The following is a 72,089-nucleotide window of genomic DNA, read 5'->3' on the forward strand; positions in this document are numbered from 1 at the left end:
TCAGACACGAGCAGCCCCGCACAAAACTAAAAAAAAAAACAATGCGATGACTGCAAACCGCAAATAAAAAGTTCGAGTAAAATATGTAAGTTCCTACTGTGGAAAGATAAGTTGTATGGAATCATTGTGGTATTATCCTGTCAGTCTGTATGTACGTGACAGTAGTTTCTGAAAATTTACAAAGCTATGCACTGGTGCTCATGGGAAATGTGGTCTTCCTTCAGGCAAAACACTACCTCTTTGGTCCCCTGGCGCTGCTAAAATCCACCAAAACTGAAAGTTATCAAGTGGGTCTTTAATGTCTAAATAAGTACGCCCACCTTATGGTAACGTCGCTGGGTAGCCAGACAGCAAAACAAGTATCTAACATTGGGACAAGTCAAGTCAAGAGACCAACCCTTTAATCGTTTGACTACCCCAGTTTTGAAATGTGTTGATGTCGAATTGTATGTTTATTTATGTCACAATTTAATTGGTCATTCAGTACAGGCATTTTTTTGACAGCACATTGCCATCATAATAGAATTAAGTAGAGAGTAGTCAGTGTACAGTGTGTATTACAGTATTGATTAACTATCCACAGATAATGAGTCAACATACAAGCCATTATTGTCTAAATAGCTGGAAAAGTAAAAATAGATTCCCTCTAGATCAACGGTTTTACACTCAACTTACCTAAAAGCTGCTGAAGATATTTTTAAGTATATTCACTTCAGAACCATGTCTTAACCACGTGACTGAATGTCCTATGCATAAGACCAGGGACCCCCAAACTATGGTCCATGGGCCGGATGCAGCCTGCCAGCATGCAAACTCCGGCCCACAGGAAGTCCCAAGTTTTTTTTTTAAGTAGGTTTTTTTTTTAAATCTGTCTTTTTCTATTCCATTTTCTACCGCTCGTAACTATGTATGTCTCCTAGCCACTCAGGCAAATCATAATGCCAAAAAAAGCATTTCCCCATCGATAACGTGACATCATCGCACTTGGAATATATATATATATATATATACATTTTTTTAATCCAATGCGGCCATTGAGTCAAAAAGTCTGATATGGAGGATATTTGAAAAGCAATTTTGCAGTAGAACTTAAAGGCCTACTGAAACGCAGTCTGATAGTTTATATATCAATGATGAAATATTAACATTGCAACACATGCCAATACGGCCTTTTTAGTTGACTAAATTGCAGTTTTAAATTTCCCGCGAAGTGTCCCATTGAAAACGTCGCGGAATGCTGACGTGTACGCGTGACGCCACGGACTGTGAGAAAATATTAGCGCTAAGCACACACACAGCTAAAAGTCGTCTGCTAATAACCGCATAATTACACAGTATTTTGGACATTTGTGTTGCTGAATCTTTTGCAATTTGTTCAATTAATAATGGAGAAGTCAAAGTAGAAAGATGGAGTTGGGAAGCTTTAGCCCTTAGCCACACAAACACATGGGGATTCCTTGTTTGAAATTCCCGGAGGTGAAACTTTACTATGGATCAGAGCGGTCAAGCGAACATGGATCACAAACAAATGTCAACCAGCAGTTTTCGGTGAGAAAATTGTGGTAAAAAGTCGCCACTTACCGGAGATGAGCTGAGCTTGTGCCGTCCGTACAGCTTCCGTCGACTTCCATCAGACACTGGCGTCAAGACACCCGTGGATACACCCTTCCGACTATCAGGTACTATTACACTCACTAAAACACTAGCAACACAATAAAAAAGATAAGGGATTTCCCAGAATTATCCGAGTAAATGTGTCTAAAAACATCTGAATCTGTCCCAATGCGATCGCATTTTTTTTTCTAGTCCGTCGCTATCAATATCCTCAAACACGAATCTTTCATCCTCGCTCAAATTAATGAGGAAATTGTCGTTTTCTCGGTCCGAATAGCTCTTTTTGTGGGAGGCTCCCATTAAAAACAATGTGAGGATGTGAGGAGCCCTCAACGGGTGACGTCATTGTCTGCGACTTCCGGTAAGGCAGGGCTTTTCTGTTAGCGACCAAAAGTTGGGAACTTTATCGTCGATTTTCTCTACTAAATCCTTTTAGCAAAAATATGGCAATATTGCGAAATGATCAAGTACGACACAGAATGGACCTGCTATCCCCGTTTGAATAAGAACATTTTCATTTCTGCAGACCTTAAAAAACAGCAGAGCGCACCCGTCATATAGGACAGTGGTTCTCAAGCTTTTTTCAGTGATGTAGCCCCTGTGAACATGTTTTTAATTCAAGTACCTCCTGATCAGAGTAAAGCATTTTTGGTCGAAAAGATAAGATATAGAAGTAAAATACAGCACTATGTCATCAGTTTCTGATTTATTAAATTGTATAACAGTGCGAAATTTTGCTCATTTGTAGTGGTCTTTCTTGAACTATTTGGGAAAAAAAGGTATAAAAATAACTAAAACCTTGTTGAAAAATAAACAAGTGATTCAATTATAAATACAGATTTCTACACATAGAAGTAACCATCAACTTAAAGTGCCCTCTTTGGGAATTGTAATAGAGATCCATCTGGATTCATGAACTTAATTCTAAACATTTCTTCACAAAAAAAGACATCTTTAACATCAATATTTATTTAACATGTCCACAAAAAATCTAGCTATCAACACTGAATATAGCATCGTTGTATTTTTTTCACAGTTTATGAACTAAAGTTCATATTTTGTTGAAGTATTATTCAATAAATATATTTATAAAAGATTGTTGAATTGTTGCTATTTTTTAGAATATTTTTAAAAAATCTCATGTACCCCTGGGCATACCTTCAAGTATGCCCAGGGGTACGCGTACCCCCATTTGAGAACCACTGATATAGAGGATATTTGCCTCGCATTTTTGCCATAGAACTTTAAAAACAGCAAAAAGCTCTTATCATATAGTGGAGCTTTGACTAGCAATTTTGCAGTAGAACGTAAAAAACAGCAGAGTGCACCTGTCATATAGAGCAGTGGTTCTCAAATGGGGGTACGCGTACCCCTGGGGGTACTTGAAGGTATGCCAAGGGGTATGTGAATTTTTTCCAAAATATTCCAAAAATAACAACAATTCAAAAATCCTTTATAAATATATTTATTGAATATTACTTCAACAAAATATGAATGTAAGTTCATAAACTGTGAAAAGAAATGCAACAATGCAATATTCAGTGTCGACAGCTAGATTTTCTTGTGGACATGTTCCATAAATATTAAAGTTAAAGATTTTTTTTTTTTTTTTTGAGGAAATGTTTAGAATTAATTTCATGAATCCAGATGGATCTCTATTACAATCCCCAAAGAGGGCACTTTAAGTTGATGATTGCTTCTACGTGTAGAAATCTTTATTTTTATAATTGAATCACTTGTTTATTTTTCAACAAGTTTTTTGTTATTTTTATATCTTTTTTTCGAAATAGTTCAAGAAAAACCACTACAAATGAGAAATATTTTGCACTGTTATACAATTTAATAAATCAGAAACTGATGACATAGTGCTGTATTTTACTTCTTTATCTTTTTTTTTCCAACCAAAAATGCTTTTCTCTGATTAGGGTACTTGAATTAAAGAAATGTTCACAGGGGGTACATCACTGAAAAAAGGTTTAAAACCACTGATATAGAGGATCTTTGATTAGTGTTTTTGCAGTAGATCTTAATAAACAGCATATATCTCCTGTCATATAAAGGATCTTTGCCTGGCATTTATGCCATCAAACTTTAAAAACAGCAGACAGCTCCTATCATATCTTTGAGTCATAATTTTTAAAAACAGCACGAATGCAGCTGAGATAGGCTCCAACACCCCCCACGATTCCAAAAGGGACAAGCGGTAGAAAAAATGGATGGATGGCACTCCATAATTCCACATACCAGTACTAAAATTCTGAAGTGTTGTACGTGCATACAAATGTTTTAAATTCTATTTTTAAGCTTACACTGTTGTTCATTCTTGGTTAGCACTTGTAGAGTGCTTTGTGCATAATTTTTGCTCTTTGCAAATGCACCAAATTGTTTTTAAAAAAAAATTACCATTAAACTCCTTTATTGATGACTGCCCTATATGCATGTTACATTCACGGACGGTGAAGTGTTGACATCTTTAGTTTATTTAACTTTAATTTATTGTACCATCATCATTGGTTGTTGTGCAATCAGAAAAGATTCAGAATGATTAAATTTGAATACATTTTTTTAAGATACTTCTGTCCTTCCATCCATCCATTTTCTACCGCTTATTCCCTTTGGGGTCCCGGAGGGCGCTGGTGCCTATTTCAGCTACAATTGGGTGGAAGGCGCCGTACAACCTGGACAAGTCACATTCTCATCGCAGGGCCAACACAGATAGACAACATTCACACACTAGGGACAATTTAGTGTTGCCAATCAACCTATACCCAGGTGCATGTCTTTGGAAGTGGGAGGAAGCCGGAGTACCCGGAGAGAAACCACGCTTTCACGGTGAAGACATGCAAACTCCACACAGAAAGATCCCGAGCCCGGGATTGAACCCTGACTACACATGACCTTTGTATTGTAAGGCAGACGCACTAACCTCTCTGCCACCGTGAAGCCTACTTCTGTCCTATTTATTTCTATAAAATGTGCAAGTATATGAGATACTGAATTATGTCGTCAAACTTATATACATCAGAAATACTGGTTTGAAAGATAAGGTGTGCAATAACATTTCTGTAAATATTATATTGGCACACGCCTCAGGGTCCCGTTCTGTACTTAATCAAGGAATGTGCAAATTCTTCAAATTTTTCTTAAGACATATTTATTTAATGGCACTAAAATCAGTATCTCCCTCAATCAGGCCACTGGACCTCTTCCCTCAGAACCTTCAGCATCCAGGTGAGCAGAAACGCCTCTTGGTGACCGCAAATTGTTGAGTTTGCAGCTGTTGATTGTTTGCAATTTGGGGAAATTTGGGTTATTCAATTTTCAAGATCTGTTAAGCTGTGTGCCGAGACTCGTGTCCATTTTCATTGTTAAAAAATGCTAAGAACATAAATCTGGTTTCTCTGGCTCAGACTCACATTTGACTTGTTAGACTGGTGCAAAAGATAATAAAACGTTCTTAATGTGTAGACAACTAAATACTTACTGTATTTAATTGCTTTGGATGACATACAGGTACTTGCATATGTTTTGTCACAATAATACCTTGACATGTGGATACAGGACTAATATCTCAAGTAATACAAGAATGGAGAAGCAACATGTGAAAATCATAACAGAAAAACAATTGTTTTGGCATTAATTACAAAAAAAAAAATGAAATGAAATACAATACAATGGGTTATATTCCTTTATTGAATATATACTTTCTAATAATAATTTTTGATATGGCAAAAACGTGTCACATAAACATTTATTAGTAAAAATTCAGAAACTATATTTCCTTATTTAAACAATACAAACTATCTTCCTATTGAATTTTATGTACATTCCTAACATGTTTTTTCAAGTGGCCTGACTGTGTGAAGTTTTTCGGGCAATGCGGGCAAGAATGCGGTTTCTCCCCTGTATGGATCATCTTATGTCTTTTCATGTTATTGCAGTCTAAAAATCCTTTCCCACAGAACGGACACCAGAATCTTTTCTCTCCATTATGCCACCTCAGATGCACATTTAGCTCCACTCTCCTGACAAACCTCTTCTCACATAAGTGGCAGGGGAATGGTTTCTCCCCTGTGTGGATCCGGATGTGGTCCGTCACCTCTCTCTTTGTGAAAAAAGCCTTTTCACAGAACATGCACACATATGGTTTAAATTTCCCATGTACCATCTGAAGATGTTTGGTGAGGCCAAAAGCATATACGAAACCCTTCCCGCATCGATGGCAGACATGGATCCGACCATTGCGGTGCACTCTGTCATGCCGTCGAAGGGTTTTGTCGTCAGGAAAGTTCTTCCCGCAGTGATCGCAAGAGAATGGTCTGTAACCTGTATGGAGACTGACGTGGCTTGCAAGAGCAGCAGGGTTGCTCAATACACGACCACATTGCCCACACTGGTTCTTGAGCAGACGGTCACCTATGACGGCTAAAGGTTGTAATGGTGATACAATAGGTGGCGCTTTGAAAAGTATTGGGTGGTAAGAAGGACTCGGCGAAGTGACTACAGTGAGATTCTGAGGTTTTGAGGAGCGTTCCTCAATCTGGGTTGGTGAGAACGAAGATCGTTTTCCTCTTACTGAAGTAGCTTCCGTCGCTGGCCCTGTAGGAGTCCACACGATTTGAGCTCTGGTTCCAGTCTCATCGCTCCCATATTGCTTAGTCACTTGCTTTGTTTTCTTTGAATTTGATTGTTTGGGTTTGTTTATTTCTGCAACTGTCTTTGTTTTTGCTAATTTCTGGGCAGTTCGTAATTTTACGTTTTCTGAAATACTGCAGTTTTGACTCAGTCTGGATTTCTTAGCTGCAGATTCTCTGCTTTTACTTGAACTGGAAACAATGATAGGCAATTTAATCCAATGAACACTTGGAGGTACAGTATTTTCCAATAATGAACTAGATTTTCTTTTTAATTGTTTAGATGTGTGTGCTTCTTTAGCAAGGTTGGGACCAGGAGATACAGTATTTCCCAATAATGAACCACATGTTCTTTTTGACTGCTTAGATGTATGTGCTTCTTTGGCAGCGTTGGGACTTGGGGGTACAGTATTTCCCAATAATGAACCAGATTTTCTTTTCAACTGCTTAGATGTGTGCGCTTTTTTAGCAAGTTTGGGACTTGGGGATAGAGTATTTCCCAATAATGAACCAGATGCTCTTTTTGACTGCTTTGATGTGCGTGCTTCTTTAGCAAGGCTGGGACTACTGAGAGATTCACTGCAAGACTTTTTAGATCTGGTACTAGTTTTCATTAGACTGACAGAAGACGAATTGGACTTTTTTGAACTAGCACAGTCACTCTTCGGTCTCGAAGATTCGGCCTTTTTATGAGCCAACCTAGCGTGTTGTGGGGATTTTTTCTGGGACTTTTTAGAACGAGCATTTTCCTGGGCGGTGATACACTTCTTACGACTCTGAGGTGAGAGTTTATTTTTTAAAAGGCTGGTGGTATCTTTAGATTTCCTTGACCTTAGACACACAACATTTCCTTTTGACTTCTTAGGGCTAATCTCAGCTTTGTTTGTGCTAGACTTTCCAATAATCTTGGCTGGCAATGTCTCTTTAACATAAGGCTTATCTTCTGCTATACCCGACACTGGAATCAGATTTGTATCTTCGGACTTTTCAGAGATAGCATCATCGGTGCATGGGGCAGACTTACACTCATTTAGAGGAGGCATATGTGTCTCAATCAGGTCATTTGTCTCTTTAATAGAACTAGAATGTACAGGGGATTCAAAATTTTGGTTTGCACATTCTTCAACAATAACTTGCGGTGTACAGTTTATTGGAATGTGTTCAATAGTAGATCCTATCTTTATGCTGTCATTGTCTAGTGAATGTTTTGTTGGGTTTCCATTGGTGATGTTGACCTCAATGTCTGGCTGTAGGGGAATAATAATTAAAGTGTTGGTGGTTGTGTTTTCAAGAGATAGAGCATCTTTACTTACAACCGGAACAGTCTTGAAAGCTGTGTTTTCAGTTGGACAGGTATCTGCACTGCTCGGTCTCTTGAGACGAGCTTGAGAGTACCCAATTTCTGTTTGTAACTCCGGTAGAATTTCCGTGCTAACAGGAGTTTGCTTAGTGGACTCAAGGGCTGTAGTAGCAACATTCTTTAATGTTGGTTTCTTGGGGCTTACAGGGGTGGGCAGTGGGGAAATAACTAAAGTGCTGGTTGTTGTGTTTTCTGGAGATGGAGAATCTTTAGTTACAATCGGGCTTTCTGGGCAAACAGGAGTAATTGTGAAAGTAGTGTTTTCAGTAGGACTGGTATTTATATTCCTTTGTCTCTTGAGACTAGCTTGAGAGTACTCAGTCTCTGTTTGGAGCTCAGGGGGACTTTTTGTGCTAAGAGAAATTGGCTTGGTGGCTAGGTCAGTGGTAACAACATTCTCTGATGTTGGTATCTTTTGACTTCCACGGGTGTTACGTTTTCCTGTAAGTGGCTGAGAATTTACTTTGTTTTTTTTAGCTTGCAAGTGAATTTTGAGGTGACTTCTGAGACGGGCAACAACAGAGTTTCTCTCTGACTTTCTCCTGGATTCGTCTGCAAACTCATTTGTTGATACCTAGAAAGTAAAAATACATGCCTTAAATTTTTTCACAGCACCTTTAGGATACAATGTAATATAGTAAGCTTGGAATTGCAATAATCAGTAAATATATTGACTACAAATGGCTACATTTACATTACCTTTTGAGAGTCCTGGTTTACAGGCGTCACTTCCAATTGGGCGAGGAATTGCGTTTTAGTCCATTGTGACCGGGGGTCAGATAAGTCCTTGGGTGTAACGGGATTTTTTTGTTCTGGGTTGTTGATTTCTTCAGTCATGTTGAAAGAAGGCTTGGTCGTTTGATCAGGTACAGTTGATGGTTTAGCCTTCTCAAAGTCTATTGCTGATTTCATTGAGACAGGTTCGCACACATTAGAAAGCGAACAGGATGGCACAATGTCTGGTTCCTCTTCCACAATAATGCATGATGATATATATTCTGACATTGGAGACTCATTCACAGCTTCAACAACAGATGCATCTTTTAAATTATGACAAATGCTGGTTGGTATTGCAGGGACTTCTGGGGTTGGGTTTAATGCCTGGGCATTGGCAGCATATGAAATGCTATCTGGTTCAGCAAGCCTTTCATAAGAATCCAGTTCCGAAACCAGAACAGTTTTAGTGAACAATGGCAGCTTTTTTAATTTTACCACCACTTGGGTCATTTCAAAACCGCTGATGGGTACACCCTCAGTTGAAGATGTTTCCGCTTGTTCTGGGTTCGTTATTTGTAAACTTTCACAATGCGGCGGTGTGGGTGACAGGGGCGATATAATTATTGGTATTTGTTCAGTTAACAATGACTCTTCCGTTCCATCTGAAGTCATTCCAGATATGCTACACATGTTACTTAGCTGTGATACCGACATATTGACATCACCATCTGGTCCAACAAAATTGTCTTCGGCCTCCGACGATTGGGTCTGACCAGTCCCAACAGCTGATGTAGGTCTAGGAATTATTATTTTTATTTTAGTGTGTGCCTTTAGTTCTATTGAATCGTTTGTTGTTTCAGGGTCGACAACAGAAGCAGCTGTTGTTGCAGTAACAGTTTCCATTTCAGAAATTCCCATAGACAAGGAACATTTACTCTGTGCAGCAGCAACAGTTGACACAACAGCAGAAATTTGATTTGGGGAGAGCGGGGCAATAGTACATGGTGAGGATTTGGAGAGATCGATGACTTCATCTGGGACTGAGTCTACCAGGTTTTGTTCAGATGCTACCAATCCAATTGGAGGAGAAAGTGAGCTTTGCTCAAATAACTCTGCTACTGTAGAAGTCAAAGATGATGGAGATGTAATAATGTTCAAAGGAGTAGTGCAATGTTGTTGCACCCCAATCTGAGACTGTGAATTGCTGTAAGTGTTTGTGGATTGCTCCAATATAGGTACCGCTTCTGCAACTTGATCATTTATATTTAGGGTTGGTTGTGATGCTTGAGTAGTTACTGGAGATTGTACCTTAGATGGTAAAGCGACAAGGGGCATACACGTTGATTGGTCTATCTTTTCTTGTGGGAGGATACAATCCTTTGTTGACTGATCCATTGCTTCGACGAGTAGCATTGCATCCTGAAGCGTTGCAGATGTGCTGCTTTCTGTGACATGACATGGTGGTGCTTGTTCCGATGCCGCAGTCCGGCCGTGTAACGTAGCAGATGGAATGTCAGCGCTTTGAGCATGACTAGATCCGTGTTTTATTTCCATGCAGGGTGGTTGAGACTCAGACGATAAACCTGTTTCTAATGGAGCTAATACTGAAACAGTCTGGGGCCCCGTGTTAGGGTTTTCCGAGTCTTCTAATGATCTGTTTCGCATTGCTGTAGAAACAATGGTTATAGCATCTACTGACATACCTGGAGATACTTCTGGAACCCCACTTAAAGATGTGTCCCCCTTGCAAATAGAAGACATCTCTTGATCATGTCCTGCATCATTATTTGATCTCAAAACACTTATTTTTTTTTTTGTGTTATGCAATTGTTTCACTTTTCTTGAGGGCTGTCTTCTTTGTCTACTGTTTTTCTTCCCAGGCACATTTAATTCAATGTCGGTCATCAGCAATGTTTGCTCCCCTTGTTGTTCTCCTGGGCGGGGAACCTTGCTGTACTGCAGCACAGCCACATATGTATGTTCATTTCTTGGTGTTTCACCTAAGGGTTGTTTCTGAATTCGAACCTCTGGTACTATCGACTGTTTTTTGAATGTTGTGGGACCAGGGGATCCTTTAGTCGCAAATTCTGATAACATTTGATCAGACCCAGATGCCACTTCCTTAGTGCGACTTGTTATAGCAAGTGACTTAACTGAATGAATTTGTATCTTGCAAACCCCTTCTGAACTTCGTTGAATTGAGGAATCATCACTTTTTCTGAGCGATCCATATGAACATCGCTGGTAAATCTGAGGGCATTCTGTTTCAGTTTCACGGGAATATTTTGATGCTGAATCTGAAAACAGATGGAGGTAAACAATTTGTATTATTGGTGTTTAAAACTATTTTTTTCAATGTTTCAATTTCTTACCTGTAACAGCCCACTCCATTTCCCTGCTGATGACAGGGGGTTCAGAGACCTTTGAAACATACAATGAAGAAGAAAAAATTACAAACTTGATAGCAGACAACTTCCAACAAAAATGCATAAGTGCATTGAATGAAATAACTTTGCAGGTGTTTGATCATAGCAACTACAAATCAAAACCTTTGTAGATCTGACTTTTAGTTTTACCAAGTTTAGAGTGCGGTTACTGCTTGTAGAAAAACTTTGCAGCGTGTCAAAATGATGAGCATGTTCAACTTCAGAGGGGCTGTATTTTGTATAACTACTACAAAAACATTTTGCTCCAAAATTTAACATACACCACACACCTCGGGTTTTGTCAACTGACAATATTCATCATTTGAAGCATCATAGTCATGGTCCTTCAGAAGGATGTAAACCATCTGCTCTCGATCACATTGCATGTTTTGATCATCTCTGCTTTGTCCCATCGATTGACAGACCATATCAGGCAAGTCGTGGCCAGAAAGAAGGTCTGTAAACATGAATACACAAAGTTAAAATGGAAATCAATGGTGAAAAATACACTTAAATTATTTACAATAGTGTTCCCTCGCCATTTCGTGGCTCACTTCAACAGGAACCTTTAATTCCAGAGGCTGGAGGTTCATGGAAGCAAAAGTTCAAGAGCTTTTGGTGGAAAGGTGCCTAAAGTGTGAGATAAATTATATTTTCTAATAAAGGATGAGCAGTGAAGCAGTTTCTCTAATTCACTTGATGAGTATGATTTCTCTACAAACTGTGTGGTTAAATACTAGATAGAGGTGGTAAAAATTAATAATTATTTGATGTATCACAATCAAAACATAAGCGATTCCGATTCATGAATCGATGAACAAATGTCTAAACGTCAACTAGCAACTGGAACCAAAGTGTCTGAACATTTTGCGGTTTTAGAAGGAACAAAAATGAAATCATGGATGCCTGTAGGGACTTTTATTTATTAGTTCGCAGGCTAATACAGTTTGCATATATCCAGCCTTCTATGTATATATACATATATATATTAGGGCTGCAACAACTAATTGATTAAATCGATTATAAAAATAGTTGGCGATTAATTTAGTCATCGATTCGTTGGATGTATGCAGTGCGCTGAGGCTCTTTTTTTCCCCCCCCTTTCGTTCTTTCCTAAATTTTTATTTAGGAACTGCAACATTTACAAAAAGCTGAGAAACAATAATCAAAACAAGTACAAAAAAGTACAAAACAGCGCCAGGCGCAGTAAGCCAGGCAATGATGTGTCATGTGCAGCTCACGTGACCAAGCCGTATTCTTTGTCTGGAAACATTCGAAAAATGGCGGAGGAAAGCAGGCGCGATAGTGTAAGTGCAATGGAGAAAAGTTTACAACCTACGTCGTCAAAAGTGTGGGAATTCTTCACCCTAAACACTGCAAAGAAGACCGTTTCCTGCAAAACGCGCAGAATCAACCTCACGTGGCACGGAAGTACGACATCGCTTCAGGAGCACCTGAACAGGAAACATGTTGGATTCATGGATGAAGAGGAAAAACTAATAGTACGTAACTTTTTAAGTCCAAAGTCCGAGCATATCAATCCGTTGTGTCCGTCTTTGTGTGTTTTTAATATGTTGTTAACGAGGAGATTTTTTAAGGCAATAAACGGACAGAAATATCTCAGGTTGGTTTCATAATGGATCAATGTCGCCAGACCCAATAAAGCTATATAAATATATTTAGACTTGAGTGACGCTTTAGTATAACTAAACGTTATGAAGGTGCTGGAGTATTTCATGCTATTATTCACAGGCAGCCTAAAATGAATCCTTTATTATTCACAACAGAAACGTATACTATATCTGATTCAGTTGTGATATGATGAGATACATTTCTGTGTTATTATTGTTGTATGCTGCATCCCCAATGTCCATTTATTTCATTTAGCTTTTTTTTATGTGGTGGTGTAATTAGATAGATAGATAGATAGATAGATAGATAGATAGATAGATAGATAGATAGATAGATAGATAGATAAATATATATATATATATAGATAGATGGATAGATGGATATATAAATGGATGCCGGTTCTCAGAAAAGTTAACCAAAATTTTAACCTTTTAATAATGTAAATAGCTCACTAACCGATTTTTGCCCTTGCTGGCTTGAACAATATTTTCAAGATGACAGTTCAAGAGGTGGCGGCTTGTCCGGGTGTAGGTTGCCCTACACCTGAGTGCAGCTGGAATAGGCTTCAGACCGTCCACGACTTTGAGAGAGACAACGGGTGGAAAAATGGATGAATTGAGGATTCATCAAGTAGTTTTCGGTTTCCTCATATTTCCCGCACTGAACATTTTTTTTAGTGACCGACTGGCTCTATATCGCCTTGGAAAAACTGGAGACGAAAGTGGTAAGCATTGCTTTGCAGAACGTATACTATCTTGCCCCCGCCAGGTTTTTTTTGTCTGTTTGTTACCAACATAACGCAAATAGGTACAGATAGATTTTCATGACATTTTTCAGGAAATGTCCAAAATACAATTCCTCTCATTGACTAAGAACACACTTCACTTAATGCTTACATGCGCCACACCCTGCGCATACGATTCTGGGGGGGTGTAGTTTGTACCCAGTCTACGCTGAAGCGCAAGAAAAAAACTACACACTAAGTTTTAGTATGATACAATCAGGCGACACGGTACTTTTATGAAGACTTGGAAACCAAAATACCGTGGTATCTACAATATCGTTACACCCCTAATGATTTTAGATGCAAAATTAATCGATTTAGAGTTTAATTCAACTATGGCCCCTGAACATTAATCTTAATTGGATTGTGAGGTCCCCAAAGATTACTACATCTATGTCCTACTCCCACAAATTATTAATCAGACAGAAAATGAAATAAAAGCTGCCGCTGACAGGTCAAAGAAGTGGACAAAAGCAAGAAAACACACTGGCCGAGACGGAGAATGAACAAATATTTGTTCAGTTCAAATCATGCATCGCAAAGCCGACGGGAGTATACAGTAAATCCAAAAACCAACAAAATAATGTACACTGTAAAATGGAAAGACGCAAATTTAAGACACACATCGTAACTAATTATGCAAATGACACATTTGTGTCATAATGAAAGCTTTGGCCACACCCCCACCACATTTTTGTGGTCACTCCTGACTACCACAAATAGATTGCACTACACCCTGTCGATGACTTTCTACAAAACGTGTGTAATTAATATTTTCTCTTCTATTAAGATATTTTAATATGTATAATATGTATATATATGTACAAAATGTTTTTATTGTGCTATATTATGTTCTATTTTAAATTGTATTCATTACGCTCAATAAAGCTAAAAAAAACCGCCATTAGAACCGGAAAAGGCGCGGCCTTTGGTGTTACACCAAATCTTGCAACGGGAAGTGGAATTGCAAATATTATGTAAGAATATAATGCAGAGACTATTTTTTTATGATTACCATGAAGAAGATTAAATAACCGACATCGACATGTGAGGGTGTATTTTAGCATAATAATCAAAGATTCTCGAAGTTTCCCTCCTATTGTCCGTCCCACGCGTACGGGAAGTGAGACCCTCCCGTTGTTCCAAAGCACCGCGTGTATCCAACACAAATCATCGTTACAAATACTAACTTTGACAAATTAAAAAACTAAATTAGTATTTTACAACTCAAACAAAATACTCACCGCACTGTATTGATGTATCACACATCTCAGGGATGTCGTCACTTTGGCACGATTCGCTAATCGCCAAGGTTTTGGCGTTTTCTTTTACTCGGCATGTGGTTTTCAGGGCCTCGTTTTCCATCTTCACTTTGGATAATTCCTCCTTTAATTCGTCAACCATACCTTCGAAAAGTTTGGTAGTTTCCGCGACTGTACTCTTCACTATACTCTCCATGAAGGAGGCATACTTCGTCTGAAAATCGCCCGCCGACATCGCAGCGTGGTAGTCTTTCTTCCGAGTTCGTAATTACAGCCGCGCTTTTTAAGTAGTGGTCACGGCTTAGTCGAGATGTTGCGCGTCGACTGTCTCCAATATGGCTTCCTAAAACCGTCCCCGCTTTGTGTGTGCGTGCTGACGTGACGCACTTCTGCTCCCGTCTGCTTTCAGCGGCTACGCGCATGCGCGATTGGCAACAAAGAAAAACAACGTTTGTATTTTCTTAGTCATCCCGAACAAAGTTTTTTGTGTCCAAACCCACTGAAGCACCAACATATATCATCCTATTTGTGTACACCAAAACTTAATTAAATGTTACATATATTACCGTCTATTTTTAAGGTTTGTCCCAAACTTCTTACCGTAGTAAAATGGCGGAATGGTGATTGTTTATGTAACGAAGAAGATACTTATTTTGCTTCAAAAGATCACCAAATCAATACTTTTATCCTTAAAATCTATGGTGACTAAAGATGGAGCAAATACTACCCCTTGTTTGAGAAAACTTCATATTGAAGATGTTCATTTCTGTGATGAAAATTGTTCCAACAAATACACGAGGGCAGTTTTACTGTAATAATATTTTCCGGGCACAGTTCATAAACAATATATTCTGAAGGAGTAAAAAAAATAAGGACAATATATATATATATATATATATATATATATATATATATATATATATATATATATATATATATATATATATATATATATACACACTTGTCCTATTCTTCCCCTAATTTGAATAAATACAATTGAATATTCTTAATGGAATATACCCTTCAAATGTTCTTTAAAGCTTAAATTTGGAGGTCGATCACTGTTATATCTGTTTGTGGAATATGTGAGACTGTGCATGTTTTTGGGGAGAAGAAAGATACTTTATTTTATTAGTAGATTACACAGTACATTTGTACATATTCCGTACAATTGACCACTAAATGCCAACACCCGAATAAGTTTTTCAACTTGTTTAAGTCTTTGATTGGGGTCCACGTCAATCAATTAATGGTAGTTTGGTCATGGTAGATTGGCTGAGAAAGTGTGAAGATCCCCATTCCCTATAGAATAGATTAAATTTGGTATTTTTGTAAATGACTGTAACATAGCAATATTTGTCAACATTATTATGCTCCACGCAAACATTTTTCTACATAAATGTCGATTTATGAAAGTAAGGCCTACATATTCTAATTGGCATAATGGGTTACATTTATCAATCAAATATTGGAGAATGCTTAAGAGTACAAAATCCCTTAAATGTATATCCTTGTCAAAACATTTTAAGTGATTGAGGTAGCCCTCTTTGTTTGTTCTCATATTTATTATTATGATTATTATTATTAATAATAATAATAATCATAATAATAATATTAATAATACAAATATTATTATTATTTAATACTCTATCTGTATTTCTTTTTTTTTATTTCATTGACATGTATTGCTGATGTTGAAAGTGCCTTGAGCTTTGTGTGCATTATACATGTATGTTTGTTGTTCAATAAAAAAAAATATATATCTAAAAAAATAATAATTTGAAAAATATATGTATTTTCCGCACACACTACGTGCAAGAGACATTGTGTTTTTATTTATTTCAAAGTATATCATGCCCTCTGCGTAAAAACAAAACCGTATTCAAAAACAAATACGCTATCTTTTTATTTTGTCCCAAAATACACGCCGTAGTCAAAATGTCGGCGGGGCGAATGGTGACGGACCTAAGAAGAAATTCGTTTGCTTCACAAATTTAAGAACAAGTAATTTTTTTGTAGATATATTGTAGTTGTGTTTCATGGCCTGGAGTAATGTCGTCGTAGGCATAGGAAGCAAAAGTCACTGTAAATGTTGGTCCTCGAATTCTCGTTGTCAGGCGAACGAGAGGCTTAGCAGTCGATGCTATATTATGCTGCATTGATATAATTAAGACACCGAGGACAAAAAAGAGCTGACAAGTGTAAAGGGTCAGTCGTTTCGTCACTTTTGAGAACTGCAAAGGGGAAAATGGCCGACCCACTCGTAACCTTTCAGTCGCAGCTTTCCGGTGTGATGGAGACGGTATTCAAAGCCGCCATGTATGAGATCACCAGACTTGTGCAGGACAGTTTCGTTGAGGAGGTCGCACGGTGCAGGGAGCAGGTCGAGCGTCTAAAGAGGAGACTAAAATGGTCGGAGAGCAAACGCAGAGAGCCACAGGGCGACAGAGGACTGAAATGTGCAGACTTCAGTGCACTGCAAGTGCCCAACAAAGAGAAGCCAAAAGTGATGCAGATAGGTAATGCATACCTTCATTGCCTTTTATTTTGTGTTTCTTGTTCATAATAATAATAATAATAATAATAATGCCATCCATCCATCCATTTTCAACCGCTTATTCCCTTTGGGGTCGCAGGGGGCACTGGCACCTATCTCAGCTACAATTGGGTGGAAGGCGGGGTACAGCCTGGACAAGTCGCCACCTCATCGCAGGGCCAACACAGATAGACAGACAACATCCACACTCACAGTCACACACTAGGGCCAATTTAGTGTGGCCAATCAACCTATCCCCAGGTGCATGTCTTTGGAAGTGGGAAGAAGCCGGAGTACCCGGAGGGAATCCACGCATTCAAGGACATGCAAACTCCACACAGAAAGATCCCGAGCCCGGGAGTGAACCCATGACTTTTCATGATCTTTGTATTGTGAGGCAGACGCACTAACCCCTCTCCCACTGTGAAGCCCATAATAATAATGATAGTTCACTTTTTATGGGCAGCACGGGGGGTTAGTGCATGTGCCTCACAATATAAAGGTCATAAGTTCAATCCCGGGTTCGGTATATTTCTGTGCGGAGTACTCTGGCTTTCTCCCACTTCCAAAAACATGCACCTGGGGATAAGTTGATTGGCAACACTAAATTGGCCCTAATGTGTGAATGTGTGTGAGAATATTGTCTGTCTATCTGTGTTGGCCTTGCGATGAGGTGACGACTTGTCCAGGGTGTTCCCCTGCCTTCTACCCGAATGCAGCTGAGGTAGGCTCCAGCACCACACGCGATTCCAAAAAGGGACAAGCGGTAGAAAATGGATGGATGGATGATAAGCTTTATTGTCTCCAGAAGGACAATAAACGTTTTACATCCATCCATACATACATACATACATACATACATACATACATACATACAGTTAATCAGACAATTCAGTGACAACAGTAAACAGTGTGCAAGTATATCAGTTTGTTATGAGATCACACATTACACTCCCCCAGTATTGCACTATCCCAATATTGCACTCATTATTGCATCAGGTTATTACAGTCTTGTCAAATATTTTTTGAAGGGAACAAGGGGGCTGCATGCCAATTATTTTACCAGCCCTCCTGATAAGGTTTTGAAGTTGAGTTTTGAGTTTGACAGACAGATTTTCATACCATGTGGAGATGCCATAACGGTTGACAGATTCAATGTTTGCCTTATAAAACAACACCATGATATTACTTGCCATACCGTGGACCCTGAGCCTCCTTAGAAAGAGCAGGCACTTGTTAATACGGGAGAAAACAGAGTCAACTTGGTTGGCCCAAGTTAACTGGGAATCAAAAGAAATACTGTAGTGCTTATAGGCGGACACCCGCTGCATTCTCTCCCCATGGATAATGATCGGGCTGTTATCCCCCACAAATCAGGGTTTAAAAACCATCTCCTTTTTTTTTTTTTGCATTTTAAAATCAGATTTTTTTGTCACACCCACCCAGACCCCCTTCTGTCTCTTGTTTGTATGAGTCGATGTTGGAGGATAGTTTAGGCTTTATTAATCGTTTGGACTTTGTATAATGTGAACATTAAATCAGAACTGTACAGATAAACACATGTCCTGTAGTATATCCATCCATCCATTTACTACCGCTTGTCCCGTTCGGGACCACGGGGGGTGCCGGAGCCTATCTCAGCTGCATTCGGGCGGAAGGCGGGGTCACCCTATCCTAATAGTCCAATGTGTGGCTAATAAAGTGTAATAAAACAATCAATTATAGATCCCAACTATTTACAATCTCTTCTTTTGTAGATAAAAACCTTAAACAAGAGAGTGAACTGCAAGAAGATATGCAAGGCCAAGAAGATGCTGCTGAACATCCTTCTCGTATAGAAGAGGAGGTCTGTGTCGATATGAAAGTGTCACAGGTATTTGCTGTATAAATCCTGGGACCTGTGTAATCTGTTGTCTTTTTAATTGGGATGTTTTTTTTAATTTTATGTATTTATTTGAATTAGGACAATTCATATATATCAATATTGAGCAACAATGTAAATATGCCGCAGTTAGTACAACCGCTCATATTAATCCGTTGTCCTAAAGCAGTTTAATACATTCTACAGGTCACGATACAAAAGAATACATAAATCACAAGGCATTAAACCTTGCAAACATACTATAAGCACAGACCATGGACAAAAAATAAAACAAAGAAAAAACAAATTAATAATATAATTGTGCGTGCATGTCTGATTAGTTTTCAGTGCAGTTTTAGATGTTAAATAGGTGTCACAGTTTCCGACATTGGCTGGCATCCTGTTCCATGACTGTATGCCTCTGATAGACTACACCATTTGGCAAAATTTACCGTATTTTTTGGGTTATAAATCGCTACGCAGTATCTGTCGCACCGGCCAAAAATGCATAATAAAGAAGGAAAAAAACATGTATACGTCGCACTGGAGTATAAGTCGCATTTTTGGGGTAAATTTATATGATAAAATCCAACATCAAGAATAGAAATTTGAAAGGCAATTCAAAATAAATAAAGAATACTGAACAACAGGCTGAATAAGTGTACGTTATATGACGCATAAGTAACCAACTGAGAACATACCTGGTATGTTAACGTAACATTATAGTAAGAGTCATTCAAATAACTATAACATATAGAACATGCTATACGTTTACCAAACAATCTGTTACTCCTAATCGATAAATCCGATGAAATCTTCTTCCTCGATGTCGCTTCTAAACAACTCTGCCAACCCCAAAGGTATGCGCCGCTTCCTCTTGTCGTTTTCTGCTGCATATTTCACTACGTCCAGCTTGTAATCTGCAGTACATGATTTCCTTTTCGGTGCCATTTTTGTTCAGCCCTTCTCAGTTTTTATAAGTTACCGCCAACGATGAAATGATCAATTTCAATAGCTACGGCAGTAGCAGATAGCATATAGCAATTAGCATTCCATCACCCAGAATGCACTTCTGCCATGACCCTCCCCCGCCAAATTCTTATTGGTGGACGTGTGTGTGACGATTGCTGACATGTGTGTGATGTTTGCTGACATTTTCTTCGTCTCTTCCGCGAATGAGATAAATAATATTATTTGATATTGTGTAACCTGCAGTACATGATTTCCTTTTTGGTGCCATTTTTGTTCAACCCTTCTCAGTTTTTATAAGTTACCGCCAACGATGAAATTATCCATTTTAATAGCTATGGCAGTAGCATATAGCAATTAGCATTCCATGACCCACAATGCACTTCTGCCATGACCCCCCCCCCGTCAAATTCTTATTGGTTGACGTGTGTGTGACGATTGCTGACGTGTGTGTGACGATTGCTGACATTTTCTTCGTCTCTTCCGCTAATGAGATAAATAAAATTATTTGATATTTTACGGTAACGTGTTAATAATTTCACACATAAGTCGCTCCGGAGTATAAGTGCCACCCCCGGCCAAACTATGAAAAAAACGGCGACTTATAGTCCGAAAAATACGGTAGTCCTGTGCCTTTGTATGTTGCAGTCCCCTCTGGTCTCTGCTCTGGTGTTTACTTGACTGCAATTTTTTTTATTAATACAATTTATCAAGGGAGGGGGAGGGTAAGCAAGTTTATTTAGAACTCTAAAGATGAGGCAAGTATTCATGAATATCTGATAAATATTTAAATCCAAAATATTATACTTAGTTAAAAGGGGCTTTTTGTCTTTTTTTTTAGTGTTCTCTTGTTGAGAGACTTTAGTTTTGATTGATTGATACTTTTATTAGTAGATTGCACAGTACAGTACATATTCCGTACAATTGACCACTAAATGGTAAGACCCGAATAAGTTTTTCAACTTGTTTAAGTCGGGGTCCACGTTAATCAATTCATGGTGGCTTTAGGATATTATCTGAGGTATGGGATATGCCTATCGATCGGCCACAGATCAGTGTCATAGACTTGTAGTGGTAAAGTAGCTGATCGCCATTCTTGATCAATGCATTTCATTGCCGATCACAAACATCAATCCACTCTGGCTGACGCTGTTTTTATTTTTAGTTGCCCGGCTGAAATGCAACTAGCAGCTAATTATGTATTTCCATAGAAAGTCTGGACCCACTCTTCTATGATAATAGTTATCACCTCCATTACAGCAAATAAACTGCATTTTGTCAGTATCTCAAAGGGGATTGAACTTTGTTCAGAGTTTTGCCTATCATTCACTATCTCTCTATAAGACATTTGTTTATATTTTTTTATGCAATATAACTTGTAATATACGGCAAATACGAGGGGGATAATACAATGGGAGTAATCTATTCTCCCATAAAGCCCTCTAAAAACCTCCAACAATACTCAATTTACATCTTGTGACCTGAATATTGACCAAATTTAACGCTGAAGAACTACTTTTAGCGGTGCCGTGATTTCAGAGGTAACACGCTTATGCAGCTGTTGACATACATTACTGAGCCGGCGAGCTCCTGCATGGCCTCTGAGTTGGTTAAAGGTAATTTTAGATTATAAATCAGAATTAGTACAAGATTGTGGCCATAAACCGAGAAGTTGGTCAACTTTGACACTCAACTTAGACCCGAAGATGGCGAGAAGAGACCAAAAATATATATTTTTTGTTTTACCTGCGTGAGGGCTGATTCATTCTTAATCTAAATGGAATTTTTGAATAACCCATCAGTCGGCATCCCAGTGAGAGAAGAAATTGTACAGTAAGTGATTGTTTTATTATGTTTGAAGTTTGTATTTCTTGTTAAACACTTAGCAATATTGCTCTTTGCTGGATCTGCTTATCACTTTGCTTCTAAAATTCGTAGATCATCCCCCTACTAGTCAGGTTGAAAAATATAAGGTTCTTGATCATCATTTGTGCCGAAGTAGTCATCGTTGTATATCATGAAGTCTGCCATGATTAGTAGTTGTTTAAGGAAATAAGTGAAGGTTGCAATTTGTCTTTGAAATTGTTGCGCTGCAATTGATGGCCTTATGGGCACAATATATGCAATGATGTAATAACTCCCGTTACCTTTATTGTTACCTGACTTTTGCTAGTGTTTATTTATGATATAGAATGCATAAAAAAAGGAAAAACAGTGTGTTATTGTATCACACAAGGATTGTGATTAATAGGCAAAATTATCCCCAAAAAGTGCATTTCCCCTTTAAAAGGGTCATGCATTTATGCTTTTTCTACATTTAAAATACATCCTCGTGGTCTACAAAACATGTAATTGCTGGTTCCTTGGTCAAAATGTTGCATAGAGTTTGTTTTACAGACCATCCTCAAACCATCTCTTCAGCATGCGCCGTTTTCTTTGTGGTCTTTGTGTCTCCACTTCAACTGCGTTTTCACCCCATCAGTCATGTTGTAGTTTTTAGTACTTCCATATGGACTCTACTGACAGATGTGAGATAGAACTATACACTACTTTTTATTTGAAATGACAACAACCGTGGATACATGTGCATTTACAAGCCAGTCTGCTCCACAACAAGGAGATAGAAAAAAAGGAGGAATTTATTGACTACAACAACGGACTATAATCACAGACTCTCGCAAAGATCTTCGGGTAAATCTCTACCACATATGGAGATATCCGCTGTTGCACAGTTAGGAGAACGTCACAAATTAGGCAAACTCCAAAATACTCATTTGGAAAAGTATGAAGGAAGGCAAGATGGTTTTATAAATATCTCTGCCAAGACTCCATGGTTTCATTTAAATTTTATGGGACTTTTACAGATCTCAAACATACAAACTCCGTTTCCATATGAGTTGGGAAATTGTGTTAAATGTAAATAAAAAATGAATACAATGATTTGCAAATCCTTTTTAACCCATATTCAATTGAATGCACTTCAATGACAATATATTTGATGTTCAAAGTCATACAATTTATTTTTGTTTTGCAAATAATAATTAACTTAGAATTTCAGGGCTGCAACACGTACCAAAGTAGTTGAGAAAGGGCATATTCACCACTGTGGTACATCACCTTTTCTTTTAACAACACTCAATAAACGTTTGGGAACTGAAGAAGCTAATTGTTGAAGCTTTGAAAGTGGATATATTTCCCATTCTTGTTTTATGTAGAGCTTCAGTCGTTCAACACTCCAGGGTGTCCGCTGTCGTATTTTACGCTTCATAATGCGCCACACATTTTCGATGGGAGACAGGTCTGGACGGCAGGCGGGCCAGGAAAGTACCCGCACTCTTTTCACAAAGACACGCTGTTGTAACACGTGCTGAATGTGGCTTGGGGTTGTCTTGCTAAAATAAGCAGGGGTGTCCATGAAAAAGACGGCGCTTAAATGGCAGCATATGTTATTCCAAAACCTGCATGAACCTTTCAGCATTAATGGTGCCTTCAAAGATGTGTAAGTTACCCATGCTTCGGGCACTAATGCACCCCCATGCCATCACAGATGCTGCCTTTTGAACTTTGCGTCGATAACAGTCCGGATGACACGATGTGGAATGTGGACTCGTCAGACCACAGAACACTTTTCCACTTTGCATCAGTCCATCTTATATGATCTCGGGCCCAGAGAAGCCGGCGGTGTTTCTGGATGTTGTTGATAAATGGCTTTCGCTTTGCATTGTAGAGCTTTAACTTGCTCTTACAGATGTAGCGACAAACTGTATTTAGTGACAGTGTTTTTCTGAAGTGTTCCTGATCCCATGTGGTGATGATATCCTTTAGAGATTGATGTCGGTTTTTGATACATTGCCGTCCGAGGGATCAAAGGTCATTGTCATTCCATGTTGGTTTCTGGCCATGCCGCTTACGTGGAGTGATTTCTCCAGATTCTCTGAACCTTTTGATGATATTACTGACCGTAAATTTTGAAATCCTTAAATGTCTTGCAATTGCACTTTGAGAAACTTTGTTCCTAAACCGTTTGACTATTTGCTCACGGAGTTGTGGACAAAGGGGTGTACCTCGCCCCATCCTTTCTTGTGAAAGACTGAGCATTTTTTGGGAAGCTGTTTTTATACCCAATCATGGCAGCCACCTGTTCCCAATTAGCCTGCACACCTGTGGGATGTTTCAAAAAAGTGTTTGATGAGCATTCCTCAACTTTATCAGTATTTATTGCCACCTTTCCCAACTTCTTTGAGACATGTTGCTGGCATCAAATTCTAAAGTTAATGATTATTTGCAAAAAAAAAAAAAGTATCAGTTTGAACATCAAATATGTTGTATTGTTGCATATTCGACTAAATATGGGCTGAAAATGATTTGCAAATCATTGTATTTCTTTTTTATTTACATCTAACACAATTTCCCAACTCATATGGAACCAGGGTTCATACAAAAACAGGTACCATTAGGTAAGAAAAGTTGGTTTTAGATAAAAGGCCCCCTTTAAGAATCATGATCACATATCATTATCACTGGAAGACGAGGCTGAACATGTTACACACAGAGGAAGAGAATAACAAACTAGTTTACATATTGTGTTGATATTGTTAAACTGTCAATTAGGCATTAGGAATATGGCCTCAAATCTATATTGCAATATATATTGCAGCCTCCAGCGATAACAATATACATCACAACATGTTTTTTATTTAGTGAATACATGATAATAGACACATTTCAAAACGGTTATAAAGGCTCCTAATTTGGCTGCTGACTTATGCGGTAACATATTGCGCAATTTCCTGTGGTATTATTTTCTCGAAACTATTATTAATCTACTTGCTAATTTACTGTTATCTGTTTATTTTATGCTGTAACATTGTTCTATCTACACTTTTGTTAAAATGTAGTAAGCACATATCCTTCTGTTGTGTGGATACTTTGTATTAGTTTTGGGAAATACTACAAATTTCGGTATTGATCCAATATCAAGTAGTTACAGGGGAAATATTGGTCATACCAATGCTGATAGTTAATATGTTCAACATAAATAAATAACACCATTTTGGATCACAGTTATATGTAGAAAAAATGATGTTAGGCAAGCAAATAGTTTATACTGACGCAAGCATACCAAGCAAGAGGTACACAGAAAAGCGGAGCTTTGACTCCCATCCCTCGACCCCATGTAAAACAAACAGGAGTAAAATGAACATTTGGTAGCCCCGCTTAGAATGATGCATGAGACACTGCACATGATATAGTCCAGTTAAAATTATTGTTTTCTGTGCAAATTTAAAGAAAATGAACAATGGAAATGACAAATGAGGCAGTACATAGAATAGTTTTTATTTATGCTTAATTCAGTTTTTTGTTCAAGCCTAGATGAGCTCTGATTTTAAGTTTAATTGCTTTGTAGATACACTGAGATTAAGTCAAAACTACATTGTGTTCTTAATGGTGTTTTTGAAACTGCACCAATTTAAACTAACATGAAGTGTTTTGTCAAGAGGATTATTTGTGATACGTATATTTTCAGAATGTGCTTGTTCTATTTTGGGCCAAAGAAAACAATCTGAAGTTGTTTCATTTTTAAGTTCTTATACCATGATTTTAGCCGTCTGGCCCACGCGGGAATACATTTTCCTCCATGCGGCCCTTGAGTTGAAATGAGTTTGACATCCCGGTCCTAGAAGATATAGTGATATGCATACAAGCGCATGCAAAAAGTTATATATTTTGTTTGTTTCAATAATGCAGGAACAACAGCTTTCAAGCAACTTTTTATATACAACTCTGCCGTATATATTTGTACCCGCTCGTATCTCTGCTTGAACTATTGTTTGTACTTCCAGTTTCGCTCTACCGCTAAGACTACAGGGTATTGTAGTTACTCTACAAGTACCAATAGGCAGAAAACGTTCATAGGCAACCTAACCTTTATCATCTTTTGTCCCCGAGTTTTTACTCAGTCCCTGTTACCTTAACACACCCTGTGAGCAATGTGGACTATTCTGAATCACTGCAATGTGCTTCAGTGTATTAGCATAGCTATTTTTAATGTATTTGGTCATTCTATGCTAAAAACTCCCTCCTGTTAGTTTCAGTCCTGTTGCTCAAACTAGTCATCTTCAACTTAGGAACCTTTTACAAAAATGATATGACGGTGCAGTTGGACTAGTTAAGTATAAGTATTATCAGAGTAAAAGTAAAAAAAACAAAACGTTTTAAGTCTAAATACATAGTTTATTTTTAAAGAGTTAAAACAAGCAATGCACCTATTTGATAGAATGACCCATTTGCTAAAGATTGCTGTATTACTAAGTTTATGCTGTCGCTTCTTGTGAAACATTATTTTGTTTTGCTTTTTGGTAGTCTTCAAACGTGCCAAATCTAGACCGGCTGCTGAAGGAGGAAGCCCTTCGCTTTACACCCGAAGATAAAGATTCCGAAGACGTGGATGGTATGTACCTATTTTAAACTCTCCAGGAATCTGCGATGTTGCGTTCACGCCAATCCAACCAATTCTATCCATTTTGGCAAATACATTTGTCCCTGAGTAGGCGCTCAAACTCTTATCAAAGTTTATATTTTATTTTTCTGAGAATGTCTCTAATGTGTATTTTTTGGTGGTGTTTGTTTTTATAATATGGTAATTTGACAATGGGTTTAGAGAATATGCTTTTATTTTCATCTAATGTATACTTGTAAGTCAGGTTTCGTTACACTGTGTGATAATAAGACATGTGTAACACATCACTATTGGTTTTTGAAACTATGCAAACATGTTGTGCGCTAATAATTGATATTTAGCAAGGGTGTCCAGATCCAATTTTAATATCGGAGCGATAGGTTTACATTTAAAATCTCCGATGCAAAAAATCCTGCAGCGTGTTTAAAGGCCTACTGAAACCCACTACTATCGACTACGCAGTCTGATAGTTTATACATCAATGATGGAATCTTAACATTGCAACACATGCCAATATGGCCGGTTAAGTTTACTAAATTGCAATTTTAAATTTCACGTGGAAGTATCATGCTAAAACGTCGCGGTATAATGACGCGTGCGCGTGACGTCACGCATTGTAGATGACATTTTGGTCCAGCACTGTTTACAGCTATAAGTCGTCTCTTTTTATCGCTTAATTCCACAGTATTATGGACATCTGTGTTGCTGAATCTTTTTCAATTTGTTCAATTAATAATGTAGATGTCAAAGAACAAAGATGTAGGTGGGATGCGGTGTATTGCGGCCGCCTTTAGCAACACAAACACAGCCGGTGTTTCCTTGTATTTTTGTTTACATTCCCGAAAGATGACGGTGAAGCTTTACTATGGAACAGATCGGTCAAGCGAACATGGTTCCCTACCACATGTCAACCGGCAGGTTTCGGTAAGACAGTGGTGGTAATAAGTCGGCTCTTACCGTAGACATGAGCGGAGAGCTTGCGTCGTTCCTCCTGCACCTGTCAAAGAGGCAGCTGGGTACTCTCTTGCCTCCTCCCACTGGCCGCCCCCGACCGTCGGATGCTTCCAATGTGGAGGAAGCATCGGCTGCCTTCGCCTCGTCGAGAAACGTGGCTTCCCTCGGAGACACTGCGGTCACCACACCCGTAGCAAAACCATTCCGACCTTCAGGTTGTACAGGTAGGACCATATAATCTCACTAAAACACTAGTAACACAATAAGCAGTTAAGGGATTTTCCAGAATTATCCTAATAAATTTGTCTAATAACATCTGAATCGCTCTGCCGTCTAGGTTTTTTTTGTTATTTTATTTTTATTTTTTTCTAGTCCTTCACTCTCCTTTTCCTCACCCACGAGTCTTTCATCTTCGCTCGAATTAATGGGGAAATCGTCGCTTTCTCGCTGCTGTTGGCCATGATTGTAAAAAATGTTCAGATGTGAGGAGCTCCACAACTCGTGACGTCACGCGCTGCTACAGACAAGGCTTTTTTATTAGCGACCAAAAGTTGCGAACTTTATCGTCAATGTTCTTTACTAAATCCTTTCAGCAAAAATACGGCAATATCGCGAAATGGACCTGCTATCCCCGTTTAAATAAGAAAATCTAATTTCAGTAGGCCTTTAAAAGCCTTACAAAACCAAGCAACCATATTTTATTGCTCCTTGTCTCCTGTTTATTATTATCAGAAGCAGAGACGTCAGTTCTGCCCGGGCCAAGTAAACAATCACACATAAACTGGGGAGCAAGCTTTGACCAGACGTTGGAATCTTCTCAAAGTGTCCACTTGGAAACACCTCTGGAGGGCAGGTATATGATGGATGACTTTAAAAAGACTAATTATGGAGACACGAGCATGGATGATGTTGCTAGTTTGGAACTTCAAGGATCCTCGCAACCAGGCGCAGACATGACTTATACCAGTCACTATGAAGGGGATAGGGACGCACCGGAGGAGGCTAAGGAACAAACTTTCCAAACAAGTGAACTGATATATGGGGGCAGCTCAAGAGGTGACACAGATTTAAGGGAATTATCTTGTTTTCTGATTAACGAGGACGGTTACATTCAGAACCAGAGCCTCATGCATGCTTCAAGCAGTTCAAGCCAAAGATTGAGCTACCAGGACCAAGGCGACACATCTTTGGTGAGCACAGGAGAGATGTATGGGTCCTCGAAAGCATTCCCTGCTTGTGATAACGAACATTTTAGAGCAGTGAGAGGAGCGAGGGGCCGTTTTTGTAACAAACGCTCTCTGTCCTTTCCTCACTCTGCTGCCCATAATGCACACAAGCAAACACACAGAGGAAGCGCTCCACCGTGCTCTTTTGAGCACTGCAAAAAAACAGTCACTCAAGCCTGTAACCTCGACGTCAGCCAGAAAATCCATTCAAGGCAGGAGCTTCACCATTGCAGCCGTTGTGGTAAAAGTTTCTCATCGTTCTCGGACCTGAAGACACACCAGTGTGGCCAGTGCGGCGACAAACGGTACTGCTGCGGCGTGTGCGGGAACAAATTCAGCCGTTTGTGGAATTTGAAGCTGCACCAGAGAATCCACACCCAGGAAAAACCACATCAGTGCACCACATGTCACAAGAGCTTCACGCGAGCCGACATATTAAAGGTTCACCAGCGTACCCACACAGGAGAAAGACCATACTGCTGTACTGTGTGCGGCCTTAGCTTTAAACGCCTGGATCATCTGAGATCACATCAACGCAAACATTTGACACATCTGTAGAGGCGTGAATATCATAATCAAACACTTTTTTGATGCTTGATATTTCAGCTAAATGATGTTCTCTGGTTACTTCATTTCTTTACTGGTACAACATTTTTTTTAATGTTAAAATTATATTTTTTTGAAAATGTAACAGATTGATTAATAAGTTGTTCTTAAGTCTACGATTCCACTTTTATATCAGGCTGTATTAATTAGTGTTATGAATGTTGTCTCTTTTGCCTCGACTCCTTTACAAACATCAGTCTCTTTCATCTCCTAAACAACTCCTCACATTTTGTTGTTGCTTATTGACTTAATTTATTACCGAAATTCATGCAATATCATTTTTTGGTGTAAAAATATAAATCATATGTTTAAGGGTTACAATGTAGTTGTGTGTATTATCTGTACTTTTCAAACTATTTACAGTGAAATAAAAATTATAAAGACAAAATATGAATGAGTATGTAAAATGTAATGAAAAATCTGTATCCAGGTAACGGTTTTTGCTCGCTAAACGTTTAGCAAATGTTAGCATCCCGAAACAAACCATCTTAAATTCCAGCATGTGGTCTCTAATTATGTAGCAATATTCTTTCACTCTGTCTCTTTACCTCCTGTCTATGTGCCCACGATTGTGCTGTGTGTGTAACACCCCAACACCTCCACTTCTGCTGAGTGTCGACAACACCAGGTTCCCCCCGTGATGCGAAACGGCAACATGATGGCGGCGGATTATTTCCGTTTCCATTCAGGTCAATGTGTCGATATCAACTGTTGCAGAACCACTTGTGCATGGTGGCACCATGCCGGTGGCGTATCTCATTACTGCGCTAAATGTACACAAAGATTCTATATTTTATATTTATTTTATATATTATTTATATTTTATACTAAAATATTTCTTTTTTTCCTTTGATGCGACTGGAAGAGTGGCAGCATATCACAGTAGCTCCTTTGATTTCCTCCATTTTACTTTATTTTTGGTATTGTCCTCAACTTTTCTTGCTTTTTTTAATCACTTATCTTTATTTTCCTTGTAGATCAATAAAGATTGTCTAAGTCTAAAAAAAAGGAACAATTTCCCTTTTGGATCAATAAAGTTTGTCTAAGTGTGTATTTGACAGACGGCACAACACAGCGGATCAATTTAGTAACATTAAATAAATTATGCTGTTTACTTTCAAAATAAAATACTCTGAGTTCTAGGCAAATCGTATTTTACACTTGGAAACGTGCTAATGGACGGAGACGGACTAGAAATCAACTTGTCAAAAATAATTTCACATTGTTGACAGATGGATAAGACATGCTAATTTTGTAGGTCCAAAATCTTAGAATCATACAGTATTACAGGCTGGACAGCTATTTCTGGGCCTTTGTCAAATACCAGCTGATACGTGGGCCGGGGAAGCAGAGGAGTGGTTGAATGAGAAATGTTGTTTATATTTCGCTTGATTGTAAAATATCGAGAGGGGGTGTGGCGTTCATTTGCTGTCAATATTCAGTGTTTTATTGGTCATAGTTGATATTGTAAAACCCACATTCTTTATTTTCATGTACATTCTGGGTGTCTCATTCTGTGAAAAAAACGTACAATTAAATTACAGGTTTTTTTATACGGTGGTCTGTCATAGCGTTTTTAGCTTTTAATCAGACATGAGGTTTTGTTTTAGTGTTCCTAAAAATCAATTCTACCGGACCCTAGATACACTTTTTTCTCTAAATTTGGCCCCCTGAGTCAAAATAATTGCCCAGGCTTGCTCTAACTCAATAACAACTGAGCATGCATGGTTTTGTGTTACAATTATATTACAAACTTTTATATCATATGGTGAGCTTTTATCTTATCAAATCTCCTAGATATACTTTTACAAATAGAGTACAAATGGAAAAATGTTTTATACATTTCACCAACATTCTATAATTTAAAACCTAGAAACAACTTAATTGCATGTAATAAATCGAAAGTAGGGGATTGTAAAATTGTGTAATTTACTAGATTTAGGGAAAAAATCCTAATTTGGAATTTCAATTTGATTTTTTTGAAGGATTGTGATATAGATCGACTTGACTCCACTCAATGGATGTTGAATTTAATCAATCAATCAATCTGTATAGTACTGAAAGTAGAAATAAATGGATCATAAATCATTTGTCATGTGGATCAAAGGTTTTTTCTTTAATACTAAAACAATTTCAACTTTAAAAATGTCATCATAGGCAGTCACTTGAACGAGGGTGACCATCCTCCTGGTAGGGGTGTATCCCTTTATGGAGGATGCCTGTGCATGACTTTGTTTTACGTGGGGAGACTGGTGCACAGACAGTCACCACACGATCCTTGACAGAATTGGGCCAGGGTTCAGTGGCATGGATCCCAAGACGACTGGGGACCCTTTTCTGCTGCAGCCTTCTTCCGCCATCACTGCCGTTGTGTTAGTTTCATAAGTCTACCGTCTTCCGCCTCCTCCGCCGTTGAAGTCTTCACCGTATCCCTGGCTAGGGGGCAGTCACGTACTAGGCCTTTGCCAAGGGCCACCTGGGGTAACCGTAGAGAAGGGTATAACCTCCTAGTGCCCCAAGACCCCATAGAGAAGCCTCTACTGCCGGATGCACTTTAACGTCATGCCCAGGACTCTAAACGTAAGTACGCATTCCCTCTATTAAAGATATAATTCTGGGAAATTTTTAACACTAAATGTAAGCACACATTCCCTCCATGAAATAAATAATTGTGGGAATTTAAGTATTTGTTAAAAATTTTTTCATAAACTCTATGTATACAGGTGAAACAATATTCAAAAAAATTGAATATTGTGCAATGGTTTGTTTTTTTCTTCTAGCAATTGGATTTACATGTTGAAGTTAATACACAACATAGGCTCATAACATGCAACTCAAGATAGTTCAAGCCTTATATAATGAGTATTTCAAGATATGAGGTTCATAGTAATTAGAATTATATATGTAAAAGTCATGTATGCGTGAATATACAGTTAGCATTATTCTGGAAAATACCCACCAACACTGTCATTTGGAAGTTAAATTCTGCTTCCTCCAATTCATATTTAAAATCCAACCTCTGCAGGCCTTAAAATGAAGTTACTTTTTTCACTGTATATTTTCTTCGCTCATAAATGTGCAGGTTTTCCGCCACACTACAATCTGATACCCAATAATATACAATTCTCAACAAAAGAGAAATATAATATTAGAGAAAAAATTTATTTAAAACATCTGTACACACATGCAACACTTAAGACCTATCAGTGTGTGGAATTAAATTAAGGAATGGATTAAGCAAATAAATCGAAAAATGTACTAATATGATCCACTTCAAAAAACTATTCAAACTTAAAGTGTTTACAAAGTACAAAGAAGAAGAACCATGATAAACATTCTGAATTTATTTCATCAATCCATTCCATTTCTAGATTATTTTACTCATCTCACCATATGAAATATAACTTACTTCACGAATAACAATTGATTATATTTTATTGTTACTACTTATGGAGTATATTTTGAATACATAGAGAACAGGAAGTGAACAAAAGCGTTAGCAACTGCTATGTAAAGGAAAAGGGGTAGGATTTAAATAAACTCTGCTTCTTCCTACTCTGTTTCGAACATGAAACTGGAAATTGTGAGGTAAAATGTTGTATGCATGCATGTTCGAAGTGAACTCAACTAAACAAGAAACAAGGTAGTGCAGCGTAAGGGTTTCACTTTAATTAAACGCGTTTGGTGTCACAGTTTGTCCTACAAGCGGCCACCGTCGAGAGACTATGTGACGTCACAGCCGACAAACAAAATGTCGGCCGCGAAGCTGACAACACATTTTAACGGGTTTAACAAGCGTTTTTTTGTATTAGCTAGTCCTTTTAGTTGTTTTTGGGGGTTAAAATATGGCAGCGGGTAGAGCTATGACAGTATAAATGGCGCAAATGTTCCTGTAGTATCGGTATAAACCATAATCATGCTCAGCTAGTGAGGCAGAATTTGTTAAAGAAATACGAATATTCGAGTAGCGGCTGCACAAACCGACGACATTTTTAAATTTTTTGGTATAAAAAAAACAAAAACATTATTACATTATGTCCGAGCTGGACACACTCGTCGTCACCTTCCAGACACAGCTGTTGGACGTGATGGAGACCCTGGTGAAAAGCGCCATGTTTAAGGTCACACAGTTGGTCGAGGATGGCTTCTTGGAGGAAATGAAGCGCAAGAACCGGGAGCTGCAGACCCTGAGGGTGAAGTTGGAATGTGCTGAAAGGAAATTAAGTGACAATGGTGTGAAAGAAAGAGGGACGAGTGTTGATGCAAGTAGTGACACTGGCAACACTTCAGAAGAACTGCAAGATGGTAAGAACATGCTTAACAACATGCCACCATTTTCTAATATCAAACTGTGTGGAAAGAATATAGCATTTTTATTCCCCAGATGTGTTGAAGGAATGCGGTTTGAAGAGAGAGACCTACAGTGATGACAGATCATTGAGAAGTCGAAGAACAGAAGAGGACCAGACACCAGCAGCTCTCACTCATGTAAATAAGTCACATAATTTGAAATCACTTGATGTCACGTCCGGCTCATTAAATATTCAAAATGATCGTAAAACCCTGATAGATTATGGTTACTTTGATAAACTTACAGATCGGCGATACTGCTCATTTACAGTCAAAGCAAGCTAGTGTGCTAATAGCTGGGCTGGGTTAAAGGGAAACTGCAGTTTTTTAAATTTGTGCATGTCATTCACAAATCTTAATATAAGACAAGTACACATATACATTTGAATTTTTTTAATGGAATCTAACTAGTAAATAAACGCAAGCAAAAGTCAACTAACAATTGAGCTCTGGGTGTAAACTATTGTGCCTTTGAAGGCGTCTAAAAACAAAAAAAACCCGACAAGAATATTCCATTTACATCCATCCATCCATCCATCTATCTATTTTCTACCGCTTGTCCTTTTCGGGGTCGTGGGGGGTCTTGTCACTTAAATAATAACCAAGTTTTACCGATACTACTATTATGAGCGCTAATGTTAAGGAGCTACTTTTAGAGGCGCTGTGATCACAGAGAGCTAATTAGCGTATGCTGCTGTTGACATACATTTCTGAGCCGGTGAGCTGCTGCATTGCTTCTGTGTTGGTAAAAGTTAACTCGAGATTATAAATTGTGCCTCTTACTTGTATAGTAGAACGTTGTTGCTATAAAATGAGAAGTTTGTCAACTTTGAGTTAGAAGTTTGTCAACTTTCAGCTGCAACCTTATCGTGGTAGAGGAGTTTGCTTGTCCCAATGATCCTAAGAGCTATGTTGTCCGGGGGCATAAAGCCCCCTGGTAGGGTCTCCCAAGGCAAACAGGTTCTAGGTGAGGGATCAGACAAAGAGCAGCTCGAAGACCTTTATGAAGAAGAAAAAACATGGACCCAGATTTCCCTCGCCCGGACGCGGGTCACCGGGTCCCCCCTCTGGAGCCAGGCCCGGAGGTGGGGCACGATGGCGAGCGCCTGGTGGCCGGGCTTGTTCCCATGGGGCCCGGCCGGGCACAGCCCGAAGAGGCAACGTGGGTCACCCCTCCAATGGGCTCACCACCCATAGCAGGGGCCATAGAGGTCGGGTGAAATGTGAGCTGGGCGGAAGCCGAAGGCAGGGCACTTGGCGGTCCGATCCTCGGCTACAGAAGCTAGCTCTTGGGACGTGGAACGTAACTACACTGGGGGGAAAGAGCCTTAGCTAGTGCGCGAAGTCGAGAAATTCCGGCTGGATATAGTCGGACTCACTTCGACGCACAGCAAGGGCTCTGGAACCACTTCTCTCGAGAGGGATTGGACCCTCTTCCACTCTGGCGTTGCTGGCAGTGAGAGGCGACGGGCTGGGGTGGCAATTCTTGTTTCTCCCCGGCTCAAAGCCTGTACGTTGGAGTTCAACCGGTGGACGAAAGGGTAGCATCCCTCCACCTTCGGGTGGGGGGACGGGTCCTGACTGTTGTTTGTGCTTACGCACCAAACAGCAGTTCAGAGTACCCACCCTTTTTGGGAACACTCGAGGGAGTACTGGAAAGTGCTCCCCCGGGTGATTCCCTTGTCCTACTGGGAGACTTCAACGCTCACGTTGGCAACGACAGTGAAACCTGGAGAGGCATGATTGGGAAGAATGGCCGCCCAAATCTGAACCCGAGTGGTGTTTTGTTATTGGACGTTTGTGCTCGTCACAGTTTGTCCATAACAAACACCATGTTCAAACATAAGGGTGTCCATATGTGCACTTGGCACCAGGACACCCTAGGCCGCAGTTCCATGATCGACTTTGTAGTTGTGTCATCGGATTTGCGGCCTTATGTTTTGGACACTCGGGTGAAGAGAGGGACGGAGCTTTCTACCGATCACCACCTGGTGGGCAGTTGGCTGCGATGGTGGGGGAGGATGCCGGACAGACCTGGCAGGCCCAAACGCATTGTGAGGGTCTGCTGGGAATGTCTGGCAGAGTCTCCTGTCAGACAAAGTTTCAATTCCCACCTCCGGAAGAACTTTGAACATGTCACGAGGGAGGTGCTGGACATTGAGTCCGAGTAGACCATGTTCCGCACCTCTATTGTCGAGGCGGCAGATCGGAGCTGTGGCCGCAAGGTAGTTGGTGCCTGTCGGGGCGGCAATCCTAAAACCCCTTGGTGGACACCAGCGGTGAGGGATGCCGTCAAGCTGAAGAAGGAGTCCTATCGGGTCCTTTTGGCTCATAGGACTCCGGAGGCAGTGGACAGGTACCGGCAGGCCAAGCAGTGTGCAGCTTCAGCGGTCGCGGAGGCAAAAACTCGGACATGGGAGGAGTTCGGGGAACCATGGAAAACGACTTCCGGACGGCTTCGAAGCGATTCTGGACCACCGTCCGCCGCCTCAGGAAGGGGAAGCAGTGTACTATCAACACCGTGTATGGTGCGGATGGTGTTCTGCTGACCTCAACTGCGGATGTTGTGGATAGGTGGAAGGAATACTTCGAAGACCTCCTCAATCCCACCAACACGTCTTCCTATGAGGAAGCAGTGCCTGGGGAATCTGTGGTGGACTCCTATTTCTGGTGCTGAGGTCGCTGAGGTAGTTAAAAAGCTCCTCGGTGGCAAGGCCTCAGGGGTGGACGAGACCCGCCCGGAGTTCCTTAAGGCTCTGGATGCTATGGGGCTGTCTTGGTTGACAAGACTTTGCAGCATCGCGTGGACATCGGGGGCGGTACCTCTGGATTGGCAGACCGGGGTGGTGGTTCCTCTCTTTAAGAAGGGGGACCGGAGGGTGTGTTCCAACTATCGTGGGATCACACTCCTCAGCCTTCCCGGTAAGGTTTATTCAGGTGTACTGGAGAGGAGGCTACGCCGGATAGTCGAACCTCGGATTCAGGAGGAACAGTGTGGTTTTCGTCCTGGTCGTGGAACTGTGGACCAGCTCTATACTCTTGGCAGGGTTCTTGAGGGTGCATGGTAGTTTGCCCAACCAGTCTACATGTGCTTTGTGGACTTGGAGAAGGCATTCGACCGTGTCCCTCGGGAAGTCCTGTGGGGAGTGCTCAGAGAGTATGGGGTATCGGACTGTCTTATTGTGGCGGTCCGCTCCCTGTACGATCAGTGCCAGAGCTTGGTCCGCATTGCCGGCAGTAAGTCGAACACATTTCCAGAGGGTTGGACTCCGCCAAGGCTGTCCTTTGTCACCGATTCTGTTCATAACTTTTATGGACAGAATTTCTAGGCGCAGTCAAGGCGTTGAGAGGTTCCGGTTTGGTAACCGCAGGATTAGGTCTCTGCTTTTTGCAGATGATGTGGTCCTGATGGCTTCATCTGACCGGGATCTTCAGCTCTCGCTGGATCGGTTCGCAGCCGGGTGTGAAGCGACCAGAATGAGAATCAGCACCTCCAAGTCCGAGTCCATGGTTCTCGCCCGGAAAAGGGTGGAATGCCATCTCCGGGTTGGGGAGGAGACCCTGCCCCAAGTGGAGGAGTTCAAGTACCTAGGAGTCTTGTTCACGAGTGAGGGAAGAGTGGATCGTGAGATTGACAGGCGGATCGGTGTGGCGTCTTCAGTACTGCGGACGTTGTACCGATCCGTTGTGGTGGAGAAGGAGCTGAGCCGGAAGGCAAAGCTCTCAATTTTTCCGGTCGATCTACGTTCCCATCCTCACCTATGGTCATGAGCTTTGGGTCATGACCGAAAGGATAAGATCACGGGTACAAGCGGCCAAAATGAGTTTCCTCCGCCGTGTGGCGGGGCTCTCCCTTAGAGATAGGGTGAGAAGCTCTGCCATCCGGGAGGAACTCAAAGTAAAGCCGCTGCTCCTTCACGTCGAGAGGAGCCAGGTGAGGTGGTTCGGGCATCTGGTCAGGATGCCACCCGAACGCCTCCCTAAGGAGGTGTTTAGGGCACGTCCAACCGGTAGGAGGCCACGGGGAAGACCCAGGACACGTTGGGAAGACTATGTCTCCCGGCTGGCCTGGGAACGCCTCTGGATCCCCCGGGAAGAGCTAGACGAAGTGGCTGGGGACAGGGAAGTCTGGGTTTCCCTGCTTAGGCTGTTGCCCCCGCGACCCGACCTCGGATAAGCGGAAGATGATGGATGGATGGATGGATGGATGGAGTTTCAACACAGACCCGAAACATTTGGTCTGCTAAGTAACCTTGTGGATCCTTTTATGAAGATAATCAAATTAAATGTAGCAAAATTTTCTCTGTTTAGACACCAGAACCTACTGATGTGATGCCAGCGGTGAACGATGGAATCGGTAAGTTGTCATGTTTTTCTGTCCGTCTTCATACATTGATATCATTTATAGTCGAGTATATTTAGAATTTAGAATTCTTCCTGGAATTCACGATGTTCCCACAATTCCCACAAACTATGAATTGCCTCATGACTTTGTAGGGTCCCTACAACTTCCTGCACATATTGTCATGATTTTCGCCGGTCGAATTGTCCTTAAACAACCTTCAAAGGCACACATCAACTCTTGAACCAATAAAATGTGTCCCTGCATCTCCCACCCACCTTCCTCATTTTCTTGTTGACATTGACAGGGATATGGAAATATAACAAAAATTACAACTAAAAATCGCGCCCAACTGTTTCCCAGTGTTTTCAACGAAAGTGGTGGTTTTGATTGATTGATTGAAACTTTTATTAGTAGATTGCACAGTTCAGTACATATTCTGTACAATTGACCACTAAATGGTAACACCCGAATAAGTTTTTCAACTTGTTTAAGTCAGGGTCCACGTTAATCAATTCATGGTAAACTATGTGCTTTGTGTTGGAACATAAATGAAAGTTTATGAAAGACAAACACATTTCAACCATAAGGGGATAGGGAAGGGGGTTGGGGGTAAGGGATGAAATATTTATTACAAGTTTGAGTTCAAGATGGTTGCAGTTTTGGGAAAGAAGCTGTCTCTGAGCCTGTTTGTTCTCGCTCTGATGCACCTGTAGCGCCTGCCTGATGGTAGCAGGTCACACAGGTGAAAGCCAGGGTGTGTGCTGTCGTTAGTAATGTTTTTTGCTGTGTTGAGGCAGCGGGAGTTGTGTAAATCCTTCAGGGAGGGGTGGGGGCAGCCAATGATTTTGTGCAGAGTTTATGACGCTCTTAATCGCCTTCGTGTCCGCTTCAGTGCAGCTGGCGTACCACACTGTTATGCAGTACGTCAGCAGGCTTTCGACAGCCGGGCGATAGAAAGTCACCCTCAGCTGTCTCTCCAGTCTGTTCTCCCTCAGCACCCTCAGGAAGTGGAGTCTCCGCTGGGCCTTCCGGATGACTGCAGTTATATTTGGAGTCCAGGAGTGGTCTGCAAATATGAGTGTGCCAAGGAACTTGAAAGAACTGACTCTCTCAACCTCCTCACCGTTGATGTAGAGCAGGGCGGGGATTGCAGTGTCTTTTTCTGAAATCATCTATGAGTTCCTTGGTTTTTGTAATGTTCAGTGCCAGGTTATTCACTGAACACCATGCTGTTAGTTTCAGGGCCTCATCTCTGTATGCAGACTCATCCTCCCTGTAATGGTACCCACCACCGTTGTGTCATCAGGGAATTTGATGATGTTGTTCTCCGGGTGGGCTGGACTACAGTCATGGGTGTAGAGGGAAAATAGCAAAGGGCTCACTAGACAGCCCTGGGGAGAGCCAATGCTGATTTTTCGGAAGGAGGATGGGCGCCATGTTTCACCGTCTGGGGTCGGTTGGTCAGGAAGTCTTTAATCCAAAAAACATATTTGCTGTGGAAAGGCCCAAGTCCAGCAGTTTGGTGACCAGGATATCTGGTATGTTAGTATTGAAGGCTGAGCTATAGTCGACGAAAAGCCTTTTGACATCCCGGTGTTCCAGGTCGCTCAGTGCAGATTGGAGAGCTATGGTTATGGCGTCACCCGTGAATCTGTTTGCCCGGTAGGCAAACTATTGTGGGTCTAGAATGGGGAGGAGGCAGCCTCTCGAAGCACTTCATGATGACAGGTGTGAGTGCTACTGGGCAATAGTCGTTGAGGTTGTTTGTTGCAGCTTTCTTGGGTACTGGGATAATTGTGGCGGATGTAAGGTAGGGGGGTGGAATGAGTGCCTGTGCCAAGGAGAGGTTGAAGAGGTCAGCGCATGCTTTGTGCACCTTTGTGCACAAATACAAAAACAGTCTAAGAGAAGCAAAAAATTATTTGCAGTCATATTGTTGTTATATACAATATACATTCAATGACAGCTAAAGCTATCTATTGAAATAGGTTTTTGTACCTAAAGCTCATGCACGTACATGTGTTACGTGCATATCTACTTTACGTCATTATGGACGAGAAGTTGTAAGAGGGCCTGGATATGCTCTGTAAAATACATTGGACACTTTGCGCCCTATAGGCATTTTGTGTAAATGTTGCAAACACCCCTTTTAAGTGTTCCTTACAACCTTATATTAAAAAATCAAAGGATTTAATAAAGATTTGAAAAACAAATACATGTATTCATATTTTACTTGTTTTATACCACACAGACGTAAAAGTAGACAGTAGATGGCAATAACAGCATACTCAGAACTCATTGTCAAATTACTGTACTGTCTTAATTATAACTAATATAGTAATAATTCATTATAATTACATAGTAAACACCATCAATGGTTTCTTCATTGTCTGCTGTCTGCTCTGACGTCAACAAGTTGCAGATATTGTCCATGTATGTTTGACGCTTGAAAAGAGTTTGTTCAACTTAATCAGAGTGATAAATAATATATATGAATTCATAAGGGTGTCACGTAGGTCTCGGCGGTATATTGATTTTATCGATACAGTATGTATTTGATGTTTTCGTCAATTCTCCTTTTGCTTCAGCATACTTTTTGCTGTAGATCTTGCCCGCCTCCTATATTCCTTAGCAGAGATTCAAAACATGGCTAATGCTAACGCTAACGAGAGCGAGTCAGACGTTTGTTTCAAAGAAAATAAAAGTGTTGTCAGTACTTTGGTTTTGCGGCAACACGCGTGGAACAAATGACTGCACAGCGCAAAGTGTTTAAAAAAGGCAGCAGCAGAAAAAACAGCTGAGTGCTGGAAATAAAAGTACTTTACAAGGCAAACAAGACTGCAATTCCTGCTAGAAAGCAGCCTATTGTGGCAGAAACATTTACACATAGTGATCAGAGTTCTGATGTAACGTAGGACGCTACTGTTGATGTTGTTGTATGTAAACATATCAGCTTCAAAAGCACAGCAAGTTCAGTGCAGGAAATCCGAGCAAAGCAAAGCAAGCAGAGGAATGCTTGAAAAAAATAGCTTGAAAAGCAAAATTGGGACAATGTGTATAATGAAAATTGTGTTGATGAAGCATATAAAAATGTTTTAAACACATTCATAATGCTTTATGAAGAACATTGTCCATGGAAACAACTCAGTAGAGAAAGAACAATCAACCATGAATGACAAAATGATAAAAAAAAATGCTTGTACCAAAAAAAAAAACACATCATATCGAAAATGTATAACACAAAGAACTACAGAGGCAGAAAATAAGTACATAATGTATAGAAACAAGCTAAATAACATACTACGAACATGTAGAAAATAATACTACAGTCAATTATTTGACAGGAACAACAACAATATGAGAGCAACATGGGGGATTCTAAATAGCATTATTAAAAATGGCACTAAGAGGGACTACTCCCAATACTTCTCAGACGGAAACATAAATAATGACAACATGAAGGAAGTAGTTGAAAGCTTCAATAATTACTTTGTAAATATTGGACAAAAATTGGAAGAAAGGATTACAGACCCAGTTTCAACTGAGGACTATAATGACACCATAGAGAGAAATCTCAACTCAATGTTCCTCACAAAAGTGACACAGGAAGAAATAGGTAAATCATGAAAAAGAAATTCAAATCTAAGACTTCAATCAATTGTAATGAAATTGATATGAAAACAATAAAAAAAAGGTTATTGAAGAGATCTCAGGGCCATTAATGTATATTATTAGTAAGCTATCATTTCAAACAGGTAAATCCCAAAACACATGAAAACCGCTAAAGTTGAACCAATTTATAAGACCGGAGACAAACACCATTTTGCAAATTATAGACCTGTTTCTTTACTTCCGCAATGAAAATCTGTTCAATAACAGATCAGAGAGTTTCATAAAATAAAAACATAGAATTCTCAAATTAATATTTCAAAGTTGATGGCTTTAATCGAAATTACAGAGGTAATAACAATAGATAGGAAAGAATGTGCAGCAGCACTGTTTATGGATACAACTAAAGCATTTGACACAATCACAATATTTTAATCAAAACATTTGAACGGTATGACATCAGAGGGTTGGTCTTAAACTGGGTTAGAAGTTACTTAACCAACAGGAAACACTACGTCAAGCTAGGCGAACACAAATCTACAATGCTAAAAATATCCTGTATCCCACGGATCAATGCTAGGACCAAAATAGTTAAATCTTTATAAAAACGACATTTGTAAAGTTACCAAAAATTTAAAGTTAGGACTATTTGCGGACGATACAACACTGTTTGGTTCAGGAGAGACCACACAGAACGAAGCTAATACAAATAACAGAAAAAATTAACAAAAGATGGCTTGACAAAAACAGACTATCCTCAGTAAAACTATCCATAAATCCATCCATTTCCTACCGTTTGCCCCCTTCGGGGTCACATTCACAATCACATTCACACACTAGGGCCAATTTTAGTGTTTCCAATCCACCTAGGTGGGAGGAAGCCGGAGTACCCGGAAGGAACCCAAGCACTCACGGGAGAACATGCAAACTCCGCACAGAAAGATACCGAGAATATAATGCTATTTGGTAACAGTAGAAGACAAAGTCAAACACAAATACAAACAGACAGAATAGAAATTGAAAGAGTAAATGAAAACACATTTCTAGGTGTAATGATTGATGATAAAATGAACTGGAAATCCCATATACAAATATACAACATCAGGAAGAAACATGTCAATAATGAATAAGGCTTAATATGTATTACACCAAAAATCACTTCATATTCTCTACTGCTCACAAGTGTTACCATATCTGAGTTATTGTGCAGAAATATGGGGAAACAACTACAAAAGTACACTTAATTAATTAACGGTGTTACAAAAAAGATCAGCTAGAATAATACATTATGTTGGATATAGAGAACATTCAAACCTTTTTTTCATTGAATCAAAAATAGTGAAAGTACACAACATAGTGAATTTGCAAACAGCTTAAATGATGCACAAAGCAAACTACAATTTGCTACCCAAAAATATACAATAATTCTTCTAAACAAAAGAGGAGGAATATAACCTCACAGAAAAATGTAATTTAAAACATTTGTATGCATGTACAACACTTAAGACCTTTAGTATTTGGAATTAAATTATGGAAAGGATTTAGCAAAGAAATCAAACAATGTACTAATATGATCCAATTCAATAAGCTCTTCAAAGTTAAAGTGTTTACAAAGTACAAAGAAGAACCATGATAAACATTCTGAATTTATTGCATTCCATTCAATTTCTAGATAATCTTAGTTATCTCACCATACGAAATATAACTTCACAAATTATGTATGATTAATGTTATTATTCATGAAGTATATTGGGAATAAATTGAGACCAGGAGGTGAACAAAAGTGTTAGCAACTGCTTTGTAAAGGAAAAGGAGTAGGACTAAATAAGCTCTGCTTCTTCCTACTCCTTCTCGAACATGTTGAATAGAGAAACTGGAAATTGTGCTGTATCATGTTGTTTACATGCATGTTCGAAACAAACTCAAACAGTTATCTTTTCTTTGGAAAAGACCTTTTGCGCTCGTTAGCATTAGCATTAACCTAGTTTTGCTCTGTTGGTGGACCTCCGCTAGGGAAGTAAGAGGGCAGGCGAGGGCTACGGAAGCTCATGGGAGCAAAAATAATATTCTGTAGGAAGGGAAAAACTTTTTTTTTTTTTAATCGTCTGCAACAATAAACTGGAATATTTTGATAAAATCGATATGTCGCCCAGTCCTACTGAATCGATTTCATTACACTGAATCATTTCAGGTCGTGTCGTAAAATAATATTCTTCCTGAATCACATCGGCAACCACACAAATCAAATTTTTAATACAAATATATATATATATATATATATATATATATATATATACATACATACATACATACATACACACACACACACATCTTAAAATGCTTCAACTAATTTAATGTTAATGACATGCTGTGCCATACAGTGCAGTACCTTAAATTTGCTATGTTAAGTCACACACAGTTTTCATGCTTGAAAATGCCTAATTTAAGCACACAATATGTAAAATTTGGTGGGTGAAATGGCCCATAAATGCAAATCTTGTTTTATCCTCTTGATAAAGAAGTGCCGTCTACTCACAATTTAAATGTTAAAGATTGAAGTACATACAAATGATATCTAACCTCTTAACATTTCCTGAAGGCCTGGAAGACTCCGACATGGCTGCGCTTCTGTCAGTGGAGATGGATGCTGGTAGGACAGGCCAAACACTGCATCATCAGAACCTTGGAACTGACAGGAAGTGTTATTCAGCCAAGGTTTTGGTCCATCGTGCAGAGCAGGGGCTGGAAGAGTATTTCACTGAAGGCAATGTAAGTCCTGTTACTCATGACAGAGGTCAGCTTTGTAGCTCCTCCCCTAAGGAAAGACTTTTGAAACTTGACTCACTTGGTGTGTCCGTCAAGCAGGAGACAATTGTGGATTGTGGGGGCATCCAATGTGTGAAGAAAGAAGCTTCACAGCCAGAAATCTTGTCTTCTTGTGCAGTTAAGAGGAACAGAGAGAGTTCTTTTGCACCGAAGCAAAACACAAATCCCCGTAAAACGACGGCACAAGAGCAGCTGAAGCAGAACTCTAACGTTGGCACGTTTGACAAATCGCGGGCTGCCATGAAGCAACTTATTCGGCCTATTAAAAAGCCTGCGCTGTCGAACAACACTTTAGCATTGTCTTGCACTTACTTAAACATAGACACCCTGAACCGTATTCCTTCCACGTCTAAAGCCACGCCCCCTGCCACACTTCAGCGAAGTCACACTGCAAATAAATTCACCTCTGCCGTTAGTCGAACTGCCACCCAGTGTGTCAGCAACAGATCCCAGGCTCACGCGCGCTCTTTGGCCCATCCAGACGGCCACACGGTACACCCCTTGCGCTGCGGCCATTGCGACAAATGTTTCCCCCATCTCAGCAACCTGAAAGCCCACCTGCAGATTCACACGGGCGAGCGGCCTTTCTGCTGCTCTCTGTGCGGCCGCAGCTTCACCAAACTTAGCAACCTCAAAGCCCACCGCAGAGTCCACACGGGAGAGAGACCATACTGCTGCCTAGCCTGCGGTAAACGCTTCACTCAGAAGTGCAACCTGAAACGCCATCAGAGAATACACGTGGACGAGTGACGGACACGGCGGTTAGGAAACCACAGTTTTTTTGTGTGGAATTGTCCCTGAGATTGTGTGTTTTTTGTCATGTTGTACAGTTTATATGATACCTTTGAAGGCAGCTTCTTGTATTCGTCTCCTGGAAGTGATTGCAAGCATTTTAAAATAGAATGCCTTACTGTATGTAACAAGTACAATTTGGTTGTTGTTAACTGTGTCATTTTCCAATAATTTGGGGTGTAGAGATCCAATATTGATATTGGTCCGATATCAGCAAAAAAACAAGTGTCGAATGATATCGTCTTCCATGTAAAATATCTGATACAAGCAGTCCTGCAGCGTGTTTACCTGTGTAAAACTGGATAGCCAGTTAACATCTAAATGTATTCTTATAAGCACACACGCTTTTCTTGTATTTTAGTCTCATCATTAACAAAAGGTAAACATGGCAAGCTATAGGCTACTACAGGGGTAGGGAACCTATGGCTCTAGAGCCAGATGTGGCTCTTTTGATGACTGCATCTGGCTCTCAGATAAATCTTAGCTGACATTGCTAAAGACGATAAGTAATGAATATTTCTGCTGGTAATCACAGTGTTAAAAATAACATTCGAAATATAAAACATTCTCATGTATTTTTTATCCATCCATTCGTTTCTACCGCACCCGTTTAAGAATTCGCATGAATGGTAAGAAGTATTTTATTCATTATTGTAACTGAACACAAACATTATGTTAAAATGTTATAATCATATTTATTACTACAAACATACATTTTTAAGTGCAAATAATTGTGCAGAGACATCCACTGTTTCAAGCAAATATTATTAAAAAAAAACTTACAATTCAGTGTTTTTAAAGGGAAAAACATTGAGTGTAAAAAAATGTTCACCAATGTTAATTTTGACAGGTTTTTAAATTAGTTTCAGTTAGTCTTTTAACCAAAATGTGTTTTAGTCATGGGTTAGTCATCTAAATTAATTTAGATTTAGTCAACGAAATTCCTAAACATCGGTCTTGAAAGGATTTTATTAATTATAATTGTAGAGCATCTCAAAAACTGAATTCACAACAAGACCTGCTCTCCATCAATAATATTTCAATAATAACATTTCACACACACACACACTACTATGAACAGCATAGTGGGAGGGGGGTTTGACCGTGTGCCTCACAATACAAAGGTCCTGAGTTCAATCCCGGGCTCGAGATCTTTCTGTGTGGAGTTTGCATGTTCTCCCCGTGACTGTACAGGTTTCCACCGGGTACGGGACAAACGGTAGAAATGGATGGATGGATGGTTAGCTTCAGAATAACAATGTTATTAAGAAGAATAAGAGACTTATTATACTCTAAATATGTTGGTGCTACTTAAAAATCCATTCATCCATTTTCTACTGCTTCTTCGTTAATGCACGCATCTAGTTGTATTCAGTGTTAAAAAATATTATATGGCTCTCACGGAAATACATTTTTAAATATGTGGCTGTCATGGCTCTCTCAGCCAAAAAGGTTCCCGAGCCCTGGGCTACTAGGAGCTAGTAGCTACACAACAGTTAAGCACACAATAGCACACAAGCCAGACATACACGTTAAGTGTTCTTCATTGAACAATATAGCAGTCTAAACCCGCACGTCAATATGAAAAATATCAAATAATTATAGTTGCATATTAGTTCCACATGCAAAGTCTCCCTGGCAGAAGCGTATGAGAAATTATTCAGTAACAAACGTGTCCACATCATTCAGATTACTGTGTTATGACTTTAACTTCATTGAATTATTGTGGTCACTTTGTGTTGCCAAAACAATAACCCCTCCACTTGAATTTCAAACACCGCACAGTCTATTCCAAACAATTACTAATAAATATGATAATGTTTTTCATACCTTATATTGTTGTCTGACTAATTTCACTTGATCAAATCAGTTCTAACATTTCACACCATAAAATAAACGTATCTACTATGATTTGAGACTATATATCCAGTGTTCGTAATAACAGCGTTGTTAGTAGTGCCATTACTTTTACTGGTAACAGGTAATTTAATTATTTACTTTTAATAACCGTTATAACGCCGTTTAAGAGCTTGATGTAACCTGGCACGCTACTTTTGATGTGGTTTATGGTCAACAAGACATCTTTATAGGTGCAGCAAATAATGCAGGAAATACCGTTTTACTCGTGAAAGCAACAAGCACCACCGCACTAAAATTAACTTTCTATCAAATAGGAAGAGGCAATATCACACTGTGACACAGCAGACAACAACATACGCACTCGACCACACAATGGGAATAATGATCACCAAATCATAGATTTATGTGACAAACTTGCCATCCCATCAATACACAGTTTGTTGACAAGAAAATATGACCGCCTTCAAAGCACATACGATGTCCTTATTAGGCAGAGTTAACACAATCTGGTGAAAATATTCAAAAGTGCTGGCGTCAGAGCCGACAAATTGTCGCCGCTAAAGCTAACAAACATAGCTCCGTTGAAGATCTTTCTGATATTACACGTCACTTGGCAACAGGCCCCGCCTTTTAAAAGAACACACAATGCTCTCATATGTAACGTCCCTCAACTACGTAAAATAGATTGTGAAGTTGTTGTTTTTCAAAGTAAAATTTATTACGTTCCCTTTTGTTAAAGACTAATACAATTACTTGTTGGTAAAATAACGGGTAACTATAATTAATTACTTTTTAGAAGTATTTTTTAGAACACTATATATCTCATATCGGATCAATAGCAGTATCGGTCAATCCTCAAGGCTCCAATATTGGTAATATAATAGAAATTAAAGAGTTGTTCCTGCATACCCTTGCTAAAAATATTTGTTCAAGTAATACACAAATTCTGCCATTTTTATATTCAGTATACCTCTTTTACACAACTTGTTTATTGCCAAAATATTGTCCCGAGTTTTTGTGTTCTGCCTCAGTTATTGTAAGGTCTAAAACTTGTGTGTAGCAAGCTACTGTAAGCCGTTTGCCCGTGTATCATTCTGTGGCATAGAGTGTCTAAACCAGGGGTGTCAAACTTATTGCAGCTCAGGGGCCGCATGGAGGAAAATGTATTCCCAAGTGGGCCAGACAGGCTAAATCATGGCATAATAACTTAAAAATACATCTACGACAAATTAGGATTGTTTTCTTAGTTTTACTTTAGTCGAAGATAGAACAAGCACGTTGTTCATTCGTATCAGCAATTTAACTTCAAATGTAACACGGATACAAACTCATTACATGCGAAGTGAGATGTGTCAAACTTGTATTTGTGGGAATGTTGATAATCATGGTTTACAGTTTTTGAAAACCAACATTTGTTGGAGAATTTCAATTCAAAGTTTTATTAAGCTGTAAGCCATAATCATAAACATTGTATTAAAAGAAAGATTTTAATATTTTGAGTTTCATATAAACAGATGCTATTAGTTTCACTTTGTCAATCTGATTGCTGAGATAAACAAACCTTTGCACGATATATTAATACTTTTGAGTTTCACTTGTATACATGTAATATCTGCATATGCATGTTATTATGTATGTCATGTATGTACAGCATTTAATGTATGTACTGTATTGTACTATGGCCTGGAATTTGTTCTTTCTATTTTCACTTCATCATGTTCTTTAAGCTTTATTCATCATTTAGAAATTATTATTGTGTCATTTCTATGTTGGGTTCATATATATATATATATATATATATATATATATATATATATATATATATATATATATATATATATATATTAGGGGTGGGCAAATTAATGCGTTAATTATGAGTTAACTCATCAATCTATTAACAGCGACAATTATTTTATCGCACATTTGCGTATGTTGTTTACATGCTTTTATTTTGTTAACGCCTTTTCTTAACAAGATGGCGTCGCCCAGCATCGAGGGGCTCTTGGTAAAGATGGAACATTTGGCAAAAATACCGGACAATTCTGCAAATTTCATGGCTGGCTTACATATATATATATATACACACACACACACACACATATATATATATATATATATATATATATATATATATATATATATATATATATATATATATATATATATATATATATATATATATATATATATATTATTGTGCAAACACAATTTAAATCAGTCCTTGTTAAACAGTTGCAGTTAAATAGCATATTTTATGAAAATCAACTCAAAAAATGTAAATACAAACATTTAAGCTTATTACTACCACTGCCAGGGTGTTTAAGTTATCCTGTTTGTTATGGAAAATAATTATAATCTACATACAAATCTCTGAGCCACAATCATAACATCTGAACAGGCAATTTCTGAGGTAACAGCAGAATTTTTTTTTTTTTATCAGGGATCTTATGTTTAAAAAAACTATATTATAGGTAGTGGGCTGTTTTAGGGAATTTTTGATCAAATTATATTTAGTAGCAATATTAATAATGTTGTGTTTATTCTGCGTAGTGCACTTAAAATAATTATGACCATATCTAGGAATTGATATGATGGGAATTTTCCGATTGTTTGCTTGGTGCTTTGATAAACTGAACGCATCATATACATGGTACAATATTGTGATGTTATGAGAACTACCCTACCCAGCATGCAACAGGAGTGACGAGCATGCGCGGTAGCCCGGTATAGGTTGTGTCTCCATGACGGCATCTTGTATGTTGTGATATGCACGCTCTGAAAGTAAACGTTAAGAACTCAGCCAACACGCCTCGTCTGCATTATTGATAAATAGACAGACAACACATATACTCCGCTGCTTCACAGGCCGCTGGATGTAGCCGGCAAAGTATTCCCATGCTAGCTAGCCGGTCTAGCAAGCACGCGTCATTCAGTCCAAAACGGCCCGATCTATCCACATCCAGAATTGTCTGGCGGTCGTAAGTGATCCCGGAGTGACCACGCTGTAAGCCAGCCATGAAATTTGCAGAATTGTCTGGTATTTTTGCCAAATGTTCCATCTTTACCAAGAGCCCCTCGACAACGAAGCTCATCCGGGCGACGCCATCTTTTTAAGAAAAGGCTTTAACAAAATAAAAGCATGTAAACAACATACGCAAATGTGCGATAAAATAATTGTCGGCGTTAATAGATTGATGAGTTAACGCGTAATTAACGCATTAATTTGCCAACCCCTAATATATATGTATATATATACATACATACATTCATACATATATATATATATATATATATATATACACACACATAAATATATATATATATATATATATATATATATATATACATACATACATATATATATATATACACACATATATATATATATGTGTGTGTGAATATATATATATATATGTATATGTATGCATATACATATATAAATATATATATATATGTATGTATGTATATTTATATGTATATAATATATATATATATATATATATATATATGTGTATATGTATATATATGTATATATATATATGTATATGTATATATATGTATGTATGTATATATGTATATCTGGTACTCTCCAAAAACCAGCTCAAATAAAAATATTTGCTATATTTTATCCATCCATTTTCTACCGCTTATTCCCTTTGGTGTTGCGGGGGCCGCTGGTGCCTATCTAGGCTACAATCGGGCGGAAGGCGGTCTACACCCTGGAAAAGTCGCCACCTTAAAGTATGTGTGGGAGCTAAAGAAGGGCCCCAGCCATCCAGAAAAGAAACAAGGGACCACCAGACCCCCGCAGGCATGCCATCCAGCAACAGAACTCCCAGGACCAGGCCCCCCTTTTAGACCAGTTGATCCGCCGTTTCTTTTCTGCTAAGCCCCCTCTCCTTCATGGAGGGGGGGACAGAGCACAGATTCAGTGACCACAGATGATACGCTAGCTGTCCAAAGTCGGGACCCAGGGTGGACCACTCATCTGTGCATCAGTTGGGGACGTCTCTGTGCTGCTGACCTGTCTCCACTCAAGATGATCTCCTGCTGGCCCCACTATGGACTGGACTCTGACTATTATGTTAGATCCACTATGGACTGGACTCTCACAATATTATGCTAGATCCACTAGGTCCATTGCACCAGTTGCCCGGGGCTGGTGGTCCCCACATCTGCGGTCCCCTCCGAGGTTTCTCATTGTAATACCATTGGGTTGAGTTTTTTCTTGCCTAACGTTGGATCTAAGCCAAGGATGTCGGTGAGGCTTGTGCAGTCCTTTGAGACACTTGTGATTTAGGGCTATATAAGTAAACATTGATTGATTGATTGATTGAATTGGGGGTTAAATCATCAAAAATGATTTCCGGTCGCGGCCACCGCTGCTGCTCACCCCTCCCCTCACCTCCCAGGGGCTGAGCAAGGATGATGGGTCAAATGCAGAGAATAATTTCGCCACACCTCGTGTGGGTGTGACGATCAATGGTACTTTAACTTTACGATTTACGCTAATTTGAAAACATCACTGCACATAATGGCAGCTACAGTTAATTCCATCTTAAAGATCCACCAAAATTATTTGTCCGTTGGGCCGGATTGAAAAGCTTAACGGGTGCGACCCTAGGGCCTTAATTTGCCCATTTCTGGTTTAAATGGTTTTAAAATGTGCACTACTCAATCGCTTAGTTATACAATGTCGCCCTCTGTTGTACAAACAGGAGTACTGACTGGATTGTCATTAAACGAACCATTTAACAAACAAGTCTAATTAAATGTGATTGTAAATGTGTAATCTAATTAAACATTTAAAAAACGCATTTATTTAATATGTGTTTTTTAACTTAAAAAAATAACTTTGATATTATGCTGCCTTGTAATTATAGAAGTACGCTAAAAATAATCAGTTTTAACATAATGCAGGTGTTATTTTCAGTGCCTATCAATATTTGATTGTTGGGCTATTTAATTGACATATGCATTTCTTAATTGTGTTTAATGTGTGTTACTTGGTTTGCTTTTTCTACCTTAAACCTGATCAAAACGTAGTTTAAATTTGAGGAAAGCAGGTGTGTATTCCTCTGTTGTATATGCTATGGTTTCCTGTAACTGTGAAACAGTACGACACGTGACCCTGAACACAAGCAGCGGTGTTGAAAATGTTAATAAAGGTGTTTATTAGCCTTCAAATGAGTGTTTATTAGCCTTCAAGATGCTGGCATGGCTGTTCTACCCACCATGCCACGCTGTCCCCAAGTAAGATTGTTTAGTTATATTGTATAACTTACAAATGTTGCTTGGAGTAATGAACTTACACTTACAGAGTCAGAAAACTGCCTCTCTAGTTGGCATTTAAAAGAAAAAATACACATGGACACTAAAAAAAAGGTGTTTTGATTCTGAATCTATTTTTGACTCAACACAATTCTCGCAGTATATTACTTGGTTTGTACATGATAACATGTACGTAAAACATGATTAGAGAGTTACAAAAGCTCCTCTTGGCTTCTGATGCTTATGAACTAAAAGTAAGTGCCTTAAATATATATTTTGGTAAATTGATTTGAAAAAAAAAAGATTCTTGAAAATGAACTGTTACAGAATTTGAGTTAATAAGAATCGTAATTCAGATGTGAATTTATTTTTTCTAGTACCCTCACTAATTATTGCTGTTCTACACTGAAAAAGAAGCATGCTTTTTTTATTTATTTTGTATTTAAAAATAAAGTTCATTTGAAACATTTGTTTTTTGTTTTCCAATTCCCATTCATTAAAGGAAAATTCAGTGAGTTTAGGCCTGAGCGTGGTAAAAAAAAAAAATCAGCGAATTTGGAATATTTTTAATAAATTCAACAGTTTCATATTTAGAGCTCAAAGACAGTATATGACAAAAAAAAATAACACAATTAGAGCCCTCTAAACATGAACAAACACCCATTTAGTCACCTTTACACTTCTTTATTCCGTTAAAGAAGCCTTGAGCATGTTCTACTGTAGATTACAGTACTCACTGGTAGCCCGGAAGATTCTCCAAGCGTCATTGCTATGGCAGTCACCCGGCCACTATAACATGACCACTACTTTAAAATGCTCCATCACATTCTGAGCACGTCCTCTAAGTTAGAACTGGTCTTCCATATGCTGAAACGGGCATAGGTTGTTCTGCAAAAACTTGGTCGACTCGACAGTCGCAGCTACGATCACTGGCCGCAGAACCGCCTTATTGCACAGGCGCTGAAGCCCAAGGGCCGATTTTGTAAGCGGAATGCAATGATTGCTGTTTGTAGTATAAACTCGGCTGCATTGTTTTTTCTTACTGCTCGAGCGGGGCTTATACCCACAACGCCTTTGTGAGAGACCAATGTATTTTTACTGAGCTAATATTGTTTAAATGTAACTTAGATATTTGGTTTCACTATGTCAAGTGCTTTGAGTCACTAGAGAAAAGCGCTATATACATTTAATTCACTTCACTTCACACTTGTGTCTTATCTTTTGACATTGCTTGTGTCAAAGTCTGGATGGTAGAGATGTGTTATTGATGAGGCAGGAGTTGAAGATGGTGTGCATCAAAAAGTTGGTCAATTTGATTTTCGCAGTGAAGATAGCGCCAAGATTAGCTGCAGCGTTGTTGATAGCATTGCTCTCCCATAGCTGGAAATGGAAATTCCGCTTGGTGAATATCTTCATTGATAGCCACAACATAATGATATACAATTAGACAAATACTGCATTATAAAACATACAAGACTTGAATAACACTTAATTTGACACATAATACAGGCCGGAAATATGAAGAAACGCTATAAAATAACAAACAAATATTCGACGGCTGTATTTTGATATGAAGTTTGCATTAACTGCACTCTGAGACAGGATTTCATTTTGTGAACGCCGTGCGTTTACTGATACACATGTAATGTGTGCCAACAGTGCCACCTGTTGGTCAAAAGTATGAACTGCACATAGAATCAATAGTATATAGTGCAACATAGAAACTTTGATGTGTTCTCCTTTGAGTATCATTTTTTTGTAGGAACACTGACCGTATCTATAATTCAGCTTCACCTTCATTTTTAAAAATAATCCTCTGTTGCCGTGAAGTTAAAGCTGATTTTGGACAAATTGATGCAGTCTTAATCTTTTCTGTTACAGTCTAAAAACCATGTAAAGAAAGTTATTTGTTGGAAGTTGATTTGCATTTCTTTTTGTTGTATTTAATATTAATAGGGATAACATGTTATGCAACGGTATACTTATAACAATTTTAAATGCAAATTATACTGTAGCTGCTGACAGAAGCAACATGTATATTTGTCATATAATTTCATAGTTGGTGAGAATGAATAAATACAATGCATACATACATACATATATGTTCATATTGTACACATACTGTGATTTAATATGGTATTTCCTTGGGTTAATTAATGCAAGTTTATGTTAAATTTATTTTTGTTACAAACCCATGTAAATTGGAGGGGAATTAAAAAAACATTTCTTGAACAAAAAATAAACTAAAATAAAATAAAAACAGTAACATAAAACCTTGTAATGAAAATGAGTAAAATTATCTCTAAAAGGTTAGTAATATTAGTGGAACAGCAGCACAGACAATCCTGTGTGCTTCACGGACTGTATCCCTTGCAGACTGCATTGATATATTTTGTAGGAACCAGAATATGAATAACAGAAGGAAATAACCCTTTTGGGTGAATGAGTGTAAATTAGTGAGAATGAGTGTGGGAGGGTTTTTGGGTGTGGCATTAAGTGTATCTTGTGTTTTTTATTTTGATTTAATAATAAAGTAAAAAATAAAACAATTGGAGGAGAATATATTTTTTGTTCCGGTTTGGTCACATTGTTGAGGGGTGGCAATTAATATGTGACGGAATTAAGGAAGCAGCATGAGACAACACATGTTTGATGGAGAAGACGTTAATGGAGTTTCGGATTGAAAATAAACCTTTTTTCCCTTGGAGTTTATGTTCAAGAAGAACACCTATATTTTTATCTTTTTTTTTTTCATGCATTCTAATTCGTAAATAAATGTTAGCAAAAGTCAGCCAACAATGGACCCAATGGGAGTCGCTCTATTCGACCTATAAAGCACTCTAAAAAGCATCCAAAAACCTCCATCAAGCTTATTTTTACAAGCTGTAAATCTGTATGTAATGCCGTAACAGTCACAATTATAATAACATGTAATGTTTATGTATTTTTCTCATTTTAAGCAGACAGCGGTGCATTTATTTCATGGAAGCGTCACAACGTTCGCAGACTTTGTGAGAGACAGCCAACATATTTAAACACTTACTGTACAATGTCTGCTGTCACTGGGATACCGACTAATAGGATGTTCATGGCTTCCTGTTTAGATGAAGAATTAATATTATTCCTTAAAAAGTGTTAAAAAAAAAAAGGTTGGGCACAAACACACATCTTGTGTCTTTCTCGCCAACTCTGGGACTAAATTGGATACCAAAGTTGACCAACGTCTTTGTTATGGCCACATCTTCCTACTATACAAGTAAGAGGCATTATTCATGATCTCGAATTAACTTTCACCAGTTAACAGGCGATGCAGAAGCTTACCGGATGATGATGTCAAATGAGCAGTAAAAGCTAGTTACATCTCTCTGATTATTGAGCCTCTAAAATTAGGTCCTTATACTTGGTTGATATTCAGGTCACGAAATATAAATGGAGTATTGATGGCGCTTTTGGGTGTTTTTTTTTTTACCACAATAGACGCGAAGACGTCGTGACTCCCATTAGCTCAACTATTAGCTGACTTTGCTAGCGTTTACTTAAAAGTTGGAATGATTAAAAAAAAAAAAGTCATATGAGATATGTGTTCCTGACTAACATAAGGATTGTGAATGATGGGCAAAATTGCAAAAATAAAGTGCAGTTTCCCTTTAAGCTTATGATGCATTGTTACTAGATACTTTTTAAGACTTTGTATGTGTTAACTGTATCTATTTGATACTTGTTTATATTGACACACGTGCTTTTTCAGACTGCAATATTGTTCGATTAAGGACCCTTATTACGGATGTAGAGCTTCTGTGCTATTGTGTGCTTAGCTTTTGTGTAGTCGCTTGGTCCAAGTAGCATGTAGCCTACCATGTTTACATTTTGTAAATGACCTGACTAAATACAAACGTTTTAGATATTAGCCATCATCATATAATACTTCTTATTTTGCTGAAATTGGATATTGGATCGGGACACGCTTACTTTTCATGTAGTGTGTCTACCATATTCATTTAATATCTGAATCTAAAGCATGTTCTTTGATCTTCACTTTACTTTTTCTCCGTTCCATGCCAACAGCATAACATGTATGCATCCATATTTCCCATACACAACCCAAAATATATATTGTCATGATTATTGCCAAATCCAGGCCGCATGCACATGGGATCAAATCGTTGATCCCATTTATTGTCCTGTGCACAAGCTGCTCATCCTGTGCTGCGACATTTTCACCCAAGCATGGGATTGTAAATGTTGAGCTGGTGTAGCAGCACCTATGCGATGACCTGGAACGTGGAAAGGGGCCCTCATTTTGCTGTAAGCATGTTCACGCACACACACATACACACACACACACACACACACACACACACACACTCACACACACACACACACACACACACGCACACACGCACACACACACACACACACACACACAAAATTGTATTTAAAAACCAATCAAAATCCTAGCACTCCCTCTCTCAGCCCATCTGCCGTTCAATTGAACTGGCATTTTAGCAAACCTATCTCTCTGTCGGACGTGGGCTACTGCACGGGTACGGTCCCCAAATCAAAAATAATTGACATTAGGGGTTCAATTAGCTGCTGCCGAATCTCAAACTGCCACTTGAAAATGTCAATAGTGTATGATGCGTACAATGCAAGAAATTCCCCAACGCACACTTATTGCTGTATTTACTCATAAAAAAGCAAGGAGGCCATTAAAAGTAACTGCAGTTACAACTAAAGATGACAAAAACACGCATGCACACGATTAATAAGAAAATGTAATATACAAAAAAAAAAATCAGTGACACGCATTCAAACCAGGGTTTGAATATTTTGGTACCGGTACCAAAATGTATTTTTATACTTTTTGATACTTTTTTAAATAAAGGGGACCACCAAAAATAGCATTTTTGGCTTTATTTTAACACAAAATGTAACGGCAAATAGAGGACCTTCGTATTGTATCCGGTCTGATGAGGTAGGGGACAGACGTGCGGGAGGAGGGCTCCGGTCAAACTTTTCATTTACTCTTTAAGTCTAACTACTTTACAGTGTTGTTTTTTTCTTTTTGGCTGACGCACCCTTTTTTTTTTTTTTTGTACGAAATATTGTGTTTATTGCGACGCAATGAGCAACTCGAAGACAAAGCCGACAACAGCAACAACTCGAGCAGCTAGCGTCTCAGCTAAGCTAGCTAACATGGCGGCCGCAGCAGCTTCAGGGTCGGAAGACAAGAGGGCCGAACTCGAGGGTCAATCCGACCCAGTCACCAAGAACGACATCGAGGCTCTCCTCAATAAACAGCGCGATAGCTTCAAGGCTGATATGACTTTTTTGATTCAACAGTTGACTGAGTGCCTGAAGCAATCAGTCGGTTCATTAGGACAACAGGTGACGTCATTTAACAGACTAAAACCGAAGTCACAGTGGGTGAAAACTTTGAAAAACTCACCGAGATGGAAGCCGCCGTGAAGTCTCTACAATCCCAAACTACGGTGCTCCTGGAACGAGTGGACGACCTCGAGAACTGGTCCCGCCGCTCCAATTTGAGAATTATCAACATCCCAGAGGGAAGCGAGAAAGAACAGGATCCGACCAAATTTGCGTCTGACTTGTTGATGGCGATAACGGGTCCTGATGTTTTCAGCAGCCCACCGGAGATAGAAAGAGCTCACCGCTCCTTCGGTCCCAGACCACTGGATGCTGGTGCCGGAACACTGCGGACCTTCATCGTTAAATTTGTCCGTTTCCGAGAGAAATAAAACGTCCTCAGATGGGCCAGACAACACAAGCTGGATTACCGCGGCACCGAGCTTTGGCCAAGAAACGAGCTGCTTTCAATCCCGTCAAAAATATGCTCTACCTGAAAGGAATAAAATTCCGCTTGCTGCATCCATTTCAGAAATGAAAACTTGTGCTTTGATTCTCCACAAAAAGCCCAGGACTTCTACGACGAGCGCATCGCTCCCACAGGTTAGTGGAAGATGACTTTGTATAGAAGGCGTTTCAGGCCAAAAGTACGTTGAAGAGGACATTAACGGGTGCGTCAGAAAAACAATGGACATTGTTTATTCAGGCTTGCAGGCAACTAATCATCCTGTTGTCCAACTTATTTGAGGTATGGTTGTATCTGTCGGTCAATTTTTGCACTGCAACTTTACTATATTTTTTACAAATGTGATTATGGTTAATACAAAAAAAAAAGGGTTATCTTGCTTGAGATTTGTTTCTTGGAACGTTAAAGGGATCAACGGCCAAGTCAAAAGAGGTAGAGTATTTTCCCATTTAAAACATCTTAAAACTGAAATTGCTTTCTTACAAGAGACTCACCTGACCACTAAGGATCGCCATAGATTAAAGGCCTCATGGGTTGGACAATCTTTTCACTCAAATTTTAGCAGCAAAGCAAGGGGTACAGCTATTTTAATACACAAAAGAACCCAATTTAGCCCAACAAATGTCATAACTGACCATCAAGGTCGTTTTGTAATAGTCTCAGGTTCTCTTAACAATATGTCTGTTGTCCTTGCCAACCTTTATGCACCCAATTGGGATGATGAAGCATTTATTAGGAAAGTGTTTTAATTTTTGCCTGACCTTAGTTCCCATCGCTTAATATTGGGGGGGGGGGGGACCTGAACTGTGCAATAGACCCATTGCTAGACAAATTTAGTCCAATGCAGGGCCCCCCATTAAAAATGGCCAAAACAATTTCAAAACTCATGAGTCAAATAGGTTGTGTGGACCCGTGGCGCTTTTTTTACCCAGATAAAAAACAATTCTCTTTTTATTCCCAGGTTCATAAAACTTTTTCAAGGATTGACTACTTTTTCATAGATGATAATCTCCTTCCGGTTGTCGATAATGTAGAATATTCAACAATAGTGATATCTGACCATGCTCCATTGTTACTTGATCTTTCGTTTACACTCTTAAAAAAAACACAGACTCCATGGAGGTTTAATTGCACACTACTCAATGATGATGGATTCTGCAAAACAATTTTCAAAGCGATAGATGATTTCCTTGTCACCAACAACTCTTCTTCCATATCCTCGTCTTTACTCTGGGAGACATTAAAGGTGGTTGTCCGGGTTAGGGATTATTTCTTATTCAGCAAGACAAAACAAATTGAGAAGACAAAAACAGGAGCAGCTCATGACAAGTATAACAGAATTGGACAAACAGCTATCAGTAACTCCATACCCGGAACTGGTTAAAGATAGACAAAATCTGCAAATGAACTACAATTTATTGTCAACACAAGAAACAGAAAAATTACTTTTACAATCGTGTGGCTTCCTGTACGAGCACGGTGAGAAGGCAGGGCGCCTTCTATCACGCCAAATTAAAAGCCAGTCAGCATCTCGGCAAATTCGACGGTGTCATTCCTTCAGTCATTAATGACACCTTCAAATCATTCTACTCTGAACTGTATACTTCACAATGCGCTGCTGATTAAACAACCATGATGAATTTCCTGGATAACTTGAAATTTCCATCCATAACTACTACTCAAGAGAGCGCTTTGGATCAACCTTTAGTGAGCCGGGAAATTGTAGATTCAATTAAACTAATGCAGAGCGGCAAGGCCCCAGGCCCAGATGGCTATCCTACAGAGTTCTATAAAACATTTTCAGATAAACTGACTCCTCTCCCTTTAAATATGTACAATGACTCTCTGGATCGGGGTACCTTGCCTCCAACTCTCACCGAAGCGTCAATAACTTTGTTATTAAAACCGGGCAAAATAGACTCCGATTGTAGTTCTTACCGTCCCATCTCGCTCTTAAACGCTGATTATAAGATTTTAGCTAAAGCACTGGCCCTTCGCCTTGAATCAATTTTACCAAACATCATATCACCTGACCAAACTGGGTTTATGAAAAACCGGCACTCTTTTTCCAACATTCGTTGCCTTCTTAACATTATTTTCTCTCCAGCATCCGAGGAGACGCCAGAAGTGGTGGTCTCTTTGGATGCGGAGAAAGCTTTCGACAGGGTGGAATAGGGATATTTATTAGAGGTCTTAAAGAGGTTTAACATTGGGTCCAAATATATATCTCAGATAGCACTTCTATACTCTTCTCCTAGGGCTGCCGTAAGCACAAATGGGATGTTATCCCAATTTTTCACACTTGGCAGAGGCACACGCCAGGGGTGCCCTCTAAGCCCATTATTATTCGTTACTGTAATCGAACCCTTGTCCAATGCTCTTAAATCGGCTGGTATCAGTAAAGGAATCCATAGATGCGGTCTAGAACTCACACATTCTCTATACGCAGATGATTTACTATTATTTATATCTGATCCAATCTCTACCGTTCCAAATGTTATTGAATTGCTTAACAATTTTGGATCATTCTCTGGCTATAAATTGAATTTCGCTAAGAGTGAATGCTTCCCTGTGAATAATTTGGTCCTTGAGATCCCTGATGGATATTTCCCATTCAGGATGTCCAGGAACAGGTTCAAGTACTTAGGTGTACATATATTATTCGTAAGCTACCAGCTCTCTACAAGGACAATTTTCCACCCCTTATCGACAAACTTAAATTAGATTTGGAAAGGTGGAATGATTTACACATAACTATAGTTGGCAGGGTAAACTGCGTCAAAATGAATGTGCTTCCTCGATTTTTGTATCTGTTTCAATGTTTGCCTATCTTTTTACCCTAATCCTTTTTTTGCATAATAAACAAACTAATTTCATCCTTTATATGGAAAAGCAAGACTCCCAGGATTAGGAGAGAATTCCTGCAAATGCATAGGTCCGTAGGTGGTTTATCACTCCCTAATCTAAAACACTACTATTGGGCAGCTAACATACACAAAGTGACTCTCTGGATCCAAGAACCTGGATTAATCTGGTGCAAATCTGAAGCTAGTTCCTGTTCTACCTCACTCTTGGATCTGCTTACATCAAAATTACCTTATCGACAATCCCAATTTACTTGTAGTCCAATTATCATTTCTACCCTTAGAATCTGGTCTCAATTTAGAAATACTTTCGGCCTGCAGGGCTTATCCAACCATAGCCCCATTCATAATAACCACCTCTTCCTCCCTCCTAGCACAGATGTAGCGTTTTTTGTATGGAAGCAGTCAAACCTTAGCAGGCTAAAAGATTTATATATTGGTGATGTTTTCGCTAGTTTCAGTGAACTATGTGAAAAATTTGACCTACCAAAATCTCACCTATTTCGATACTTTCAGGTTCGTAATTTTGTTAAATCAAATAGTCTCTCTTTCCCTAATACTCCACCAAATTCGCTAACTGATTCAATTTTAGATATTTCCACAAATCAGAAAGGCCTAATTTCCAAAATCTACACCTTAATCTCCCAGTTTGGTAAAACATCTCTTGATAAAATCAGAGGGAATTGGGAAGAAGAGCTTGGGAGATCCATAGATGATGGAGATTGGGATTCTGCCTTAACCCAAATTAACAACAGTACATCCTGTTCAAGGCTTAATTTAATACAATTTAAGGTAGTCCACCGTATTTATTTCACTAATTCCAAACCCTCCAAAATATATCTCAATATCTTGGATACTTGTAACAGATGTCACATGTCACCTGCAAACATGACGCACATGTTTTGGTCTTGTCCCCATTTGCTGGATTACTGGACAACTATTTTCAAACACCTTGCTAAGGCACTGGATTTAAATCTGACACCATGTGCAGAAATGGCTATTTTTGGGACGGTATCAGATCCCCAAATAAAGAGAAAATTTAAGGATAGTATCGCCTTTGCATCCTTATTAGCACGTAGGAGAATTTTGCTGGAGTGCAAGTCCCCTTTCTGCCCCAAAGCCTCCTTATGGCTTAAAGACCTTATGATGTATTTAGATCTGGAAAAAATAAAGTTCAATCTTAGGGGGGCACCTGAGAAGTTTTATTTTGTTTGGGGCTGTATGGTTGACTACATAGCCAAATTAAAGACGCTACAGGACACATGAAAAGTTCACCTTTCATAAACCAGCTTCTTTTTATTAATTTTTTTATATTTATTCCTGGTGTATATTTAATATCTGCCTAGGTTGAGAAGAAAGTGATGTACTAATTATTTTCCATTTGTGACTGTACCTTTAACTTATGTAGGACCTGGGGGGAGGGGGATTTATGTGTGTATGGGGTATGGGTTGGGTTCTTGGAAGTGGGTGGGAAAAAAAGGGGAAAATGTGTTGACTGTTGTTCTATTGTACATTGTAATACCTGTCAAATTCAATAAAAACATTTATTAAAAAAAAAAAAAAAAAAATGTAACGGTAAATTAAACATATTTTTCCAATTGCAATCGAAGAACAATTTTGGCCTTAAATAAAATAGTGAACATTCTCGACAACTTTTCTTTTAGTAGTAAGCAAGCAAACAAAGAATCCTAATTTGTCTGCTGACGTATGCAGTAACATATTGTGTCATTTCTCATTCTATTACTTTGTCAAAATTTTAAAAGACAAACTGTAAAAATAATATATACTAATATCGTGTTATTTTACGTTTCAACATCTTCTATCTACACTACTGTTAAAATGTAATAATCACTTATTTTTCTTTTGTTTGGAGACTTTACATACGTTTTGGACGATACCACAAATGTAGGTATCGATGCGATACCAAGTAGTTACAGGATGATACATTGGTCATATGCAAAGTCCTCATGTGTCCAGGAATGTATTTCCTGAGTCTATACACACATTATGAATTTTAAAATAAGGAAAAAAGATTTTGTGACAATAAAAAATATCGATGTGATCATAGTAGTATGGACTAAATACGCCATTTTACTTGGTATCATTACAGTAGATGTTAGGTGTAGATCCATTCATGGCATTTGTTTACATTCAGGAGCGCTATCTTTTGTTTGCGGTGATGCCGGTGAATTATTGTATTTCCTGCATCTTTAGCTATTCCTCATCCTGCAGGGATGATACTTGTAAGAAACTTACTTTATTTGTTGCCATGGAGGCGAGGATTACTGATTTCGAAGTAGCTAAAACACTGCCGACTGCGGATGGATGTTAGCTGCTAGTTAGCAAACCATGTCTTGAAACACCTCTTCCTGAGGACGTTTCAGTGTTATAGCTCCACTTATAACTTTAGTTTTGAGGCCAAAATGTGTCCTTTCTTCCTTTACTGTCAACACACCTTGTCTGCTTGTAAGTATTCCGTGGTTGTGCGCTGCCGAACATGCTCCTCTGCTCATAAAACCAGCAATGTTACGACGTGATGACGTTAAAAAAAAAGGGGGAACCGGTACTTTTCAAACAGAGTATAGTACCGTTGTTGATTCATTAGTATCGCAAAGCTATACTAGTAACGGTATACCGTACAACCCTAATTAAAACAGTTTTATTTTTGAGTTCTGTCAGGCCTGTTAATCTGGGTTTATGTTTGATCATGTTATGTTTTGGTTTTTTTGGACTCTTGTTTCCCGTTTTGCAGTTCCTGGTTTTGTTTGTTTCCATAGCAACCCATTAGTTTCCACCGGTTCTCCTAGTCACGCCCCTGCCCTCAGTCCCGCACCTGTTTTTCATTACCACAGCTACTATTTAAGTCATTTGCCTTCTGTTCATTGGTCTGGGAACTTTGCTTTTTGTACAGTACATGCTTGCATACTGCTAATGCTTACTCACCACAACCACGCACCTACCTTGCCTTGCCAACCTTCATGCCTTGCCACGCTGCTAACTATTTTTGACCATGCCACATAAGATCTTTGTATTTTTTGCCTCAGTGCAAGTTTTTGGTTTATTGTGTATCTTTGATAGTATATTTTGTTTATTTGTAGATAGTCATGCCATTGTGCTGTTTTTGTTTGAAGTTTTAGTATAGATTATTATCCGCCACCGAGCGTGTCATTTGTTTTGCCTTTTTGTATTTTAGTGTATAAATAAATAACTATGTACCTGAACCCACGCCTGGCTCGTCCCATATTCCCTCTGCGTTGAAGGAGAAAAACCAATCCATGTCCCGGCGTGACAGAAAGTTCCCAGCACGAGAGCTCCTTCGCAAACGATTTGGACGAGACTTCTCTGGCGGTGCTGCGCGCGATGGAAGAGGAAACTCTGCGCTATTCCTCTCTGGCGCAAAGAGGATTGACGTCGGGGCCATATAGTAAAGAGGTGCCCATAGACTTCGCTTGGCCCTAAGATGACGCCATGTTGGTTTGCCGGAAGCGTCGCTCTCGACGAAGGACGTCAGGGAAGGCTTCCAGGTGCGGACCGTAAGCGTCGCGCCCTCAAGCTCCTCCCACTCCGGGCGGAAGTGGACCGCGTGCTGCCCGGACTCGCCAGGACAACGTCACGCCACCATCAACAGACGACATCACAGACCAGGAAGAATTTTTTTTCAGAACTTTCATGTTTGATCACACACCCCCACCAGAAGACTCAAGCCCAATGACAATGATAAGTTATTACCAACAAATGATTCTGCACAATAGATCACATCAATCACAGCAATCTGAATTTCATGCCACGCCTCCCAAGACTCAAACCCCACCCACGTCACAAGAATGTTTTTTTTCCTCACATAATCAAACCAAGACCAAAAAAAAACGTCTCTATGGACAATTTAAAGGGGAAGATTCTGCCCTCCTCCTCACCTCCCTCCGCCCACCCCAAAAGACTGTTCCAGATCACAGGAGCCACTCCTTGAGGGGGGGAGGGGAGAGGGGGGGGGGGGGGGCTGGGGCTGGGGGTTGTTTGGTTGGTTCTGCCCAGTGCGATTCCAAGCCACAGCCTCCAGCATGTCCGCCTCCACCAGTCTTTCAGCCTGCCAAGCCACAGCGACCAGCACGTCCCCCACCACCAGTCTTTCCGACTGCTAAGCCACAGCTTTTAGGTAGGCCACCTCCACCACGTCCAAGGCTAGCATCAAGTCCACGTCCAAGGCTAGCATCAAGTTCACGTCCAAGGCTACCATCAAGTCCACGTCCAAGGCTAGCATCAAGTCCACGTCCAAGGCTAGCATCAAGTCCACGTCCAAGGCTAGCATCAAGTCCACGTCCAAGGCTAGCATCAAGTTCACGTCTAAGGCTAGCATCAAGTCCACGTCCAAGGCTAGCATCAAGTCCACGTCCAAGGCTAGCATCAGTGCCGGCACCACGCCAAGCTCCAGTGCCGGCACCACGCCAAGCGCCAGTGCCGGCTCCACGCCAAGCTCCAGTGCCAAGCGCCAACGCCGGCTCCACACCGAGCTCCGACACCAAGTCCACGTTAAGCACCAACATCAAGTCCACGCAGAGCTCCAACGCCAAGTCCACGCCGAGCTCCAATACCAAGTCCACGCCGAGCTCCAGCGCCGTCGCCACGCCGAGCTCCAACGCCGTCGCCACGCCGAGCTCCGACGCCGTCGCCACGCCGAGCTCCGACGCGGTCGCCACGCTGAGGTCCAACGCCTTCACCACGCCAAGCTCCAGCGCCGCCATTAGCAGCATCACGCCAAGCTTCGCCGGCAGCCACGATGACGATGCGTCCGCCACTTTCGCCTCCACGAAAGTGGCTACTACGTCGTCGTCCGCCACGGATGTGCCCACTATGTGGTTGTACGCCACGCTGAGGGTGTCGACCTTCTCGTCAGCCACGGATATGGCCGTTCCCGGGTCGCCCCCTCGTCAGGTACAGCGGTCCTCTACACGTCGCCGCCACCTGACTCTGTCACGGTGGATACGGGGACACGCGGTTTGGCGACCCACCGCCATGTCCCCCTCCCGCCCTCCCATGACTTTTGATCATTGTTTTGTTTGGACAGTTTGAATCTGTCCTTAATGAGGGGGGCACTGTCAGGCCTGTTAATCTGGGTTTATGTTTGATCATGTTATGTTTTGTTTTTTTGGACTCTTCTTTCCCATTTTGCACTTCCTGGTTCTATTTGTTTCCATAGCAACCCATTAGTTTCCACCTGTTCTCCTAGTCACGCCCCTGCCCTCAGTCCTGCACCTGTTTCTCATTACCACAGCTACTATTTAAGTCATTTGCTTTCTGTTCATCGGTATGGGAACTTTGCTTTTTGTACATGCTTGCATACTGCTAATGCTTACTCACCACGACCACGCACCTACCTTGCCTTGCCAACCTTCATGCCGTGCCACGCTGCTAACTATTATTGACCATGCCACGTAAGATCTTTGTATTTTTTGCCTCAGTGCAAGTTTTTGGTTTATTGTGTATCTTTGATAGTATATTTTGTTTATTTGTAGATAGTCATGCCATTGTGCTGTTTTTGTTTGAAGTTTTAGTATAGATTATTATCCGCCACCGAGCGTGTCCTTTGTTTTGCCTTTTTGTATTTTAGTGTATAAATAAATAACTATGTACCTGAACTCACGCCTGGCTCGTCCCATATTCCCTCTGCGTTGAAGGAGAAAAACCAATCCATGTCCCGGCGTGACAGAAAGTTCCCAGCACGAGAGCTCCTTCGCAAACGATTTGGACGAGACTTCTCTGGCGGTGCTGCGCGCGATGGAAAAGGAAACTCTGCGCTATTCCTCTCTGGCGCAAAGAGGATTGACGTCGGGGCCATATGGTAAAGAGGTGCCCATAGACTTCGCTTGGCCCTAAGATGACGCCATGTTGGCTTGCCGGAAGCGTCGCTCTCGACGAAGGACGTCAGGGAAGGCTTCCAGGTGCGTATAGTATCTTTTGTTTATTTGTAGATAGTCATGTCATTGTGCTGGTTTTTTTTTAAGTTTTAGTATAGATTATTATCCGCGTGTCCTTTGTTTTGCCTTTTTATACTTTAGTGTATAAATAAATAACTATGTACCTGAACTCACGCCTGGCTCGTCCCATATTGCCTCTGCGTCGAAGGAGCAAAACCAATCCATGTCCCGGCGTGACAAGTTCAGTTTTTTATGAAGCTTTTTAACTAAATTAAACAACATTTGTGATAATCAAAGACAAGATGTTAAATTTGTGTCAAGACAGTGTCAGTTTTACATATACATGAAATTGCCCAGGGCAGCGTAAGATTTACAATTTTTAATGCTTAGTGCTCATCAAATCAGGGTAAATGTTAAGATTACAAAATAATTTTCTCAGAGCATTCCATTGATCGCAACTGGACTGTTAAGTTTGTCTTAGAAGAGGTTTCGCCTCTCATCCATGTAGTGGGGCAGTTGCCTAGAATTCTGGGCCCCCTGAAATAATAGTGGAGTGGCCCTCTCCATCGCATTCATTGCTTGTGTGTGTGGGAGTGTGGACCCTTACGATTGTCATCACCTTTCCCCTGCTACGACGGCATTGCTAAGTCTCAATCAATACATCTAAGTTTAAAGGCCTACTGAAATGAGATTTTCTTATTCAAACGGGGATAGCAGGTCCATTCTATGTGTCATACTTGATAATTTTGCGATGTTGCTATATTTTTGCTGAAAGGATTTAGTAGAGAACATCGACGTTAAAGTTCGCAACTTTTGGTCGCTAATAAAAAAGCCTTGCCTGTACTGGAAGTAGCAGACGATGTGCGCGTGACGTCACGGGTTGTAGGGCTCTTCACATCCTCACATTGTTTATAGTCATAGCCACCAGCAGCAAGAGCGATTTGGACCGAGAAAGCAACAATTTCCCCATTAATTTGAGTGAGGATGAAAGATTAGTGGGTGAGGAAAGTTAGAGTGAAGCACTAGAAAAAAAAAAAAAAGGCGACGGCAGGGGGAGCGATTTAGATGTTATTAGACACATTTGCTAGGATAATTCTGGAAAATCCCTTATCTGTTTATTGTGTTACTAGTGTTTTAGTGAGATTATAAAGTGATACCTGAAAGTTGCAGGGCTGCGGTGACCGCCAGTGTCTCTGAGGGAAGCCATATGGAGGAGCCAAGAAAGTCACAGCTGCCTTTTTGACAGCTGCTGCATACAAAAACTTGCTGGTTGACATGGAGTACAGAAACATTTTTGCTTGACCGCTCTGTTCCATATTAAAGCTTCACAACAAACAAAGAAACACCGGCTGTGTTTTGGTTGCTAAAGGCAGCTGCAATCCACCGCTTTCCACCAACAGCATTCTTCTTTATAGTCTCCATTATTAATTGAACAAATTGCAAAATATTCAGCAACACAGATGTCCAAAATGCTGTGTAATTAATTATGCGATTAAAGCAGACGATTTTCAGCCGTGAATGGTGCTGGGCTAAAATGTCTGCTCCAACCAATAACGTCACAAGCACGCGTCAACATAAGCGTCATCATTCCGCAACATTTTCAACAAGATACCTCGCGGGAAATTTAAAATTGCAATTTAGTAAACTAAACCGGCCTTATTGGCATGTGTTGCAATGTTAAGATTTCATCATTGATATATAAACCATCAGACTGCGTGGTCGGTAGTAGTGGGTTTCAGTAGGCCTTTAATTTAAATAGCCCTTAATCATAAGTGAAAGCCTGAACAAACCACAACAACATCCCCTGATCTGAACCCCCATCCGGGCAAGGAAAAACTCAAAAACCCCAAATTGTGAATAAGAAGAAACCTTGGAAGGGGCCGCAGATGTGGGGACACCCTGCTGGTTGACCGGTTGCAGTGGATGCCAAGTGGATACAGTTACTGAATTCTTCATTATAATGTGAGAGTCCAGTGCACTGGGGGCTAGCAGATGGTCATAGGGGAATGGTCAACCCCGGGTCTCGACTTGGAACAGCTAGCACCTCCTCCAGACTGGTACCTCTCAAGGGATTATATGTAGCCACCTGGTAACCTCCCTATGGAGGAGAAAGTGGCAAAAAAGAGAAGCGGCAAATCAACTTCTCTAAAACGGTATTTAAAAGCTAGAGTATAAGATAAGTATCAAGGTGGAAATTAAATGCTTCTACAGTGGTGGCATCTCTAACTGTAGTTTTGCCTAAAGTATGCTTCATCAGTTGGTCTTCATAGACATAGATTAGTCAGATCTATTTTAAATCTGACCATTTTAAGTTGATGAGCATGAGCTATCGAGAGTGAGACGTCTTCGTCGACAACTTGAACAGTTCAGTTGTGACCGATTGAATGCCCAGAGAATACAATGACCTGATGAATGAGAACACCCACTCACAGGATTATAAAATAGAAAGAAGTTAACCAATGAGAGATCATCATCACACATCCACATCTCTGTCAAGGTAAACAAGGAAGTGCACGAGGCAGGGACATTTTTGATTGGTCAAACGGCTGACATTTGAAAGCTTCTCGGGGGCAGAGATTCCGAAAATGAGGATTATTGGCCCAAAAGTTTCCCACAAAGGGGTGTCCTTGAGGCCAAACTTAGCCCGGAGTTGACAATAGTGTTTATCAAGTGGCATGACAATGTGGAGACACCAGACCATTAATTATGACGGTGAATTATACTGGCAGGTACAACTAATGCAGCATGAAGGATGTGTCAAATGGAAATGTGGGGCATGCAGTTAGCATTTGAAGGTTCTAATCTTCCTATGTGTTGTAGGCTTGTTATTTCGAAGGCTTTTTTTTTTTTTTTACAGACGCTGTTGTACTACTACAGTCGGAATACAAGCATGATCAATGAAATGACTCAACATTTTCCACATTAGGGGAAATAAGTATTTGAACCTTTCCTGATTACCTTCTTACAAAGACGTGAGCAGAATTTTCACTATTGGTTTATTTTTGAGTATCTGCTGTGTCTTGGCATGATGATGGTGTTGTGATCCCAATATGCGGAAGCAGGAAGCAAAGGGCTGGTAAAGTGATACTTCAAATTCTTGAAGAAAGCAAGATACATGAAAGCGTGTCGCTGAGAAGCCCACGTGAAGCCTAAGGCAAATCATAAAGTCCGTAGCATAGCATGGTTGAAAAAACAAGAAAAATAAGCAGTTGGCGTAAAGTGAACAAAAAATCACACGCCGACTTGACGGCGAGACAGGTAAAGGGGCATTATTGGGTTTGGCCGCACATACGTGTCCTAATCACCAACAGAGGCCGCTGTGCCACTCAACGCTCCTTGCAACTAAAAAGGTAACCAATGGAGGAAATGAGTGCTGCCAACAGATCTAGCCAGAGGGAGAACTATAACAAAACTAAAACAAGACATGACCGTCTGTGACAGGTAAAAATAAAACATTTTCTGTAATTTCTCTGTAGGTGGAAGGATCTGCATACTACTGAGATGGCCTCTTGATCCATGCAGACTGCAGTGGGTATAGATCATTCTACAGGTTGTGCTCCAAGTCATCCAGTTCGTAGATGCACAGTCCTCCCCGTCTGCTGAACAGTAATGTCTGGGATGAGCTGGTGTCGCCACGATTCAGTCTCGTAGCCTGTTGTTTGTCGCCAACGGTAGTTCTAGTTCATCTTTTTTGCGGACGACTGGTCTGGTGTTGGTGATTAAGATGCTTGGAATCCGTGGCCTGTGTGGTTTTCGCGAAAGCTTTGCTCACAGGCCTGCAGAGGCCCTCTTTTGTTCATGATACCTCTGCCGGCATTGACTCCTTCCCGGTTTGAGCCACTGTGAGCCCGGTGCTCTAGCGATGTCGTCTGGGATGTGGCCAGACTGATGAAACTTGCTTGTAATTTCAACGTGACTCTTAAATCCATCTGGCTGAAGTTTAGTTAGGGTGTATGACATACTGAGACCATTTACACAAACACATTCTTGCAGCAGTACACATATAGAGACAAACTAAAATGCACCAATACAGAGAGCTATTAGCTGCAGCATCTATACGTGCAAAAAACCTCACTGGTTTGTTGACTAATGTTGATGGTGTACCTTTGGATTTTTTGCCTGTCTAATCTTAATTAAAAGTCCCTTTTTTGCACTTTGCCTGCCATCTTTTTGGGTTCACGATGCCAGCTATCATGCGCAAATGTGACAGTAATAATGAAGACAGAATCATAAAAGTCTATGATAATGTGGCGGCTTGTCCAGGGTGTACTCCACCTACTGCCCGAATGCAGCTGAGATAGGCTCCAGCCATACTTGCCAACCCTCCTTGATTTTCCGGGAGGCTCCCAAAATTAGCGCCTCTCCCAAAAACCTCTCGGGACAAATTTTCTCCCGAGAATCTCCCAAAATTCAGGCGGAGCTGGAGGCCACGCCCCTTCCAGCTCCATGCGGACCTGAGTGACGTGTCGACAGCCTGTTTTCACGTCCGCTTTCCCACAACAGCATATCTGCCCAGTGACGTTCTAACTGTAGAATGATCGAGGGCGAGTTCTTGGTTTCTTATGTGGGTTTATTGTTAGGCAGTTTCATTAATGTCTTCCCAGCGTGGTAACAACACACAACAACAGCAGTCTGTTTTCGTCTACAGTAAAGCAGTTTGTCTGCTGTAAACAGCAATGTTGTGACACTATTAAACAGGACAATACTGCCATCTACTGTACATGCATATGGTTAGAAAAACAAGGATGGACAATTCAATATGAGTAGATGAGTGTTATGTGTGTGTAAATGTGTAAATAAATGAACACTGAAATTCAAGTATTTATTTTATATACATATATATATATATATATATATATATATATATATATATATATATATATATATATATATATATTTCTGTATATATATATATGCATATATATATATATATATATATATAAAATACATATATATATATATATATATATATATATATAGCTAGAATTCACTGAAAGTCAAGTATTTCTTATATATATATATATTTATGAAATACTTGTGAAAGTCAAGTATTTCTTATATATATATATATATATATATATATATATATATATATATATATATATTTAAAAAAAATAAAATAAAAAATGTATATATATATATATTTACTACCGCTTATTCCCTTTTGGGGTCGATGGCACCTATCTCAGCTTGACTTGGTGAATCTAGCTGTATATATACTCCTCCCCTCTTAACCATGCCCCACACGCCACCCCCACTTCCCGAAATCGGAGGTCTCAAGGTTGGCAAGTATGAGCACCCCCCCGACCCCAAAAGGGACAAGCGGCAGAACATAGATGAATGGATGGGATCATAAAAGTACTGCTTTCGTAGTTAAACTCTTAGT

General features: G+C 39.7%; 2 protein-coding genes across 2 annotated transcripts; one reads left to right on the top strand and one right to left on the bottom strand.

Moving 5' to 3' along the window:
* Positions 1-5,288: 5,288 nt before the first annotated feature.
* Positions 5,289-14,820, bottom strand: LOC133558043 (mucin-17-like). Its single transcript, XM_061909107.1, has 5 exons — positions 14,412-14,820; positions 11,042-11,208; positions 10,698-10,746; positions 8,308-10,622; positions 5,289-8,182 (listed from the first exon to the last, which is right to left on the bottom strand). The coding sequence occupies exons 1-5, from the start codon at positions 14,662-14,664 to the stop codon at positions 5,423-5,425; spliced, it is 5,544 nt and encodes a 1,847-aa protein (XP_061765091.1). The 5' UTR covers positions 14,665-14,820; the 3' UTR covers positions 5,289-5,422.
* A 1,509-nt stretch (positions 14,821-16,329) lies between these two features.
* On the top strand, positions 16,330-48,499 carry si:ch73-109d9.2 (uncharacterized protein LOC565042 homolog). Its single transcript, XM_061911748.1, has 8 exons — positions 16,330-16,948; positions 18,723-18,838; positions 26,159-26,246; positions 27,942-28,990; positions 33,061-33,346; positions 33,426-33,529; positions 37,703-37,748; positions 43,945-48,499. The coding sequence occupies exons 1-8, from the start codon at positions 16,678-16,680 to the stop codon at positions 44,919-44,921; spliced, it is 2,937 nt and encodes a 978-aa protein (XP_061767732.1). The 5' UTR covers positions 16,330-16,677; the 3' UTR covers positions 44,922-48,499.
* The last annotated feature ends 23,590 nt before the right edge of the window (positions 48,500-72,089 follow it).

This window comes from Nerophis ophidion, linkage group LG01 (assembly GCF_033978795.1).
Source record: "Nerophis ophidion isolate RoL-2023_Sa linkage group LG01, RoL_Noph_v1.0, whole genome shotgun sequence".
Lineage (NCBI taxonomy): Eukaryota > Metazoa > Chordata > Actinopteri > Syngnathiformes > Syngnathidae > Nerophis > Nerophis ophidion.

Bases quoted from the DNA above. Each gene is read 5' to 3' on its own strand.
- LOC133558043 (XM_061909107.1), bottom strand. From the start codon at position 14,664: ATGTCGGCGGGCGATTTTCAGACGAAGTATGCCTCCTTCATGGAGAGT. The intron at 10,747-11,041 runs GTGTGTGGTGTA...TATGTTTCAAAG, and splicing joins GTCAGTTGACAAAACCCGAG to GTCTCTGAACCCCCTGTCAT. The intron at 10,623-10,697 runs GTAAGAAATTGA...ATCTGTTTTCAG, and splicing joins AATGGAGTGGGCTGTTACAG to ATTCAGCATCAAAATATTCC.
- si:ch73-109d9.2 (XM_061911748.1), top strand. From the start codon at position 16,678: ATGGCCGACCCACTCGTAACCTTTCAGTCGCAGCTTTCCGGTGTGATG. The intron at 26,247-27,941 runs GTATGTACCTAT...TATTATTATCAG, and splicing joins AGATTCCGAAGACGTGGATG to AAGCAGAGACGTCAGTTCTG. The intron at 33,347-33,425 runs GTAAGAACATGC...TTTATTCCCCAG, and splicing joins TTCAGAAGAACTGCAAGATG to ATGTGTTGAAGGAATGCGGT.